At 41.5% G+C, this 72,089-nt stretch overlaps 2 protein-coding genes across 4 annotated transcripts in view; both read right to left on the bottom strand.

Annotated features, from left to right (window-relative positions):
• LOC142497891 (phospholipase A2 inhibitor and Ly6/PLAUR domain-containing protein-like) overlaps positions 1 to 9,646 on the bottom strand; it is a 15,517-nt gene extending 5,871 nt beyond the window's left edge. The window contains exons 1-3 of the mRNA XM_075606293.1: positions 9,504 to 9,646; positions 7,607 to 7,726; positions 4,849 to 4,998 (exon numbers count right to left, since the gene is read on the bottom strand). Coding sequence (XP_075462408.1) covers positions 4,849 to 4,998; positions 7,607 to 7,726; positions 9,504 to 9,555 — 322 coding nt within the window. The 5' untranslated portion in view covers positions 9,556 to 9,646. The remainder of the gene's footprint in view (positions 1 to 4,848; positions 4,999 to 7,606; positions 7,727 to 9,503) is intronic.
• Positions 9,647 to 28,406: 18,760 nt separating this feature from the next.
• On the bottom strand, positions 28,407 to 54,851 carry LOC142497890 (phospholipase A2 inhibitor and Ly6/PLAUR domain-containing protein-like). 3 transcript variants are annotated; one of them, XM_075606291.1, is made up of 6 exons: positions 54,427 to 54,845; positions 54,150 to 54,329; positions 49,604 to 49,723; positions 46,084 to 46,230; positions 43,306 to 43,449; positions 28,412 to 30,594 (listed from the first exon to the last, which is right to left on the bottom strand). In XM_075606291.1, exons 2-6 carry the CDS (start codon positions 54,190 to 54,192, stop codon positions 30,413 to 30,415), a joined length of 636 nt encoding a protein of 211 aa, XP_075462406.1. In that variant the 5' UTR covers positions 54,193 to 54,329; positions 54,427 to 54,845; the 3' UTR covers positions 28,412 to 30,412. The 3 variants fall into 3 exon arrangements, with proteins under 3 accessions (XP_075462407.1, XP_075462406.1, XP_075462404.1); XM_075606292.1 differs by having other exon boundaries at positions 28,407 to 30,588; positions 54,150 to 54,851; XM_075606289.1 differs by having other exon boundaries at positions 54,150 to 54,845.
• Between the last annotated feature and the right edge of the window lie 17,238 nt (positions 54,852 to 72,089).

Raw genomic sequence — 72,089 nt, 5'->3', positions numbered from 1 at the left:
TCTTAATATACCGTACTGTTTACTTTTTCTAAGAAGGTTGTACTTGTCTTCTTTTCATTATTTATCAGTTTATATCTACCTTCCTAGCCCAATGTCAGGCTCATTCTGACATAGATGATGACAATCCTTCAATTTCTTACCTTAGAAGAGTGGTAAAGGTTATTGTAGTACCAATTAACAAAGATATAGTTAAAGAATAGGTTAATTGGCCATACCAACCAATAATATTGTACATTCCTTTTATCAATTGTGTGCTGCAGTTTGGAAAATAAAGGAAAACATCGATGCCTTCCCCTCATCGTTCCTTTTCATGTACACGCAGTCCTGCTCCACTAATTCTCTATATCGTATCAAATTTTTCCATCAACTCTTCCTCTGTTTACTGTCCTAATCTTTTTTAAGGTCGCTGCCATCTTGTTCCTAGAATTGTCTGCAGTGGAGATGTGCAACGTTTTCCTTCACTTAGTGAATTCCCATCAATGTTTTAAGTCTTTTGCAAGCTCTGATATGTTCAAGAAAAAGCAAGTGTGTTTTCTGAAAAGCCACAGCAATGTTTACTTTTCATATTTTCTATGTGATTATGTGACAACCTTCATAGTTTATAGAAAAATAGCCAATGTTTTTGCATCAATCACATACCTGATATATCTACGGTATTAACTGGAATAGTGCACTGGTCTCTGACCCCACTAGAGCTGGAACCTAAAACCATTGCTTTTCCATTCGCTTTTGCATTTAGCAGGTCTAACTGGGGTAGCATTACTGTAACTGTCAACTAGCATATCTCCATGGGATATCTATTTTCATGTTTGTAACTGTGAAAGGACTTCAAGCACAAAGTAATATGTACTGAGGAGGCTCTGATTTACTGAGGCCAGGTGACATTAAATAAAACAGGTTTTCTGGCACACACAAGTAAAAACAAGGTGAAGCGCCGCAAATAAAACAGATGCAGAGAGAAAGTAATATAACAAAGTGAGCTTGTGACTTGAGTTAGTACTTCTAATCTTATAAAGGATAAAGTCAGTGGGCCATATTTACTAAGCAGTGTTCTGCCATAAGGCACCTTCAGTGCTGAAATGCTATAAAGTCTCCTCCTTTCTCTGAAATACATTACAAACTATTCAAATAAATGGACTTTAATGTATATTCTCATGCCAGAAGGTTTCTCATTGCAGAATACTAATTATTAGATATGCTTCTCTATCACAGAAGAGGGTAAAGTGCTTTGTGCAGGTATGAGTACTCAGTGAGAAGTAGGGTTCAAAAGTATACTATGATAGTGGTGCTATCCATCAGCTGGTTTAGCTCACACTGATATAGATGATATCCAAGGTAGCTAGAAGTTGTGAGTTCTAATCCTGTTTGATCTGACACCAGTAGTGTTAGACCTCACTTATGAGAGATCAGATATATTATCAGATCTGTATATGATATTTCATGTTGGATGTAGCATTGGGGTACTCTGCCTTGTGTTTATACATTGTCACATATCGAATAGCACTCAATTTTGATATACATACAGCTGAACCCCGTTATAACGTGGTGCTTTGGGTCCACATAATGCGACCGAGTTAAAACGGGGATCGCGAAAAAATACCTAAAAAATCGCTGCCGCGAAACAGCTCTCGCTACGTTGTTCCGCCTATGGTGGCGCACTCCGGTGTTCCCCTTCCTATTGTTATTCTCCCCTCTGTACGCCAATCTGCTCCTGCCAGGCCTTGCCCGTCCTCCTCCAGACGGGGGTTGCCCACAGGGTGTGCCGAGTGGGCAAGTCGCGTGCAGCACCTGGGCACTGAGATTGTTCAACGGCGGGGTGGATCTGCACTAGGACTTCCCCTCCCACTCACCGATTGTGACGCCCCCCCCCCCCTAACATCTAAAGAGAAAAAAATATTTCAACATCTTTACAGGTATAAAAAGAATAAGCCAGGTGTAACCCCTAATATAGGTCACTAGCATGAGTACACAGCCTAGGGAGGTTTGCCCCGTTAAAAGATATGCCACCTACAGTACTAAGCTATTTCAAAGTCTCTGTACTCACCAGAATGTGGTGATAAAGTCCATGAAAATGATATTGTGCCGTTAGCACCATGCAACCACATGACTACTCACACACAATGTGCAGGAAAAATATTTTCACAGGTATAGTCAAGATCCTCTCTCATCAAGTGAAATCTCACAAGCATGCGCTATGTACTGTAATAGATTTACTGAATCACCATCCTCTACCCAAATATGTTGTACTGGTAGCTCCCAACCCAGTGACAAATCTATGTTAAATCAACGACATGTGTAGGTTCTAAAGCTCAACACCACAGAAATTAATTGAAGTCACCATAATTTTCATGACATTTTGCATAATTTAGTGCCAACCTATCTCCATATGACCAGCCCTGATTTTCTTACTCCAACCATAGTTGGAGTAAGAACTCCCCCCCCCCCCCAGCACCCTGGATTTCTGGATCCCGAATCACCCAGTACTTTGGACATAAGACATTGGTAGCACTTTCTATCGGTTCCCCGCCCTATACTGCCCTGCCCGGAACCATTTTAATCATGAGGATTGTGTCCGGACGACACTAACGATGGCCGAGTTGTTCCCTGAGTTCCTGCTGGATGGAGGCTCAGAGGGGTCCGGACGGACAAGACCAAGAGGTGGAAGAGTGGAGGAGCAGAGTTCCAGTGCTGGGGCATGAGTAAAATCTCATAAAACGCTCTTATTCTTTGTAAGTTTTAATTTGTAGATTTTTGGGAACATTAAATGTATTTTTAGACATATTGCACTAGGATCGGGCGCTTTCCTTTTTTTACAGATTTGCCGTGAATTCGTTGGTTCCATATGGAGGCGGAACTGACAGAACCACAGATGGTAGCAGTCTTTGAGTGAGGTGGCAGCAACTTGCTCAACAAACACGAGGTCATCCAAAGCACATTCACCCTACGCATTCAGCCTGATGAAATCAGCAAGTCTGAGGAAACGCGTAGGGTTAATGTGCTGTGGATGACCTAGTGTTTGTTGAGCAAGTTGCTGCCACCTCACTCAAAGACTGCTACCATCTGCGGTCCTGTCACTTCCGCCTCCATCCTTCCCCCTTGCTTGGAACCAGGGACATCTGGTTTATGTTCAATGGGGGAAGAATTTGAGAAACCACTGGTGCCGAGAGTTTCTGCTGGACGGAGACTCACGAGGACCACACTGTCTGCGGAGCAGCTGAGCAGAGGAGAAGCTTTTTGCTACCAAATCGGAGCATGAGTATTGATCTCATACATGCTTTTTTATCTTTATTGTTTGTGAGTTTAACCATTGAGTTTTTTGGAACATTAAATCCATTTTTTATACAGTAATGCACTAGGATTGGGCGCTTTTTTCCTTTTCTTTTTCTATACAGGTTGAGTGGGGAGGTCGTTGGGCCCTATCAGAAGGCTGTCTGCTTCCTGTTTCAGTATTTTTGATTTGCTGTATTGGACTTCATTTTTTGGACTCACAAGGATATTATGTTTTAAGTATTGTCATTTTTTTGTTTATATATTTTTAAATTAGTATTTAATAATTTTTTGGGGGCTAAATAGGCATCCACAGCACTATTTTTAATTGGTTTATATTATTAAATTTGGCTACTCATGCTGGGACATGTGTGATATTTAGTAGAATATATATGGCTCATTAACACATTGGTGTAGATCCACATATATTTTATTGTTCATTACTGACTGGGCGTTGCCAGCAGCAGTCACCCAAGCGCAGTCATATAATGGGTCAGGGTTTGAGCTTACAGGGGTTATGTGTTGATCTGATACCAGTTTAGTCATTAGGTGCCTCAGGCTTGTCAATTCAGTATAGTTCTTATGGACAGCCTTTTAGGAAGTATTAGATATGACTCCTTTAAATTTACTTTGCATACCATTAGCATATCTCCCAGAGTGCCACAGGTGTGTTCCTTTTTCAACACAGACGGCGCTCTAATTTATGTGGAGGGAGGATTGAGGGGATATATATATATATATATGTATATATATATATATATATATATATATATATATATATATATATATATATATATATATATATATATATATGTATATACAGTATATGTATATATATAAATAAATACAGATGCTACTAAAATGTAACTCCACCTCCAATTATATCTGGGTTAAATCAGTGTTAGAAGACAAATTGTGGATTTTTTTAAATATACTAATCCACGGATGAAGAAAACTGACCAATAAGCGCTGGATGCAAATTTGAAGAAAGATTGTACGGTACCTATTTCTACTTTCCAGGCTAAACTGGGCAAAAAATTAGTTGTCAGAAAGGCAATTATTTATGACCTAGCATTTATATTCTCCATATGGTTCAGGCTTCCATCTTTTTGTTACCGGCTTATGCCAGTTTTAAAATGCACTAAATTACAAAATGCATTATGCTTCATTACTTTAACCCTTTGGGCACTTTCACATTTCACCAAGTTTAGTCCATAGGACAATACGAAGTTGTATGCATTCAGTGTAGGTACCTGCTAAACTGGAGTTTACCTTGACGGGCTTAGTAGGCATGAATTATGTTTTATTCAAAAGATGCAACTAAATTGCTACTTTTTTTTATTACACTTAGGTTCACAATGTAGAAATGTCACTAATAAATTGGCAGCCACTTTGGGAGGAGCGCAGGTAATATGTATTTTTGTTTTCCATCTTTTTTGAGTAACACTAGGCACTGTGGGTTTAAGGTAATACAGACAACAGAGATAGGTGCATAGAGATAATAAACATATATGTTGATTTATGACTCCTTGGCCAAGTAGGTAGAGTACATGTTAGTAACACAGGTGGATAGGTACTTACAGGGAGATAGGGGAGGGGTGCAGGAGTCTGTATTGCAGCAGCTTATGCTTATCTGCATTTGAATGGCCCCATATCTTAGACTTCCCAATTCACCGCAGAAGGAGGACTTTCCACAATACCGCAATATGGCGGGAATAGGGTCGCTTCCTCCTAAAAGTAAATGCAAACAAGGGTTATTAACCAATAAACCTCATACTGTAAATAAAAGTTTAGTATTTGTATGCATGTATATTATTATTTATATAGCGCTAACAGTGTAATCGCCGCTTTATATAAGAGACAACACAGAGGGAATTATAATACAATAAGTGCAACAAACCAAATCAGACAATGGGATAAGTATTCCCTTCTGAGAAGCAGCAGCACTTTGTTAATAAACCCTTATGTATGTGTGAGGATTATGGTACAGAACAAATGCACCACACCGTAAGTATCAAATAAAATGCCATTTCAGGGGACTTTTCTAGTCTGATACAACTGGTGATAAGTTTTTGCCCCAGAACCTCGCCACTTTGCATTGGCACACAGATCTCCTGTGTGTTTAAACAAATATATATATATATATATATATATATATATATATATATATATATATATATATATATACATACAGGTGCAGCAGCCGTTATACGATCATTTACCAAATTGGTTTTTGAGTTTTCCCCGAAATCCTTTCAACATTTGCCGCGGCAGACTAATGGGCCATCGGATAAACGCAGAAGGGGTTCCAGCTGTGTGAATCGTACGGGGGTCTACCTGTCTGTATGAGACGCGCAGTAAAAGAAGAATCAGTCACACTACCTGCACGCCTCAAACAGGTGGTCGCGAGGGGTTTATTTAATGTTAATACTACAGTATTGTAGAAGGGGTCTCCGGAGCTGAACCACATTGATTTCCCGGGATACAGGCCCTGTTATGGGGTGCTGGTATCCACTCCATGTAAAAATCCTGTGGGTCATGTGACTGTGGGTCTAAACAAAGCAGAGGGATACTGGCACCCTATAACAGGGTCTGTAGGGAAGTACGGGGTCCCCAAGGCTAAAATCAACTTTGTTCAGCCCAGAAGACCCCCTGCTCCCGCACACTAGTATCAAACCCCCCCCCCCCCCAAAAAAAAAAATCATTACCTTAACGGATAGCTGCTATGTACAGTATAATATATATATATATATATATATATATATATATATATATATATATATATATATATATATATATATAATCAAAAAATAAATAGATGATACCGTTCTGTGGCTAACGAAATGCTTTTATTTGTGCGAGCTTTCGAGATACACTGACCTCTTCTTCCGGCGATGTTACAATAAATGAAGCAAGGATAACTTAAAAACAGTGTCTCTTGGAATGTTATCTGTGCTGTTCCTTCCCCAGTGTGGATGTGTTTTATGGCTAGAGGTGTCAAAGGGTAACTGAAAGCAAGTGAAGAAAGAGTGTGTATGTGTATCAGTGTGAATAAAAATGAATGGAGAGCCCACAGTATAAACAGTGCTCTACACAAGGTGTGTGTGGAGTGAGAGGGATATAAATAGTGTGGGTGGGTGTGGAAATGTGAGAGTTTGTAGCACAACTAAAAGTGTGTGTGGATACTATGTGGTCCCTATTGGTGTATATGGTGTATATGGTGTTTTAGTTGTGCTACAAACTCTCACATTTCCACACCCACCCACACCATTTATATCCCTCTCACTCCACACACACCTTGTGTAGAGCACTGTTTATACTGTGGGCTCTCCATTCATTTTTATTCACACTGATACACATACACACTCTTTCTTCACTTGCTTTCAGTTACCCTTGACACCTCTAGCCATAAAACACATCCACACTGGGGAAGGAACAGCACAGATAACATTCCAAGAGACACTGTTTTTAAGTTATCCTTGCTTCATTCATTGTAACATCGCCGGAAGAAGAGATCAGTGTATCTCGAAAGCTCGCACAAATAAAAGCATTTCGTTAGCCACAGAACGGTATCATCTATTTATTTTTTGATTATTGAAGCTCGGCTAACACGGTACTGATACCTCTACATGTATATATATATATATATATATATATATATATATATATATATATATATATATATTTCAATTGTATTACATGTTGAAGATATTTTTCAATAGAACTGGAGATGTAAAGATTATTGATGTAAGCCTGGAGAACATAAGCACTTTTTAATATCTACTGTATGTCTTGGGCTATATTTACTGTATGTCTCCAAACTACAATATTGGGGCAAAAAAACTTCACAAGATTTACCAAAGGAAACAATCTTATGGGATCCAGTGGGATTCATTTTCTTTGATAAATAGGGTTATATTTGTGGCTCTGAAATGTTAGTAAATAGACCCTAATATGTGTAATGAAGTAAGCTAGTGTGTTACATTTAGGAGCTTTAACCAATACTTCAGGGCCTATATTTGGGGTTATGCATGAATGTCTTGTGGCTGCAAACACCTTGAATTCCACCCCTTTATTATTCGCTGACTTTTTAGCACTTTTTGCACTTTCTCAAGATTCACAATGGTTCTGTGTTATTGGTTCACTTCCATATTTCATAGAACTTGGTTTATTGGGTCACTATTCCAACTATTCGTCATTTCTCAATTTAAAATTTGCAAGGGCTATACTATATAGGATCTTAAGTGCAGAAACTTCAGTAGATTTAGTCTCTCTAGTACTTTAGCTTAGACACTTTGTACACACGATGCAAAAAGCATCTTCCACAAACAGAACTTACCTATAGAGTCTTCCCTATATGACGATATACAAGAATCAGCTGAGGGTGGGCAGGGTGATGCTGGCTCAGAGCAGTAACTTCCAGTGGTGTTACTGCACTGCACGCACAATAGGGAATTCACTAGAGGAATATAATAACACATACACCAACATTATACCATATATATACATCAAATAGAAATAATTCTTACGATACAGTACTATACCAATAATAAGTCTAAATACTGTAAGTGTATATGAATGTGCATGAAAAACAATATAAGGGGTGAGATAAGTAAACAATTTAACTATATAGAGATTTCCATCTTACAAAATACTATACATAAAACAATCAATATCCACCATTAAAAGGGAAGGAGAGACAGAAAAAGAAGGTCAACAAGAAAACAGGGGAAACTGATGAAGCTGTTTGATACGACGGAATGCGTTGGGCTAATCGAAGAGGAATTGTGAACATAAGACATGTCAGGATGTACTGAATCGCAGGCGGAGATACTATTTGCAGGAGGACAAGCCAGAGACACTGAGGGATCTTCCGAACTGTCCGAGGACATGTGGCTGTGGTGTTTACCCTTCTGTGTATTATCCGACCTTCATAGGGGTGAAACGCGTTAGAGTTACTACGGGGGACTTTCCTTTTTTATCCCTGTTTGCATATGGTCAATCAATAATTTTTTATCCCAGCGCAGTCCAGCCTTCAATATTTGCCTAGCAGTGCCCGCTGTCTCTTCTCTCTCGTCAGTGAGAAGTTTTTTTCTCCATAAACTAGACCTGGGGAAAGGATCACTTGATGTGGAAAATAACTAACAGTCCTTGCTCTCTGTGATTTAGAATTCCATGCGTGTGGGGGTATTCTAATTACTTTACTCATTTTGGATTGAACTTTTTAACTCTGTGGAGCTTGCGCTTTTATTTTCTACATATAACATGATAATGTTTTGTTGTAAATATTCCTACATGTAATTGTACAGGCAGTCCTCGTTTTAAAACGCTTCGCTTTACAACGAATGGCTTATCTAACGCTATGCAATGCATACCTATGTTCATTTTTACAACGCCAAAACGGCTTATCCAACGCTCTTACTACGCTTTGCAAAGTTGTTTATGTGTATGTAATATATATATATATTATATAATATTATATTATACTATATAATATATTATAATATTATATTATATATATCATACAGTATATACACTATATAATGTATGTGTGTGCAGCATATCTTATTGCCTGCATAAAATATTTGGTGTATTTTAGTGTTAAAAATGCCTTCAGGAACGGAACCTTTCATATAAACAGTGTTCCTATGGGAAAACGTGTTTCACTTTAAGAGGTTTCGCTATCCAACGCCATTTTGAGTAACGCATTGTGTCGGATAACCGAGGACTGCCTGTATAATATTATTTCGTTGTTTGAAATATTTCACATCTGTGAGGAGGTTTTAAATTTGGGGGCAGTGTACAAAAATATATATTATTTATAAAAGTAGGTAATTCTCTACACAGAGAAATGTTCCTGCCTTTTGTATTGTCTGGATAATGAACCATTTGCCCCAGCAAAATAAATCTGAAAGGGCCAACCACATGAAAAATAGATGCAATGCCAACTAGTTTCTGTGTTAGATATGGCTCAGAAAAATACAAACAGAAGTAGCAAACACCCTATTTTAAATGCCATTGACAAAATACTTAATGAAATGTTGCACGGCAGCTGTTGTGATGTAGAAAGAGTAACATTCCATTGTATCCCTTCCACCCTGGCCGGGAAAGGATTCTTTAGCACTTTTCAGCCCTACTACGTTTCTCAATACCTGCTGTACATACAGAAACACAATATCTCTCTGCTCCTCCCCAGCTATACAGACGGTGGTCAGATTGATGATATGAGAACTCACCTGCAGCTATAGAGGCTGAGAAGATGCAGATCAAGCTTAAATACAGCCTCATGGTTAAAGTTGGCTGCAGAGGGATAGTTCTGGACTCTCACTGTCTTCTGAGTTCATCATGTTCAGGGTGCTTCTTTTTATACCAAGGATGGTATTTTGGGAGGAGGAGAAACATGTCATGATAGTAAATTGGCACTTTCATTACCAAGAATTCTATTTAGTTCAATCTATCTCTTTATGCAAATATATTAATTATATTGTAAAATACATAATAAAATAACCACCTAGTAAACAATCATTGTGAACCCGCCTTTGCTTCTACACACCCTGAAACTGCTCCACTTCTCCATCACAGAGGTTATATGTTTTTTGCATAGTAATACACATGTAAAAGTCCCCTGATATTCTGCTGCAACAGGTTTTTCTTATTTTGCTGCTCTTAGTCTAGCTGTAGAACACTGTATGTACTGTATGTATGTATGTATGTAAATCGTTATTCATATAACACCATTAATCTACATAGCACTTTACAGCAGTAATACACGTGACATAATTATATAAAAAAAGAAATAATACAAATAACACATAATGGGAATAAGCGCTTCAGACATAAAAGTAATATTGGGGAAAGGAGTTCCAGCCCAGAAGAGCTTACAATCTAATTTTTAAGTAGGAATAACATATGGAGACAGTAGGCAGTTGTCCTGGTAAGTGCCTCTACAAGGGGCCAAGGTCGATGTACGATGTGTATAGAATAACCCACGGAGCTAACCATATGCTTCATTAAGCAGGTGGGTTTTAAGATAGGTCTTAAAGGTGGATAGCGAGGGTGCTAGTCAGATATTGAGGGAGAGGAAATTTCAGAGGTGCCTGTTACAGGCAACATACAGCAATCATAAAGAACACTTATGCCCACCTTTGCTGCAATGGAAGCATGGTATGCTCTGTGTGTATGGGGTAAGCAAGGTTTGGGGACCTGTCTGAGACATGTGGACATGATTATAAGTAAGAAGTAGAAGAAAAGAGCAACAAATGTGGATGGTGAAGTACTGTCAAAATGTTTTATAGATCAATAATATTAGCGTTAGTATTATACTCACAGATTATCCAGAAAATATAAGGTCATGCGGAGAAAGACGGTTATGCTCCACCTCTGAGTCCCATAGGCATAGGCAGAGACTCACCGAGAGATAAACGCCTACACATCTTACCCAATCATCCGCCAGGGCAGAACTGACATCACGTCCCCTTCCTCCATACTGTATATAGTAAAGTATCATTTAAACCACCTGAATGTATTTAACTAGTTAAAATAATGGAGCGGAAGTCATATCAATTCCTTCTGAGCCCATTTATAGCTGACGAATCAACACATTACAGTACAGTGAAAAAACAACTAACTGCTAGTAGAAGAAAGACGAATGGCGCACAGCCAGAGAGCCAGGTGTAGGATAAAACTGCTATTCTTTATTCGTGCATGCAGGAGGACAGGTAACCCCCTTGGGGGACAAAAACAGGAACCTCCTACGCGTTTCGGACCTGGGGGTCCTTTATCAATATATTGTCATTAATGCTTGCAAAGTCTATGTTGTACCCACCCACTCCCATTGGTATCTCCAGGGTTATGATTTATGGTCCACTGAGTTGGATGGATTTCATCTGGGTTTGAGCACCCTAATTTTTTCTACCTAACTGCTAGTAGAACAGAGAAAGTAAGCAGAGGGCCCCGTAAGGGCACACTTACTACGTAAAAATGTACATGATCCCACCACCACAAGTACATTTTCAATGCCTTTTGTATCAACCTACAGTATGATACCTGGAGCAGCAGGGGTAGGAAAATTATTCTCAATCACTGGTGTATACTGAGCTCCAATGAGTCCCTGGCCTCTTCATTAGCAGACAAACCTGTGTTCTCGCACGAAAGAGGACTTCATTTAAGAGATCATTCGATAAGAGCAGATATTGGTGTGAAAACCAAATTACAAACTTTTCTAGGAACCCCCAAATTAGGATCCTACAGGTGTTGCAGCTGCAGCCAGTGCAGCAGAATTCAGGAGGGCAACCTCTTTTTTTTCATCCACATACAGGCCAAAAATTCCTTATCAAGAAGTACTACACATGCTTATCCCGCAATGTCGTTTACTTAATCAAATGTCCATGTGGCCTTGGGTATGTGGGGGAAACCACCCAACACGTCAAAGATAGGATAAGACAGCATAAAGCTGCAAATCGGAGAAGCGATAAGAAGGCCCCGGTGGCGCACCTCTTCTCACATGCTGGGCATAACGTTAGCCAACTCCGTTATCAAGTCATCGATGGTGTGGGAAAAAGCCGGCAAGGAGGCAACCTCTCACAATCAAGTTTGGATGGCACACTAATTTTATTTTATTTTGTTTATATAATTACTAATGTAACTTTTAGAATATATAGGTTTTTAATTTTGAATTGACTAAATAATTAGTTGATATTAATGTAATATTTTAAAATGGGATCCATGCCCTCATTACATATCCATAAATTAATAAAGGATTTAGTGGCGGTGTTAAGGTTCTCAATACAGTAAAAAAGGAGAAAAAAGGGAGAGCACAGGTGGAGGCACACTAAATGGCAGATTATACAACTCTGGGATGTAAGTCCCCAAGTTCCTAAATGGGCTGATGATGGAGTGTATAATATCAAAAACACTTACACAGCCTTGTGTAAGTGCTCTCACATCAAGGTTTCTTTTCTTTATCTTCTTCCTTCTGTATCCTCTTTAAACCAAGTTTCTTTTCTTCTTCTTTAATCTTGATGGTGGGTTCTTCCGGTATCCAGCTGCCGTTACGAGAGAAGTTCCCCTCAAAAAAGAATTGGTGACACAAAATGTTTTAGAGACAATACAATTTCAGAGGGGCCACAGTTAATTCAAAAGAATAACAGGGATATATATATATAAATGCAGAAATAAAATACTGCAAACACTCACACGGGCAAATGTGAGTGCAGTCTTGAGGGGGGTATCTCTAACATCCAAAAGGAATATAAGGGATACTCCTATTAAGATAAAGGAGATAAGGGTTAGGGGAATGGGGTAATATAAATAATAGTATAATACTCACACACGGCCACGTGTGAGCCCCCACGTGGAATGGTATCTTTTCTTTCTGTCTCAATGCTGAAATGTAACAATTCCTCCAGGTGAAAGAGAAACTTGGAAAACAAAGTCCAAGTGGCGTGTAAACTTTATTAAAACATATAAAACAAATAAAACCAGAAAAAGAGCCCATAGGTCTAACACCAAGGGGGCTGAAATATAAAAACGCCAACCAGTCCTCAGGAGATTTGTTTCCAGGGCGCGTGGTGCGCAGGTACACTCAACCCGCGTCCGGGTATGGTCCTTTGCTCCTCTGCCCTGCTCCTAGACGGTGGCCTCACTAGTTCAAAAAGGCTCAGAGGTTCGAACAACGCGTGTCGCCCTTTCTTGGGCTTCCTCAGGTTCCGTAGGTCAGTTTAATGAGTGCTAACTAGATAAAATTGTAATGCTAATCTCAACTTTTAAAGTTGTTTAAATAACCAATTACGTTTAAATTAGTGCACCCGGATCCAAATCTTTTTAAAGCGGTCAATTTATTAAATGAGAGAATTGACTCACAACTCTGATCAAGATATTTGAATAACTCTGACAGGTGCTCTAGAGGATAGATAAATGGTAATAACAGAGTTGATCAAAAAGAATGATCAGAAGGTTTCCCCTTTTGAAAGCAGCACTCTATGTCATATATATTCACAATAGTTGGACTAAGTAGTCCAGCAGTGATTACTGCAAGTTAATTCAAGTTGACCCAGAATCACCGGAGAAAGCACAAAAATAATAACATTTTATTACTTCTTAATTGAAATTAAAAACACATATACATTATTAAAAGTCCCCATATACAGTAGGTGTGGCATAAAGAGTCAATAGTATAAATTGGAATGTCTTATTAGCTATAATCCAAAAAAAGCCTCTTTAATAATCATCCAAATTCTGAACAAATGATCTTAATATCGCAACGGATCTCTCAGTGTATAGGATAGATTCTACCAAATCAAATATAATACTGTACATTTAACATAACCAGATGATCACATGCCTGAGAGTAATCGTATAGTTGTGTCCAAAATAGGCAATGAACTAAGGTGTCTCTCTGAAAGGGTAATCAGGAGGGTACGGATTGCATAAGGATAAAAGTATCAAAACCAGGTAAGATATAGCCTTGTACCTTATATAAATGTGTACCATAGCATAACAATGTGTATCAAATGTCTACTATCATATACGTATCAAAGCCACAAAGAATTGTTGTATTAGCATCTCAGTCAGGGTATTTATAGCATACCAAGTTCGCCCTGAGTAGGTATTACCCAGAAATGCTTTCCTGAATAGACATAGCACACAATGTAACAATATACTCAGTGTATAATTAGTTCCTGATACACTGTCTCCATAGCAAGAAAAGACCTCGGCGGGTCATGCATGGAGGGGAGCAGCTACAGATACAAGCCTGTCCGTTGTCTGTATGTGGATGTCGCCACTTTGAGTGACGTCACAGCCGTGACGCCCTGCGTTCCTGACGCACGTTTCACGTGTCCACCACGCTTCTTCAGGGTGAGGAGGGATAGCAGTTGTGGTTAATCCGGTGAGTATTTATACTCTACAAGGAGTGTGCGGTTCAGCCCACAATTACCTACAATAGGCGGGGTCTGAGCACATTGATTGAAAACAGAACCGGAGGTAGATTGAACTAAAAATATTGTTTTTATTATTATGTTTCGTCATAAATCAGTGTTAGCATGTCATATAAGTTGTGGCATAATTAACACATAGATTACATATTTGAATGACCGAGGCTACTGAACATAATAACAAGGGAAGTGTATGTCCCACATGTCATCCGTTGAGAAAGGTGCAATACTTCAAATGAGTGAAATAAACATACAATCATGGTATCTATGTAACACGTGAAGTGTTAATAATATGTATCCTCAGTAATTAAATATACTTGTACAAAATGATCGTGAATTGAGGTTCAGTGCTCCAACGAAGTGCGTGATGTAATTATGAAATAAAATAAATAAAATGAAATGAAATGTGTGTGTCAAAATTATTGGTTTAATGTGAAGTTTATTTGGAAATAATATAATTTTATTAAATGATATCATTATGAAACCCACATGTATTGCTGTAACTAGAAGTACTGTGTAGGAGTGTATCTAAATTATAACGACCTGCCCCTAATGGTCAAAGCAGATTTAAATTAATATAAACATTATATCTAAAGAGTGATATGTGAAATATACAGTGTAGGAGTGGTTGTATATTCAAAATTATAATGATCTGTCCACTTAAGTCAATACAGATCTCTTGTGTAAATTACATGGTAGCTGGAAATTCTTCCATTGTGAGCATGCATCTCTTGCAATTAGATGAAGGTAGGTATCATATAAGGTATCATATAATATCACATTCTATATTATTATCATATAATATCACAATATATATTGCATTGAGGACACTTCTATGGAACTCATCCCAACCCTTTGAATTGGACTACATTTGGTCAGAATTTCATTCCTTTTGGCGCCGGTTTATTTTTATTAATTAGGTATCATATAATATATTAAGGTCCAAATGTTAGATAAAGGAAGAATAGATAAATCCTTCATTTAACCCCATCGGGGCCAGGGTATGTAGTTGGAAAATCCAGCGGCATTCCTGTTGTAGGACCCTACTATTTCCGATCTAAAATAACTAAATACGATATTAAATCAAGGACTAAAGGAGAAATTTATTTCCAAAAAAGAATACGAATTCATGCTCATGAAGACACCCAGAATTGATATCTTCTATCATTTATCCAAAATTCACAAAGAAAAGAGACCACCACCGGGGAGACCTATAGTCTCAGGTATTGGAAACATCACCTCCAATACAAGTGTATATCTGGATAGATTCTTATGCCCATTTGTGGAAACCCTACCATCGTATTTGAGAGACACCACAGATGTTTTAAGGAAGAGTGAGGGTATCATTCTGGATTCTAATTCGTTTCTAGTAGGCCTTAATGTGGAAGGGCTCTATTCCAGCATCCCTCACACATATGGGATAAACGCCGTAGCTTATTTCCTGAAAGCCAGAAACACAGACTGTATACCACATAACAATCTGGTCCTCAAATTACTTGATTATGTACTGACCCACAATTTCTTCCTGTTCCACAATACCCTGTATAATCAAATACAGGGTACTGCTATGGGGACCACCTGTGCTCCCACCTATGCTAGTCTATATCTGGGCTGGTGGGAGGAAACGGTGGTCTTCATAGAAACCCAGGAGAACTATACTGAGCATGTGGATTTGTGGGTCAGATACATTGATGACATTTTTATTATATGGAATGGCACTCAGGCACTCTTACATGACTTCATTGATAGTCTGAACCAAAATGACTGCAATCTGAAATTGACGGTACAATTCGATAAAAAGAAAATCGAATTTTTGGATATTATTATATCCAAGACTGTAGATGGTCAGGTTGAGACGAGCATCTTCAGAAAACCTACCTCCACTAATAGCCTGTTGTTGGCCACAAGTCACCATCCCAAACATGTCACCAGTAATATACCCATCGGACAGTTTCTCAGGCTACGACGGAACTGCTCAACCACTGATGAATTTATCAAGCAGGCTGTTGATATGTCCCAGTGATTTCGGACAAGAGGCTATAGTAACAAACTGATCAAAAAGGCATATTATAGGGCTTTGATGTCCGCAAGATCAAGCCTTCTGATACCTAAAAAGTCCAAACCGCAGGAGGATGTTATTAGATTTATCTCTATCTTTAACAACCAATGGCAAGAGACTAGAAACATCCTCCAAAGACATTGGCACATCTTACTTGAAGATATTGATCTACGTAAAGTTCTGAAAGATACACCAACGACAGGGTGTAGACGCAATACAAATATAAAAGATAGATTGGTGCACAGCCATTTTGACAAGCAAAATGTGAAAACATGGTTAGGCACCAAACCATGTGGTTCCTTTCCTTGTGCAAGGTGCAAGGCCTGCCCTTTTATGCCAGTCACTAAACAAATCATGGACTCCAGTACCAATATCACTTTCAAATTAAAGGATTTCATTAACTGTTTGACTTTTGGCACAATTTATCTAATGACATGTGAATGTGGCATTAAGTATGTTGGTAAGACCCACAGACAATTAAATACGAGGGTACATGAGCATATCGGAAATGTTTGCAACGCAACTGATACCCCTATTGCTAGACATGTTATTGAATGCCACTAGGGAGATCCTAAAGCTATGCAATTTTGTGGCATAGAACATATACCTAGAGACTCTAGGGGAGGGAATTGGGACAAGTGGCTTCAACAACAGGAATGCCGCTGGATTTTCTAACTACATACCCTGGCCCCGATGGGATTAAATGAAGGATTTATCTATTCTTCCTTTATCTAACATACTATATGATACCTACCTTCATCTAATTGCAAGAGATGCATGCTCACAATGGAATAATTTCTATCCTAGTTCATTGCCTATTTTGGACACAACGATACGATTACTCTCAGGCATGTGATCATCTGGTTATGTTAAATGTATTATATTTGATCTGGTAGAATCTAGCCTATACACTGAGAGATCCGTTGCGATATTAAGATCATTTGTTCCGAATTTGGATGATTATTAAAGAGGCTTTTTTTGGATTATAGCTAATAAGACATTCCAATTTATACTATTGACTCTTTATGCCACACCTATATGGGGACTTTTAATAATGTATATGTGTTTTTAATTTCAATTAAGAAGTAATAAAATTTTATTATTTTTGTGCTTTCTCCGGTGATTCTGGGCCAACTATTGTGAATATATATGACATAGAGTGCTGCTTTTAAAAGGGGAAACCTTCTGATCATTCTTTTTGATCAACTCTGTCATTACCAAGATATTTTAATGTGTGGAAAATTGAACATATTTTATTTAATGCATATGCACTAATAGTTTTGAAATGTATATTTATGTGTATAATAAGTATTGTTCAAATATGCCTTAGCAAAGCATTACATGCTTTTTTAAGACTAGCCAACAAATCAACTTAATTGGGAGTGCATTTAAAGTCATGCAGAACATTCGTAGTCATATCCCTGACGAATCAGTTTATCTAAACGCATTGGATTGATACCTGCAGGCCACCGTAGCTTTGGAAACGCGCACCAATCCTTAACCCTGCCACGTTAATACCGGCGTCCGCAACATCATCGCACGGATGCGGAGCTATCCGGAGAGAGAAGCCACTGCTTCTACCACCCCCAGCTGTGTACAAGCAGAGGAAAGAGTAAGATGGCGAGGGAACCCCAGATCCCGGAAGGGACATCAAAGGCTGGCAGGAGTGGATTAATGAATGTACGTAGAAGACCCCACCTGCTCCCGCTATAGCGAAATCCAGGGGGAAAAAAGGGAGATTCTGAGGTTGCCACTGGTTGGAAAGCAACATTCAAAACATTCATTTTAACCGGGCGTTTGTGAGTGTATATCTGTTTTTATGCCAGTTTTCCTTGATTACAATGCCATGCCATTTCTCTTTAATTTGTACGGGTTAACTGTCACTTGGGAATTGAATAATACCTCTGAGTTCAAATTGGGTAATGTCACGGGAGACCAGGTTATTTACATCTTTTTACCGGGATCATTCATTGAGCAAAGCAAGGTAATGAAATAAATTGTAATTTATTCAGCATACATTCGCTTACACACAATGATACACAAAATACAGACAAAAAGACACACTGACTTTGGGACTGGGGTCGAAAACCAGACTTTCCTAGGTCCAGTGAACTCTATGGGAGAGTTTTACCCTGACCGGGACTTTGCCTGGAATCTCCTGGAACCCAAATCGGCATAAAATTCCACACGCAACCGCTACGTTCTCTTCTGAGAACTTGGTCCCTCATGACCACGAGTTAGTTCAAATCTCCTCGAACTCAAAACAACATAATTTCCCAGCCACGTCTGCTATGATAGTTTCTGAGAACTTGAGCGCAAAGTCGGGACTTAGACTCTGGCAGGCAGGCTTTTCAGGCTTGAAGTCGAAGCCGTTGCTCTGCTATTCGCACAGAAGCAACTTTGAAAAGTCTGCCCACACTCTTAATACTGGAGACTACGAATCAGATTGGCTCATCGATTCTTAAAGTATTCTTAGCTTCATTCACAAAACTGAGCAATCAATCAATGCGTGGGAACTTTCCAAGGCAACCAATCAGAGCTAAACCGGCTAGAAAAGCCAGATCAGCGGGAAATCCGAAATAGGCAATTGAGATCCGCAAGCCTGCCACCTATCTCTTTGGCTGTCTCAATGCAAAAAGCTGGGCAGGCTCCACCAGGTCTGGCAGAACAAGTGGCATTGATCTCTGGACCTGGTACTGCGCCTTTCCATGCTGACCAAATGCTATTCACACCTCTGGGCATCCTCTGACTGCTTTGAACTCCAATGTCCAGCAGACTTACCGGCGCCTAAGGGTTAGCTCGGGCAGCCTCTTTGAACATCGGTTCCAAATGTAAAATGCACATTACATAATTAAACTATATCTTAATACACTTCTAAGTCTCAAGGTACAGGGGACAGAAAAGGAAAAATATTGTAGTTTTATTTCTATCTGCCTTATTCCCCTTAGACTTTCCCTTGGACTCAGTGTGACGGTGAGGGGGTAACCAGGCTCACTAATAAAGGTCAAGCCCTCTTGGTTGCCCCTGGGTCACACTGTGGGGTACTATAGTGTAAGCTCTTGGACCCGGCAGTCGAGTACGTACTACTATGCATTGTATGGAAATATGCGACAATAAAGAATTTTTGTATTTTTGCTGTTCCAGGATTGCCAGCAAGCAGGAATTGCTAGGCTATAAGTTTCAGGGTGGGTTCGACTGAGAAAATTTTTACAGATTGTGGCTATGTAGCGGGGTTCCCCACAGCATATGCCCAAACCCCCAGACCAGGTACAGGGGTTTGGGGTATCTCCAACTATGTATAAGGTTGCAAGAGTAAATTTATTTCGAAGTCCAGCTGCGGTACGATTGATGCAACCCGGAAAATGAACCTACAGTAAGCGTTATTTGAAGCAACTTTTTTTTTAAACTTCTTATAAGAAGGTCAAGGAGCTCTGAAAATGAAGGTGCACATCTTTTTAGTAGATTCTAGGGGATACGGGACTTAGAAGAATTTTGTATTATTTTTATTAACATGGTGTATAACAGTGTATACAGTATGTATATGCCCTGTATATGAACTGGAGAATTTCAAAGCCCGTGATTCTGAGAGACCAATTTGCCACCAAGCTTGGTGCCACTGTGTCTGGTCGGGTCCCAGACTTGAAAGTCTCAGAGATGCTAAGGTGTTAGGGCGGGCGGAGTACCAGAGTTACACTCAAGTACCACATCCTGGCATGAATAAGGGCTATCCGGCAACCATTTGCGGGGCCAAGTTCTCAGAATAGAACATCGTGGTCACGGCTGGAACTACAAGCCGAAAAGAGTACCAGGACATTTGGTACTATCTCCCGGTCAAGGGATGTTGGCATCTCCAGAGCAGATACAGCGGTGGCGTCTGGTATAACGCATGCCGAGATCAGTTCCAGGACTTTTGCGGGTTCATCCCGGTCAACCAAAGACTTTTTTTTAAGGACTATATGAGCTAGGGGAGGTTAGTTTTTTAGCCCAGATCCCCCCAGTAAGTGTGTTTCCCTCTGTATAATTGTAATCCACTGTGTGTACGTCTGTTTCAATGGAATAAATGACAATTTGTTTTACTCCTTGGTTTTGCTCAATGAATGATCCAGGTTTTAAATGTGTAATTTCCTGGTCTCCCGTGACACTCAGTATGGACTCTCAGAGTCCCTCCTCAACCTTATATATGGTTGGGTCACCACAAACCCTATACTAGTTGTGGGTCACCTTTGCACTAGCTGGGGTACCCCCATTAACCAAAAGATTCCCGCAGCTACCGGAATGTATGTTTACCCCTGTACCTTATTCTCCTTTCTGGCCTGTGCTGAAGCAGGGGACCCTAGTGGTGAGGTGCTTGCATTTTCAAGGGGAGGTATTGCCGGGACAATGTGCCTACATGTATCCGAGAATCAGGCATGATTCCCGGGTACATTTATGGGGGAACCGACAACTCCGGACCCCAAGCTTCTAGGCACATTCTGTCAACAGTTCCTCCACAAAGCCCACTTGAAACTCATACCCTAGCAATCCCTGCTTAATTGCATGTCCGGAAAGGGAAAAACACAAAAAAATACTTTTAATACATACAATACATTGAAATTGTACAATGTTACATGGATCAGGGGTAACAAAATGGGCTTGGCCTTTATTAGAGAGCCTGGTTACCCCATTATGTCACAGCTAGGACACCGGATACTCACCTACAGTAAACAGGAATTGGACTGGGAATATTTCATGTACATTAGATGTTCAAGAACGGCGAAATTGTATTTTCAAGACACCATTAACAGACACTGTGAAACCTGCTTCAGGAATTAATGGAAATCCTATTCCATAATCGGTATTCACACATGATCTAAACTCTCAAAGATGTAGAATCTGATTCTTATAGGAGTAAAGGGGGAAATGATATTATATTTTGATAAAGTATGGGAAAGTTGTAAATACTTCCTCTGAATACTGTAGATTGAATTGTATTTATTTTTGGTTTCATTTTTATAAAATAAGATATGCTGTATGTGGTCTTTCAGGTAATCACTGAAGTGTTACTTGGGTTTAGGGATTGACCTTCAGTACACCTACTTACGCTGGCTCGCAAATGATAAGTCATTTGGTTAATTCACACCACGGAATCCTGAGGTAAAAAAAGCTGTCTGTTCAAGGTCAGACATATAGCCAAATGTTTTCAAATGAAATAAGTATCAATTTTATGAGCATATTTGATATGGAAGGATACAACTTAGTGCTGTGTGCGCCTCCAGGTGCAATTATACCTGTAAATCTAAGATTTACTGCTCAGGCCCCTACAGCCTTATGTGAGTCTCACACATTATGACTGTATCTCATTGTATCACGCAGAGTAAGGTAAATCTTGTGCTACCCAGGAGAGCCTAAGACCTGTGAACTATCCCCCCTCTCCTGCTGTCATCATTACTCTGCCCCCTAATGTCATTAAATCACCCCTTTTAATCCTTACCCATCCCCCTTATGACACTCACCCCCCTTATGTCACTCCCTCTCTAACAAACATCCGTGCTCGCCCCTGTTGTAGCATACATTGCCCCCGGAAGATGCTCCCCGTCTCTGGAGGGGATGAGGTCTCACACAGATCTCACTCATTTGGGAGTTAGGTATTTTGAAAGTTGGGAGTTCAACTTTGAAAGTGGGTGTCGGACCCTTGGATACTCTGTCTAGGGCTGTTAGGTCTAGATATGGATTTTGGCATGAAAATGCGAGAAAATCCGGAAAGCGGATTAGGACGGATTAACCCATCTCTAGTTAGGCCTACACAGGCTTTAAACAGCTTCTGTTACTGGAACAACTGCACAGGAAATCCTCAACCTTTTACTAACACATACACATCCTAAACTCCTAAACTACAATTAGGTTACTACAATCTGGCTTTTCTAGTAAATTAACCTTTTTCTGCAGTAGACTAGATTATATCTGGATGCTACCCAAATTCTGCTACATTGACAGTAGATATAAATAATAAATAATTCCCAGAGATCCATTGCAGTAAGACAGAAACTGCCTGGATTAGAACCGCTTGCCTTTTTTCCTTCACGTTGTAAAACCTCATACTCTTTGTCAAAAGGGAAGGTGAATTAGTGCCTTTCAGACATGCCAGTTCGTGTGAATTGAATTCCTTTAGACAAAACAAAAGATTAAAGTAAGAAAATGCTTTACTAAACTTTACATTTCTATGGTAGCAGATAACAGAAAAATGTACTGTAGGACACGCAAGACTACACCCAGGATATCTGTTTGAACTAGAAATTAAATAAAACTCACCTTTACAATCTCATGATACGATTTGACCTCACAAATGTTATTTTGTTGGTAAGAGTAATGATAATGAGCACAGCAGTTTAGAGCTTGTAGTGAAATAAATTAGGACATGACTGTTGGCAGAGATCTATATAAAGATTGTATGGATTCGGGGGTAAAGTGTTTTGTAAAGTTTAAGGATGGACAGGTTCCAGGCTCCAATCTCCCTCCCCCTCTGAATGTCATTGATCTGAGTTAAAAAGATTGCAGCTTGGACCCAGATACTAGTCAAAACAAATTTACTCCCAAGACTCCCCTACCCCAGGTCCCTAGCTCCTTCAGTGCTACAGTAGGTTCCCTTAGGGCAAACTGAAGATCAAAGGCTCCCTATCCCATGCTGGTCCCACCGGCTCAGTAGCCCCCTGTACCCCTTGGGACGGGGGACATGAAGGAAGGGGGTGGATCGGAAACGGTTAACGAAGTTGTGAGTTTAGGTCAGAAAGAAGGGGGCTGGGCCTAAGGGGAGGGTATATAGGGAAGTGACTTAGGCGTACACACCTTCTTTTGCTCCTACCTCCATCCCCTTCCCCCCCCCCCCCAGTGGCTGCATACTTGTCGACTTCTGCCACCGCTGTAGAGGAACCCGAAAGTAAAATAGCACTTTGAGGGACAGGTTGGCTAAGAAGGGGGGAGAGGGGGCAGAAGGCTCCCCCTACCCCTTCCTTTGCCCTTCCCTTCCCGTCTCTCTGCACTGCCCCTCTACTCCTTCCCTTCCCCCCTCCATCCCGTCCCTCCTCCTCCACCCCTCATACCCCCACTCCTTGAGAGCCCCACTTAATAACCCCCTCTCACTCAATCCCGCTCCCTCAATCCCCCGCTTACACTCATTCCTCCCTTCCCCAAGTCACGCACACACTTTTCTACCCCCTCAGCCACACACAATCCCCTTGATACCCATATAATTGCCCCCCCCCCCACAATACCCCCTCCCACACCCAAAATGAAATTGCTCTGTCTTCACACCCAAAATTCAATACTGTTCCTTCACACTCAAAATGCAATACAGGCAGTCCTCGGTTATCCGACACAATGCGTTACTCAAAATGGCGTTGGATAGCGAAACGTTGTAAAGCGAAACACGTTTTCCCATAGGAACACTGTTTAAATGAAAGGTTCCGTTCCTGAAGGCATTTTTAATGCTAAAATACACAAAATATGTTACGCAGACACTAAGATATGCAACACACACATAAATTATATAGTGCATATACTGTATTATATATAATATAACACAATATATAATATAATATAAAAATATAATATATTATATAGTATAATATATTTTATATATACACAAACAACGTTGCAAAGCGTCGTAAGAGCGTTGGATAAGCCATTTTGGCGTTGTAAAAATGAACATAGGTATGCATTGCATAGCGTTGGATAAGCCATTCGTTGTAAAATGAAGCGTTGTAAAAGAAGGACTGCCTGTACCCCCCTTTCACACACATAATGCAATATCTCCCCTTCCCACAATGCAATAACCCACCTCTGGCCAGGCCAACGTCCAGCACTGACCGGCTTGGCCCCCCGCAAATGGCTCAATAAAATAAATCATAATGCTTCCTCCTATTGCAGTGATGTATACTTTGCCTTGATGAATTTGTATCCATGTTTCCATAAATTACTGCAATTTGTCTCCTTTGTGACAAAAATGCCAATCACTCAGTTGTGTAACAGACCTAAGACTCTTAATTAGCAGTTACCTTTAAAGTTATACAGATGCTATTAAACACAATAGGGAATTGCACATACTGTAACAGTGTTATTTTTTTAAAATAATTATAATTAAAATTGAATGACAATCTCAATTGATGTTTTTATTCAGAAAACAAGCAAGTAACATTATTGTAATTAAAGTATACATAATTACAGTATATACAAATGATTTATATAATCATGTTTTCACCGTTTTAAAGCAAAAACAAAAAAATAACTAAACATGAGTATGCTCACACTATTTCTTTCATAATTGATACAGTAGTGTCAGTGTACATTGAGCTGCATAAGGTGCAGTAAAACTGGTGAAACTGCAAGGATCTGACCCATTGTGTGTCCACTCTACACATTCACGGTTTTATCCCGGTTCTGTGATGTAAGTGACATCTCTGGCTTTGCATCTCACTTGAAATGTGGGACATTTATTGTATCACTGCATAACAACCAGTGCTGTGAGGATTCAGAATGCTCTGTACTGTATTGTACTCAGTAAAGTATTGTGGCTGAGGCTAACACTTTGTATATCGTGGATATGAACTGACAAAAACTCATGGAGCGAATCCAATTTATATTATATTTTCAAACATATACCGTACATTTATATTTTGCCGTTCAGATATCTTTGTATTAACTTTGATGTCTAATAACATGAATGGGTTACGTTTACCTTAACTTTATACTAGAAAAAGGGTTTCATTTTGGTATTACTGTACAGTACCTGAGACAGTGCTACTTTTAACTAAAACAAAGATGAAAGAGCACCCAAAATCCAACAGCGAAGCACATTTTAATTCACAAATCAAAACATGTACAGGGTATGTACTGCACTCACTGCCATATATTCTTAACATGCATGTACTGTACGTAGAATGTAGAGAAGCAAGGAGCACAGCTGGGTTGAAAATCTGCAGGAAGGTTCCTGTAGAAAAAATGAATGAAGGGCACAACTCCGTTCTAAAACTGAGGGTGGTTTATTGAATAAGTGCACAGGGACAGAAACACAGCCCACACACCAGGTGTTTTAGAACGGAGTTGTGCCCTTCATTCATTTTTTCTACAGGAACCTTCCTGCAGATTTTCAACCCAGCTGTGCTCCTTGCTTCTCTACATTCTGGTTCCTTCTATCAGGACTGCACGCAGTGGAACTTCACCTGGATGGATTTCGTATTCCTATACACTTAATGGAAAGGTAATGGGCATTAGCCCTCATTTATTGTTACCTTGGTCCCTATTTAGGGAAGTGTATATATTAAGGGGGGTAAGCAGGGTAAACCATATCTGCGGTAGTCGTGCTGACTGACCGCTAGGTCCCATGTATATGTCCCCCCTTAACTCTGCATTATACAATGATGGAATGATTTATTGAAGTTCCCATCTATCTATATGTTGATATACAGCTTGTGAGTCCATACACGTGTATGAGCGTCAATCTTCACGTATATACATGTACTGTACGTAACATGTTAGTAAAGCTTATGAGTCCAGGGGGAAGAGGAAGTGTTTTAAAAATGTGTTGGTCCTACTAGACATAAGAAACCTCTGATGGGTCCCACTACATTTTTGCCAAGTAAATCATCAGGACTTTTTCAATGTGGTAAGACGTCCTGCATCATGTAACTATATATTACATGGCTGCAGGACTTTCTCATTATCTATCAATAATCAAACATTTAAAGTAAAAGGATTTGTTATTATTGGAAACCCATTAATTCTTGTCTATCTCCTTTCTTGTGGTTGTGGGATGCACTAAAAGTCCATTAAGAGTCCGATTCCTAGAACACAGGAGTAATACAAGTTCTTACTTATGGTGCATCGAAACACTTTCAAAATATCATAATTGCGATCCCTCGGATTTGATAGTAATGGGTTGAAAATGTGCCCATCAGGTGGTGCTCATTGTAATGCCTTGTGTAAACACAAAATTAATTGGATTTTTTAAATGAGAAACTTTGAATCCCTGTGGTTTTTATATTTCCACTATACTGTGGTATGATAATCTGCTTCCAGTTCCTCACTCTAAATACCTATTTAGGGGCCTATGCAGAGAGCAGCGCTTTTAAAAATTGGCGAGGGTAATAAAAAGTAGCTTTAATGGAGAGTTTTATTCTCCATATGCAGAAATGTGCGAAATCTGCACTTTATAGCATGAATGCGTGTGGCGAGTTTAAAATGGAGAGATGCGCGCTGCTGAAATGTGTAAAAAAAAAATCGCGCATTTTTTTTTTTTCCTATGGCCGGCGAGCTCCAGCTTCTTGCCAACTTTTGTTGGCGGAGCTAATTGTAGAAAATCGCGCCATTTTATTGGCGCGAACAGCCGCTAGATGGCGTTCGCGCCTTTCTGAATTCGAATATTTTTAAAACTGGCGAGATGTAGGTTCTCGCCAGCCGCGCGGCGAGATTTACAAATAGAAAAAAAAATGGCGCGTTTTTGGTAACTCGCCATTTTCTGCTGTTTTCTAAGCAAATTTCGCCAAAAAATGGCGATATTTACTATAGCGCTGCTCTCTGCATAGGCCCCTTAGTTTTATTTTATTCTGTGAATGTATGTATTATTCTGTTAGATGGATATTTATGTTAAAAAAAGTATGCATATGAATTCAATTTGTATATATCCTTATATCAATTTGTATATATATATATATATATATATATATATATATATATATATATATATATGTATATATATACATGTAGAGGTATCAGTACCGTGTTAGCCGAGCTTCAATAATCAAAAAATAACTAGATGATACCGTTCTGTGGCTAACGAAATGCTTTTATTTGTGCGAGCTTTCGAGATACACATACACAAAAGTATACCTTTTGCTTGTTTCATTCATTGTAACATCGCCGGAAGAAAAGATCAGTGTATCTCGAAAGCTCGCACAAATAAAAGCATTTTGTTAGCCACAGAACGGTATCATCTATTTATTTTTTGATTATATATATATATATATATTATTTGTTTATAGATATTTTTTTCACTTGTAGTTATTGATATAATTTTACTTCCATATCTGTTATTGTACAGGATATCACCTTGGAGAGATATGTATATATACACACGTGGGTGTATATATTTCTATATACAAGTGTATATGTTTATATATATGTATTATCTTTACATTTTTGTTGGAATTAACTAATTTGGGTATTAAGCAATTTTTTAAATTAATATATTGTAAAATAAAGTAATATATATTTAAGAAGCTTCCTATAAATAAAGCCAGGTAGGGTCTGACAAAGTAGCCCAGTGCTGCGAAACGCATAGGGAGGTTTGTGTTCTTTGATTGTGGATGGCAATTTGCACCCTTCATCTCTGATTCTATATGGAGTCTTATTACATCCTGGAGCTTTGCAAGTGTTTACAGATGCGGAGAACACCGAAAGACCACAAGTTGCTTTTACTCCCTCTTCCCCCAGGACTCGAGGTAGAATACTGTTAATATTGGGGTACTGATAGTAATATGCGAACGTTGGCAGCGCTGAGGAAAACAGGCCGTTGAAAAAAACCCTACCCCCTGGACTCGTGAGCACTACTAGCAGAGCTTTGTTGCCTACACCCTTGGTTATAATATATGGCAGTGAGTGGAATACTTACCCTTTACATGGTATTATTTGGAAATTAAAATGTGCTTCACTATTGGATTTTGGATGCTCCTTTTCTTTGGTCTTTTCTCCAAGGTTCTTGCTTACACAGTGGTCTATCTGTCAGAGGAGTGCAGACGAATCTTATAAACGCTATGGAGTTGCACTTTAACCTGGGTATTTCCTGTCTGGACTTTCTTTTTATGGACTAGGCAATTTATTACAAGTTTTTTTTAAAAATAATATTTCACAAGATTTTTTATCAAGATCACTGTCTCACTTTATATTTACCGGATATTTACCGGATGGGTATAATAACAAAAAAACAGTTGCGGTGCATGTCCTATAAAGAAAAATAGAAAAAGGCAGTCAGCCTAGCAAGAGCAGACAGAAGACAGCACACAAGGGCAAGTGAAAAAAACTATATTTGAATACATGTTTTTTTCACTTACCCTTGAGTGCTGTCTTGTGTCTGCTCTTGCTAGGGTTGACTGCCTTTATATATATATATATATATATATATATATATATATATATATATAAAGGCAGTATATATATATATATACACACACAAAAAAATATATATATATACACACACAAAAAAGGTGTGTTGAACACAGGGAAGGGGGGGGGGAGGCACAAACTCCAACATTTCGGTCCCAGCAAGAGTGCACTGGTTTATGGGTATAAAAATCTGTCAAAGCCATAGTTCTGCTGCATCTTGCTGAAGAAGATCCTCTTGCTGGGACCGAAACGTTGGAGTTTGTGTGCCCCGCTGTGTTCAATACACTTTTTTTTGTACATAATTTACCGATTGCTGCTTAGTGATTTCTACTTTGGTGGGGATCGCAGTGTTACCTATATTACGCGTATGGAGCAAGCACCGAACCATACATTTTCTATCGGAGTGCCAACTGTCCCTTTCTATTAAATATATATATATATTTTTATTTTATATAAAAAATTTGTATTGATTATAATTTTCAAAATTATTGCGCTTATTATATATATTTAATAAGTGTTTAGTGGTTTTCTTTTGAAACATTTTACTTAAAAGGTACTGTAGGTTCCCTAGTTATTTTGAATTGTTATAAAAGGTCTCTTGCATTGACCCATACTAATATGTGCAAAACATATATGCACAGCATTGCCAGCATATGCCGCATTCATTGCGTACACTGGTATAGAATGAGTTACTGTAATTTAATACATTGTTAACAAAGTATTTAAATACACTAAAACATATCATTTAAAGTCAGAAAGGGTGTTAGGGAAAGGTCAAATATTGTAAGTTCCACCCAACCCCACAGAAAATACAGACTTTCACCATTGAAATTATTCCTTATCAACATAGCTATTTAATGTAACGGTGTTTACATGTTTTAAAAATACACAGATTAGTAGCTATGCAGATCAATCAGAACTGATATGCTATAAGTACTAACCTTTTTGGCATATAAGTATTGGAGCATTGGAGCTATTCACTAGAGATGGTAGAACCTGTCAAAATCCAATCTGCATCAGCAGTACAGCTCAGAAGTATGCTGTGACAGTGGTGCTACAGTACCCAGCAGCTGGTTTGCTCATACTACAAGAGCTGCCCAGAGTAGTAGAGGTTGTGGGTTATGATCCTTTTGGATCTGACACTGGTACCCCCATCCACACAATGGGCCTTAGGTTTGTTAATATACCTTTTAGGTAGTGTGAGATGTGAATTATTTCAATATACTTTACATATCTTCCAGGTATTTAAGGGGTGTCCTTTTAGGAGCACAGGTGTCATCCCAGGTTATTTGGAGTGATGTTTGAGGGGATATATGGAGTTCTTGGTACTCTACCTAAAATAGGTCGCTCACTTGTGCACACTCCTGGCTTCCTTTAAAAGCAGATCTCTCCCTGTATTCCCCACCTCTCCCCACCCTACCGCACCGCAGAAAAATCCAAATCTGTCTCTGAATTATCAGTGATAGAAAAAAAAATTCTTATTTTGTGAGAAAGAAAATAAATTTGTGGCGAATTAGAATTTTGCTGAATATTTCCCACATCTCTACTATTTATCCCCTGTTACCAAAGGTTTATGAAAAGCAACTATATGACACAAATTAAAAGATGTCAGGTATGTGTAATATTACATTACATTGTGGGTTGGCATGTTATTCTTCGCCACTGGTTGGGCTGAATCCCCAGACTTGGCGAATGAGAAGAACATTGTGCTGGTCACATTATGGCAAGTGTTGCATGCAAATTACTGTACCTGCGACTTCACAAATCGGCAGCTCATTTTATGGAATTCGGACAAATGAAATGTATTACTGTCAAGAGCTAAGATACATTTTGACAAATTGTTATTAAACATGAGCCTTATTAAATTAACTTCTAAGGTGCGCTAAGGCAAAACAATATTTTGTACAACAGCAGATTGGTGGGGAACGGGAAGAATTGGAAAATAAGGACATTGATAAGGGGAACATAACAGTTTGGCAAAATATTTTATAATATAATTCTGTGTTTCCATGCGCCTTTCTTACAATATCTTCATTAGGAACAGAACAGTCAGTGCTGGGAGGAATGGACCATGGTGCACCGATCCTCCTCCGTTGCTGTATCTAAAGCCCGTGACAAACAATGACGTTCCCCGGAAGGCCGCTTTCCCTTGTGACCTTCTCATGCTTTCGGAGGCACAGCCAGCCACATTAAGTCCTGCTCCTACCGGGAGAAACACACATGATAAGTCTGCACCTTAACTACAAATCTGCATCATTGATATCAGTATCTTAAAGAGACACACACAATTGGTCACACGTATCTGTTCTGAGTCACATGCTTTAAGTCTCTGGAGAGATGATGTAAACATGTATTTATGATTCATACTGTAGTAACAGTTGGGAAATCTGGTCTACGTACAAATTATATGGTACATATACTGTGTTAAGTAACTTATATTTGCATTCAAGCAATAAAACAGGCCATACAAGTGATGATGATGAGGAAATTGCAGCCAAGACATTAGCCTTGATGTGATTGTAAAGATCCTTTTGCAGGAAAGGAATGTCATTTTAGTTCACTACAGATATTTGACACCTACCATTTTCCAGAATCCTCAGTGTTCCCATTGATAAAAATCGTGTAAGCACACAATCAACAAAAATAAGATGGAAAGAGTAATATGGAGGTAAAGTCAATGTTCGAACAAGGGGAGCCTAGTCACTTTAGCCCCCTATGCTGAGGCACCAAAAAACATTAGGTTGTAAGATTTACAAGAGAACGATTTGTGCCTGAAAAACTACATCAACCGCATACATTACAATGCTGCATAATGAATATTGTTCATTATATGGATCGACACTTCTTTTTCAAATATTAAAGTGCAGCCCTCACTTTTTGGAGAGTATTACACATGGACAGGTATAGCAAGGTTAATTACTCTTACTAGTAATACAAGAAATCCTGTTTTAACGCAGAATATCACAGAGGGAAATGCAGAATATCACAATATATCCATAGTGCGCCAGAAGGTGCAATATACTGTAGACTTCTATAAATGGCTAACGTTATTGCTGTTGCAGGTGCCTTGCAGTGGGACATGCATAACTGGCAAGCAGCAGAAGCCCCCATTTAGTAGAACTGCCAGCACATGAAGAAGGGGCCAGTCCCCAACATGTTCTGTTTTTACCCAAAAAACTGAACTACTGTATCCAAACTGGGATAGTTCGTTATTTGGAACTTTTAGGAGCTATCCTAAGAAGTAGAAAAAAATATTTAAAAAAAAATATTACTGAACATTCTAGCAGCAAATATTTGTTACTGGCATTCAAGCAGCCACCCCTGGGGTAGAATTCTGGGTTTAACAACTTTATTTCTTATAGCACTTTCCTCCCAATGGGACTTAAAGCGCTTCACAATTACAAAACAGTGAGGTATGCAGCCATTTACATAGCATGTTACACTCACAATCCCTGGCCCTACAATCTTACAATCTGAAGCACAGGGAGATCAAGGTCACAAGAAGCTGACACCAGGATTTCAGCCATTCGTTTTAGAGTCACCTTTATCTTTAGAAAATATATTTGTGACACCGTGGTCTGTATAAAAGCCAGAAGGGGAAAACCCAAATATATTTCACTGTTACAGGTAAGCTCTGACATTAAGTGACAGAGAAGCCCAATGCTACATCCAATATGACAGAAATACACAGTAAAATACTTATATAATTTCTTGAAAAAGGGTACAGTAATTTAGTTTAATCCTTTGGCCAAAGCATTGTAAGCCTGTGAGCCACGACGAGGCAGACCATGTTCACAGGCCCTAACACTACCAGATAAAATACTAATATACCTCTATTAGGATTAAAATTCTCATTTACCTCTATTAAGAGGGAGAAAGACCAACATTGGATCTAATAGAGGTATATTAGTATATTATCTGATGGTGTTAGGACCTGTGAACAGGGTCTGCCTTGTGGTGGCTCACAGGCTTACAATGCTTTGGCCGAAGGGTTAAACTAAATGCCCCTTTTTCAAGAACATATATAAGTATTTTACTGTGTATTTTTGTCATATTGGATGTAGCATTGGGCTTCTCTGTCATCTGTTGTATACATTTGCCAAGCTCAATAGTTCTCCTTTTTGACACATATACATATATATATTTTGTGGGGGCTCAGGGGTTCCCAAAAAGAGCTTGCTGGGGTTCTGTGTGTTGTTTGTTAAGCTCTAACATTATCATGGGAGTGCACCCTGCTGATTAGTCCAGTGTTTTTTTTTGTTTGTTTTTTAAACCTTTTTCTGGTTAAGGTACCCTATAATTATACTGTGAAATTCTGAGGAACCCCAACCCTCTCTAATAGCGTGTCTGAGATCAGATGCATTCTAAATTCTTCTGTATTTGGTACAACTTTCAAATAACCTGAAAATTGCAGGGAGCCCTTTAGCGATACACGGGGAACCCTGCTTGAAAAACATTGGATGAGTCATTGCTTACTTTTAATTGTATACCTTTATAGGTCCAATTTTAAGGCTAAACCATCAAATGCAGAAGAGAAACTTAACTTACAGCTGTTTCTGCCATATTATTATTATTTTACAGAATGTGATTTATTTAGGCTTTGTTATAAAACCAAAAAGCTACTTAAGGCGTTAGCAAGTAAGCAACTACCTGCTCCCCGAGGGGTTATTAAACCATCCCTTTGCACCGGCTATATTATCTGCTATCTGGTGAGCGGTGTACTATTAGTTATTCTACTTAAGGAGTTATTCAGTTTTTGACCGAAAATCACCATTGACTGGCAAAAATGGCTCAAATGGCCGCTGCAGAGGTGATAGAATGTACCACTTTGTGTTGCAATCTTAGTGATACTTGGAGTGCTACAATATTAATATTTAGCTTGTATCCAAGAAGAACACAACAGGGGTTGCATGTACAAATACAGGTGCTCCGAACCCATGGGCATTCCTGCAGCTGTCCAGACCATGGATCACAAAAAATGAAGAATGGGCACTTTTGGATTTCAAATGCAAAAAAAGATTTATTCCGCCAGCATGACCGATGTTCCGGCTGACACAGCAGCCAAAGTGCCCATCCTTCATTTGTTGTGGTAATATAGAAATAGACATCACATTTATGCTTTTTTTTTTTAAAGCACTATAAAACTCCTTATTGGCACATGTTGGGAAGTAACAACTGCACTGTATAGACAAGAAAACAGTCTCTATCACACGAACAAAGCTTGTTAAGGAAGGGAGGAACTAAACTCTTTGCTTGGGGCTAATCTGTAAAACATATGACATTGTTCTTACAAAGGAAATAACATGTAAGTTCCTTTGTTGCAACAGCTATTCAAGTACCTCTAATAAGCCATTTAGAAAAACACACCCATAGTTCAACAAGACATATGTCTTCAGTCATTCATTGTGAAATCAGTTCCGTGTTTCACAGAACAGGACATCCATGTGGTTTATTATGATTGGCGAGTTCATTTGTAAACCTAGCCTAGGATAACCGAATGTAGGTCCTGTAAACATATAAACAGGGAGGTTGAGCTCTAACCTGATACAAACACCAAAATTGGTTTTCGGATTCAGGTATACAGTATGGTTAAGATGGAGCACCAGGTTCAGTACACTGTGGGTTTCATGAGACATTCTGCATGCACAGCTAACAATGCACGCACGTAAATTCAAATGAGTGAACGTTTACACTTTATTAACTATGCATTAACAGCTCCTCACCATATTCAGGGTGGTGGATTATTTCCTTTTATGCTTGTAGCATATACCCATGTATTGATTTTGCATATTTTATTTTGTATAGCCCTACATACTGTAAGAATAGATAATAAACACTAATAATAAAAACACTACTACTATTAAAAAATAATCTATTCTTGAAGTTTCATAGGTAGCTGGGTACAGTAGCAGGCTGGGTAGCTGGGTACAGTAACTGGGTAGCTGGGTATAGTACCAGGCTGAGTAGCTGGGTACAATAGCAGCTGAGTAGTTTGGAAGCTGGGTAGCTGGGTAACTGGGCACAGTAGCGGCTGAGTAGCTGGGTACTGTAGCGGCTGAGTAGCTGGGTAGCTGGGTACAGTAGCTGCTGCGTAGCTAGGTACAGTAGCGGCTGGGTAGCTGGTAGCTGGGTACAGTAGCGGCTGTGTAGCTGGGTACAGTAGCTGCTGCGTAGCTGGGTACAGTAGCTGCTGCGTAGCTGGGTAGATTAGCTGGCTGAGTAGCTGTGTATTGTACCTGCAATGAATGTAATTGTATGGTAACAAAGAATGTATGTGTGTTTTACCTTTCCAGGAGTACTACCCAGTGGAGATTCTCAGGCTATGAGTTTCAAGGGGGGTTTTGTGGGAAAAGTGTTGTCGGATTGTGCCTTGGTAGCCGGGGTCCAGAGTTACTGGTCCCCCCAAAAATGTAGCCGGGATTTAAGTCAGATTCCCGGGGACATATTGGCACATCACCCCCATCAAGATCCTCACTTGAAAACAGTTATGCGACTCACCACCAGGTTTCCCTGCTTCAGCACAGACCAGAAAGTAAAAGTGGGCATAGGGATTTGAGTATCCCGAGTACAGTCAAGGGGCCCTAAGTTGGTGAGGGTTCCCCAGTATATGCCCAGGTATCCCAGAATCAGTATAGAGATTCTGGGGGGTTTCTCCAATGGTATATTAAGTTGTGAGGGGTGTTATGAAACCTAAGTTCCAGTTTCAGTAAGGGAAGGAGCTACAGCTCTGAGATTGCAGCTAAGCATCTTTTCATGTCAATGTAGAAGAACAAATTAGAAAAATATTTTTATGTGTTTCATAAAATGTTTAATAGCCATTGTGGCTATAAGGTTATTACCATCTAAGTCAGGTTTCCAGTGTGTAAGGGATATGGCGAATGGGCAGATATATTAATATATAATCCCATTCTACCCCTCATAACAAAAAGACTTAGACAGAGTAAAAAGTGTAAAAGTATATTTGTATTAAACTGAGATGTTTGTAAATGTAGTATACTTATAAGCTGGGACTCTCAAAGAAGGTACTCGGAGGGGGGCTAGAGGGCTACCAATTTGTCGTGCCACTAAGTCTGCCCTAGGTCCATACTTCAAAGTCACAGATGCTGCCAGAGGTGTTAAAGCCATTTGGGCAGGATGGGGAGGTGGAGCACCCTCGTCTGGGAAACAATGCCAGCCATCGTGGCCAGCATATGCCTTCCCAGACTTGGAGGCACCTAACCCAGTGGGTGGCTTCTGAATAACAAGTGGCTAGGGTGACAAACTCACGCATGCCCTCGTTGAATTCAGAAGATCCGCTTGCCCAGCTTTGGAAGACTGGCAGCCATCTGATTGGCTGGTTGTAAAGTTCCCAGGCTTCGGATTGGTTGTAGTATTTCATGAATGAATCTGAAATACTATAAGAAACCCAGCAGCGATTCTAAACACCAAGACAGCAGCGGGAAATTTGAACTCAGCAAAAGATGCTCTTGGAGAAATAGACGCAAACCAGCTCCAGATATTTCAAGGCAAGACATTTTCTAAAGTCCCACTTTCCGGGGCCAAGTTCTCAGAACAGAACGCAGCGGTCGCGGCTGAAACTACAAGCCGAAAAGAGTACCAGGACATTGGCGGGTAACTCCCAGTCAACATAAAGACTTTTTTTTCTGTGCTATTTCAACTAGAAAAGTTGAGTTTTGTAGCCTAGACCCGCAGTAAGTGTGTTTTCTCCTGTATAATTGTAACCCATTGTGTTTACGTCTGTTTCTAAGGAATACATCACAATTTGCTTTACTTCTTGGTCTTGCTCAGTGATATGAGAGAGAGAGAGAGAGAGAGAGAGAGAGAGAGAGAGAGAGAGAGAGAGAGAGAGAGAGAGAGAGAGAGAGAGAGAGAGAGAGAGAGGGAGGGAGAGAGAGAGAGAGAGAGAGAGAGAGAGAGAGAGAGAGAGAGAGAGCGAGCGAGCGAGAGAGAGAGAGAGAGAGAGAGAGAGAGAGAGAGAGAGAGAGAGAGAGAGAGAGAGAGAATGAATAATGGGGAGAAAGGGAGCAGGGGGAGAGAGAAGGGGGTGAGTAGGAATTTCAGAAGAGCATGAAAATGAGAGAGAACGGGGGGAAGAGAGAATGTGAGAAGAATATGAAAGTGAGAGAGAAGTTGGGGAGGGGTCGAGAGAGAAAGTGAGAGGCGTTGAAAAATGAAAGCGAGAAGGCTGGGGAGAGAGAGTAGGAAAATTACAGCCGTCTCTTATTTTCCATTGCAGAGGATCAGGTTCTCTAATAATAATAATAATAATAATAATAATTATAATAATAATAATAATAATAGGGCTCAGTACCAATGCCAGGACATTCCTGTCATAGAAATGAGTCTAAAAGTGCCACTCAGTGTTTTTTATGCACCATTTCCTCTTTGTAATAGAGGAAATCATTCAGTGCAAACTTTTTATTATATTCATATTCACCTACATGCTAAAATGTTTCATTTCTTCCTCTGTAACATTGCCAAGATTCCCTGTTCCTCTGTGAATCTAATGGCTACTGCCCCACACCCACCCACTCACATCCACACACACCCACACCCACATCAACACTCATATCCACACTCACACCCATCATGTTCAAACGCCCTACTGCACTCTCTCGCACCCCTCTGTAAGTCTCCCAATATACTCTTTACATTGTAAGCTACCCGGACAGGGATTTCCTGTCCCATTGTCTGATTTTATCTTTCCCGTCCTTATTATATTATCATTCCCTGTACTGTATTGTCTCTTTTGTTAAGTGCTCTGTAAACGGTTGATGCTATGTAAATAAAAATATACATATATACAAATACAGCACGCACACTTTTTTGTTTACTCTCATTGACCAATATACCAGTATAAAAAAATGGAACAGATTTGATTAATTTCACATTTAACACATTTTACACATTCACATTTACTGTATTGGAGATCTATTTAGTAAAATTCTATTGCTGCAAAACTGGACCAAAAAAAGTGCAAACAACAGTAACGTATTTATCAAAGGAACGGAATCCCATTGACAACAATTGAATTCTCTATTACTAAAGCCGATGCAATTAATGGTCCCTGGGTTTGCCTCAGTTTTACAGCTGCAAGTCTTTAAAACTTACATCTCCTGCTTTCTATTCTGAACCCACTCAATCTTATCAGCTCCATAAACATCATGATATTCACAGCCAAACACAGGCAGCATTGGAAAGGCCAGCATTGTAATGTTATATACAGTATCTCAGAGTACTCCAGCATTGTAATGTTATATTACAGGAGATTCTAGCAGCCCTATTGGCTGTACTGTGTCGTGTGGTGCAGCCCCTGGGGATGCTGGAACCTTTGCATGCGCTAACCTTTTCTGCGCATGCGAGTGCACAAACAGAATGACGACGACCTTTCCAGCTACCTGCCTGCAGCGAAGGTGAGGAGAGCTAAAGGGAGGACCGGGCTACATATATAGCTCACTCCAGCATTGTATTATTATATATCTCCGCTCACTCCAGCAATGCGTTATTATATACAGTATCTCACTCCAGCATTGTATTATTATATATCTTACTCCAGCATTGCATTATTATATCTCATTCTAACAGTGTATTATTATATATCTCCGCTCACTCCAGCAATGCGTTATTATATATCTTACTCCAGCATTGTATTATTATATATCTCCGCTCACTCCAGCATTGTATTATTATATATCTCCGCTCACTCCAGCATTGTATTATTATATATCTCCGCTCACTCCAGCATTGTATTATTATATATCTGCGCACACTCTAGCAATGCGTTATTATATATCTCACTCCAGCACTGCACTATTATATCTCACTCCAGCATTGTATTATTATATATCTCCGCTCACTCCAGCAATGCGTTATTATATATCTCACTCCAGCATTGTATTATTATATATCTTACTCCAGCATTGCATTATTATATCTCATTCTAACATTGTATTATTATATATCTCCGCTCACTCCAGCAATGCGTTATTATATATCTTACTCCAGCATTGTATTATTATATATCTCCGCTCACTCCAGCATTGTATTATTATATATCTCCGCTCACTCTAGCATTGTATTATTATATATCTGCGCTCACTCCAGCAATGCGTTATTATATATCTCACTCCAGCACTGCACTATTATATCTCACTCTAACATTGTATTATTATATATCTCCGCTCACTCCAGCAATGTGTTATTATATGTCACTCTAACATTACATTATTATATATCTCACTCCAGCATTGCATTATAATATATCTCACTTCAGTATTGCATTATTATATATCTCCGCTCACTCCAGCAATGCGTTATTATATATCTTACTCCAGCATTGTATTATTATATATCTCCGCTCACTCCAGCAATGCATTATATATCTCACTGTAACATTACATTATTATATATCTCCGCTCACTCCAGCAATGTGTTATTATATGTCACTCTAACATTACATTATTATATATCTCACTCCAGCATTGCATTATAATATATCTCACTTCAGTATTGCATTATTATATATCTCACTCCAGTATTGCATTATTATATATCTCCCTCCAGTATTGCATTGTTATATATCTCACTCCAGCTTTGCATTATTATATATCTCACTCCAGCATTGCATTTTTATATATCTCACTCCAGTATTGCATTATTATACATCTCCCTCCAGTATTGCATTATTATATATCTCCCTCCAGCTTTGCATTATTATATATCACTCCAGTATTGCATTATTATATACTGTATCTCACTCCAGTATTGCATAATTATATATCTCACTCCAGGATTGCATTATTATATATCTCACTCCAGTATTGCATTGGTTGAAGAGAATCTAAAGCATATTTACTTCCTTACTGAGCATATACATATTTTCCCATAATGGAAGTTTTATATTTTTGTTTAAATGCCTCATTTTGTTAGGTGTCTGTGCGCTGTGATGTTTTGCATTTCTGAGACTTGTTTTGTACACACATCACTGCTACTGTAGTTACATTGTGCCTGGAGGTGCATTGAAATTTGAGCCTTGTTACACAGCCATACTTTCCAATGGACTTTGCCCTTTTAAATCTTCTACTTTGAAAAATGAATAAAGATCCTTTTACTAACCTATGTGTGGGATATGATCACTGAATGCTGTCTTAATCCTCTCAAGCAATGGTACTGGTAAAAAAATGATAAGTAGGTGCAAAACAACTAAACAGGTGATCACTGTGAATATAGTGAAGTGATAATAACACTTTAAATAAAGTAAAAAAATAAGGTGCAAGAATCATACACATATAAACGTGAATAATAGTGATATACCAAATAATGGTGACACAAAAATAATGAAATTTCACCCTCTGCTCAAACCCTCTGGTGGGATTAGTCTTCACTCGACCCAAATGTTGCAGTAGATACACGAAATCCAGGGTGAGCATAAAGGAGGAACACACAAAGGCACAGAAAATCTAAGTGCAGAAGAATTGCAGGGTGGACAATAATCAGCTCCAAATCTTGGCTCATATAGAGTGTCTAATTACAAACTTTAAGAGTTTCAACAGAAATAAAGAGGCTAAGGCAGTCAATCCGTGGTGGGTATCAGCTCAGGGTCATCAAAGGAAAGGCGACCACAGTACTCAAGGTGATAGACCCCAAATGTAGAGAGAGAGAGGAAAACACTGCATAGCACAGATCAACCGGGTATAAAACTTTTTAATCTAAATGATAAAATGTGCACTTACAATGTGTCAATTAAAATCGGTCATATCACACTTCAATAGTGTATGTAGGAGACCGTCAGCAAGCCAACTCACCATCCCATGACTCCCGATAGACCTCCGTCTCCAGCCCCTGCTCCGTCGCGTCACCAAAAAGACCGGGCGTATGACGTCAGATCCGGTTGCACTACGGTGGTAACCCAGCTTCCTGTGGTCCCTCTCCAGACTGCTCCGTGTAGTAAGGTGACTCCCACTCTACGCGTTTCGCCACATAGTCACGTCGGCTTTGTCAGGAGTGTGAAGTTTCATTCTTAGTTTGTTTCTTAAGTATCTCGTGCTATCATTTTTCATGCATCTCACATGGTGATTCTATGCTAATTTAGGGGTTAACATTAACTACCTAATCTAAGTGCGCTTTGGACTATAGTGGTAAAACTACCAAACTGAGTAAAAAAGAAGTCAGGATATGAAAGGAACGTGATATAGAGCACAATATATGAAGTATAGTAATCTTTTGATGACCTTGAACTGATACCCACCACGGATTGACTGCCATAGCCTCTCTATTGCTGTTAAAATTTTTACAGTTTGTAAGTAGACACTCTCTATATGAGCCAAGATTTGGAGCTGATTATTGTCCACTCTGCAATTCTTCTGCACTTAGATTTTCTGTGCCTTTGTGTGTTTCTCCTTTATGCGCCCCCTGGATTTCGTGTTTCTTAATCCTCTCAAGCCACACACAATTATAGAAGAGCCCAAATTACATGTACAAATGTAGCACCTGTTATTCTAAACTCGCACGCACAAGCCAAGCATGTATTATGTATGTGTCTTTATTTATATTGCGCTATTTGTGTACATAGCGCTTCACAGCAGTAATACACGTGCCAATCACATAAATAACAAATAATACAAATAACAGATCATGGGAATAAGTGCTTCAGACATAAATGTAACATTTCGGAAGAGGAATCCCTGCTCCGAAGAGCTTACAATCTAATTAAGCGTGTTACAGTTAAAGCAAGTTTTAACGCCAAACGTATCATGCCTCTGTACAAATAAATAGAGCCATGGTAACACATTAAAAATGCAATTAAAGTTAAAAAGTGTGTAAAGTCGTGCTCCCATTAATGAAACTGGTTGCCACACCTGTATACACCTATTTGCAGAAGCATTCTTCTGCTCTTTCACTATTACACCTTTATATATCATTTATTTTGTTATAATATACAATTATAGGAATACTATTGTTTAACCCCGTTTAGATCACTGTGGTTGTTTTTCCCAAAATAGCTTTATTTCTCTCCACTAACAATGTGTATTTATAAACCACATACCTGCGCTATTGCCCTGAACTGTTTGATGTTTGTTTTTCTAGGATACTACAATGGCATCCTGTCTTGGTTTGGGGCCCTTCTATATTCTATATCGGTAACATCAATAGAATAGCTTTTAGACAACAACAAAAAAGGGTTGCTTCAAGATTTCAGATTCCCTTTCAAATGCTTCCAAAGAGGAACAAGCTAATTCAAGACAATTCTTACAGTTTGAGCAAAAATACATTGTCCCTCTTTGGAAGCATTTGAAAGGGAGTCTAATGGGGGGAAAAGGGAGATTGAGGTTAATAATAGAGTAGATCAAAAGGCCAAAAGACAACAGGATGCACATGTTGAAACCTGAAAAGGACGACTGTTACAGGACAAATAAAGTTTTTTTTGACCAATAGGTCATTTAATTACACAGGAGTTTTTTTTTATTACTTGTGGGAGATGTTCTGCCAGAGCAATGTACTGATGGTATGGGGGGGAAATGATCAGATTATAAAGGTTATTTGCTGATCTAGATTTGTCATCACCCTGTCGTGGTGTAAATGTGGAAAGAAATATATTGGTAGTACAATCGGAAAACCGAGAAATATATCGGGAATATACAGTATCAGACCATAGATAATAAGATCCGAAAATATGAGGTGCTGACCCTTTTTGGGAGGGAACGGGATATGAGGGCCAGAGACGTCTTCAAAAAGAGACCTCATAGGTTGTTAAATTTAACACACACAAAAAAAAACCTTTTGTTTTAAATGAAGATGTGGATTATGTCCCTTTTTATAATATAGTATTTTTATGAAAAGTTATTATTTTCGGTGTGTTAATGTTACATATTTACATAGTAGATGAAGTTTAAAAAAGACATGTGCCCATCAAGTTCAATCTATGTTAAATTTAGACCCTATATCCGTACTTACAGTACAGTATATTGATCCAGAGGAAGGCAAAAAACCCCAGTGACATATCATCTAATGATATTTCATAAGGGGAAACATAAATTCCTTCCTGACTCCAAATATTGGCAATCTGTTATCTCTCTGGATTAACATATTTCACCGTTAAATTATTTATTGTATACTTCTCTCTACTTGACTCATTAAGTACCCCTTATAAATGGAGGTTTCTTTGTAAGAACACCCGTTTCCCCTGATGGGCGATGGGGAAATATAAGCTGGGGTCTCTGTATACCCTCCTGGCCTTGTTACATACCCTGTTATTTTATGATGATATGGCCAAAAAAAAATGAAAAAAAAAAAATCATCTGTCTCTCTCTCGCCTGTTGTGTAAATAACGGGCACAGGAGAAAAGTAGTGAACGTGGAGGTTGCAGCTCCACTGCTAATAATTATACAACACAATGCACTGGAAGCTAAAAGCTTGAAATAATCTAAAAACAGATGTGAGGCTAATGAGACTGCTTGTGCCCAGTGTCAGAGGTTCTCAACTCCAGTCCTCAAGACCCCCACAACAGGTCAGGTTTTAAGGATATCCCTGTCGAAGACTGAGCCCCTGATTGAAGCAAGGACTGATTGAGCCACCAATGCTGAAGCAGCGACTGATTCAGCCACCTGTGTTGAAGCAGGGATATCCTTAAAACCTTACCTGTTCGGGTGGGGTCTTGAGGACTGGAGTTGAGAACCCCTGTCCTAGGTGATTGCTTGCTTTGTCTAACAATTAGGGTGTATATAGTATGGAGTGACTATGGACACTGGTATTGCCTGTACCTGTTCTGTTACACAGGCTAGGGCATTTCAATGGCTGAGTGCATATGTCCATGGTGTCATCTTTATGTAGTTGCTGTTTCTACCCCATCCAGTACCAGATGTTAGTGATACAAGAAGTGCCTATCCTGCCTCTGTAAAATTAAAATCTTCCCACCTCCGGATTTGGTTACTGCAAACTGGACACATTGATTTTCCTCTCCTGTGCAGTTCACAGTCGCTCGGGAATCACAGGGTCCAAAATTTTTGGAAAAACAGGATGCACACTTCACACCGTTCTTTGTCGCATTTGGTGGTTTCCCTGAGAGAAAGGAGACAATAACACAGTTATGTTAACTGTTCACATTACTCGTTTCTTAAGGACTAGAGATGGGCACATTTTTGGGCGAATTTGGATCTGCAGCGGATTGGCCGGTTCCTTCGGTCCGCGGATTTCAGAGGATCAATCTCAAAAAAGGGTGATTCATGTTTTGCAGATTTTGTATTATTTTTCCTGTAACAGGGACTTATCTCTGTTTAAGAAACTGCCTCTCGTGCTCTGATAATGCAGCAGAGAGCTGGTTGATTGCAGATAGTCAATTAACCAGCTCCACTTGGGTAATACAAGTAGGATAAAAAAATCCCTGCTGGAAACAGAGGGAGAGATTTTCCTCAGCACACAAGGTTGCTGACAAGAGGAAAGAGGTATTGAATGCAAAGGAGGACTGTGTATTGAAAGCAAGACACAAGGGGTCCAGACCTCTTTTCCTGGACACAGAGGACCCAGGAACCTGCCAGAGGCTGGACCCTCAAACACCCCAAGGACCTGGACACCACTGACCTGAAGGGCCACCTGCTTTAAGTTACCACTGAGACTTTGGGGGTGGTATGCTGGTAAGGGGTTTCCCCCCAGTCTTACAGATAGGGACTGCGGAGTGAGTTATCCCTTACACAGGGATATGTGTTTGTTGTTTTATGTATATTTTTGTTTGCTATGTTGTTTAAAGGAACAGGCAATAAAGCCTTATTTTAATTTCACCCTAAACGGTCTCCATTAACATCCCTCTGCATACATCTCTAACAATTACCAATACACTCCACGGATTCCGCAATCCGTGGGTGAATCCACAGATTGGATTCTACAAATCTGTCCACAGGTAGTAATCAATGTGGGTGTTTGATGAATCCCCACGGATAAAAAAACGACCAAATCCGTTTGTGGATTTTACACCACTAAACATAATTTTGGTTGAAATTGCGAGAAATCCGTGAAATGGATTAGGACAGATTAGCCCATCCCTATTAAGGACCCTACATGCCAAAACCAAACACAAAAGCAAAATCAACACTCCAAAGATATTTCGAAACAAACCCACAACACCAAGGCAAATGCCGATCTCTAGGTGTTTCTCGCCATACAGTATGCTTTGAAATTATTTTGTTATTCAGTTATATTATTTTAGGTTCCTCTTTGTAATGATTATAAGTATTTAACCACTTAATCATGTTTTATTATGTTATTTTAGATATTTTTTTTCCATCATTTGGTTAAACGATCAAGCCAAAACTAAACAAATAGAGTTTTGGCAGAACCAGAACCAAAATAAAAAATGTTTTTAGAATTGAAAACATGAATATAAGTGCCCAGCTTAAAAAAACTAAATGATGTAAACTTCAACAAGATAACAGACTTTGAGAAGGATCCGTTCCCTAGCACCTTCACCTTAATCCCGTGTACCACACTGCTGCTCAACATACATTGAAGGGGGATACTATATATGAAGGGTATTGATATTAGGGGGCTCGTGATGTTAGGGGTTGTTGCCATAACATCACTGGTACCCATTTCTTGCTCGGCAATTAGGTGTGCCTCAGAGACAGAAAAAACAGACTGGAAGGAAAATCCCTTTACCTACTGTATCACATTATTTTGTCTTTATAGGCTGTTGCATTTTGTATTATCTGTATATTTTTACTATGAGGCACTGCAGATAATTGCATGAAAACTTAAGGACAAAGGCCATATTTACTAATCAATGCTATGCTGTCAGACATATTCCAGTGCTGGAGGATACTGTACAATATGGTGAATTCACTTCAATGTAAGGTTTCTGATGGCGATGGAGGGGTGTTATGGAGTCACACCACAAATGTGGCCTGTAATCTTTAGAAAATGAAACCGATGACTAGATATTTGCTAAGGAACCTTAAAGCAGGAGATGTGCATTTCAGAATCATTGTATGTAGTGATGGACATGTCACTATATGAACTAGACTATAGCCTTCAGTAGCAAAATAAGATGATAAAAAAGCTAATGTTTTAGATTAGACGGTATCAGTGATAGCTATTCAGTTAAGGGTGAGTGCTGAGTGGTAGATGACTATTGCAGAAGTGTGTAGTATAAACCGACTTAAATTAAATACTCCTGTTTAGGTCTATATCCAAAAGTAAAATGTGTTCATTCTTTTTTTTAAATCTATATTGTTCTCCCATCCTGGGCCATGATTTAAGAGGTTACTACTGAGGTTCTCAACTTCAGTCCTCAAGACCCCCCAACCGGTCAGGTTTTCGGGATACCCCTGCTTCAGCACAGCTGGTACAGTCCTCGACTGAGTCAATTATTGAGCCACCGGTGCTGAAGCAGGGATATCCTTAAAACATGACCTGTTGGGGAGTCTTGAGGACCAGAGTTGAGAACCCCTGGGTTAATATGAAGCGGGGGCTTCAGCGACACAACTCTCTGGTCAGGATTAATCACGCTACGCTGAGGGTATCGCAACTCAATCTGGGGGTAACTTCCATTGACTTGAATGACAGTTAGCGCCAGATCGGTGTACGATACCGACATCGCGGCTTGATGAATCCGGGAAATCATGCTTTAAATCAGAGACAGCACAGAAACGAAGGGAGAAGGGCAACTATATGTACCAGTCTGATAGATTGCTTCCCACTTACAATTAATAGTGCCATTGTTGCAGTAGTCTGTCTCACAACACGTGGTGGTCACCCTCACCCGGTATTCCCCGGCTGTCAGGCTGGCTGGGTGACTACAGTCATAAATGCTCCCACAAGACTTCTCCAAAACAGCGCTCCTCAAATCTCCTGCACAAACGGGAAAGAAATGAACAAGACACCAAGACACCAAGGTCCATATTTACCAGCCAGTTCTATTTCATGATCTCTTGCATCTTGCAATACAGAAGATACCATACCGCCCATTCAAGTTAAAGACCAGTAAGGCGTCTTCCAGTGCCAGAAGGGGTCTTTATATAAAGCACGGCTTAGTCAATATCGGCCAACATGAGAGAGGGCGAGACAATAGGGGAACATCCTTCATCAACCCCGTCATGTTGGAAAAGAATACAATTTGCAAGAAATGTGTATACTGTAAATCCACAAGTTGTAGAAAGCAGACGAGATGAGCAATTCAGTCATTGGTGCATACAATGTAAAACATATTTTCAGTTTCACAATCAACTACGAAAAAGTTCAAGTTTGAAAAAAATATGCCTGAAAAAAAATCACATTCAAAAACCTCTTTTATTTAGGCAAATTGCCCAGATTATGCCCCAGGTTCACAAAGGGCTTTTATGTATTAGTCAAGGCATTTTGATTATCTCTCTTTTAGGTTCTAAGGTCTTACAAGCAGAGACCATCGGCACGATGGTCTCTGCTTGTAAGACCTTGGAACCTAAAAGAGAGATAATCAAAATGCCTTGACTAATACATAAAAGCCCTTTGTATTGGTTTAATGAACATAAAGTATTAACTAGTTAAATATTGTTGTTATTATATTATTTTACATTACTTTCTTTTACCACCATTGCACTGCGCAATGGATTATTTTTGCATTAAAAGTAACTAAATATTAGTAAGTATTTGCATTCCCATAGTCCATTTTATTTGCTGTCTGCATTTCATTCCATATGACATCGAGGCAATACTGTAAAAGAACCTGTTATAAGTGTATTGGAAAGAGCTACCCAATAAGTCATGGAACGTTTCCCCCGGCAACAAGACAAAAAAAAAACCTTTGTCACTTTTAAATATGAGATACAATAGGGTAATGTTACATAGACACTCTTCTTTCCAAATTCCTCTTTAAAACCCTTATGCAATATGCTGTGAAGCTGCTTCTCTGTTCAGGGGAAAATGTTCGTTCCATTCATTTGAATGAAGTTGAGCCTTTCTTCAAAACAGGGAAGCGTCTTTATAGAATATTAGTCCAAAATGTCATCACCTGACTTATCCGCAATCACCTAAAAGTATGTGTATATATATATATACATATATATATATATATATCAGGGTTCCCTCTAGACCTCCATAGGGGCTGTAAGACACATGGGGGCCTATGCAGAGAGCAGCGCTATTTCGAAATTCGCCATTTTTTGGAGAAAATCGCGCAGAAAGCAGCAGAAAATGGCGAGTTCCGAAAAACGCGCCAATTTGTCTTTTCTATTTGTAAAACTCGCCTCGCGGCTGGCGAGAACCTCAATCTCGCCAGTTTTAAAAATATCCGTATGCAGAGAGGCGCGAACGGCATCTAGCGGCTGTTCGCGCCAATAAAATGGCGCGATTGTCTCCTTTTTGCCTCGCCAGAAAAAACTGGCAAGAAGCTGCCGCTCGCGGCCATTGCAAAGGGAAAAAAAAGGCGCGAATTTGTTTTTACACGTTTCTGAAGCGCGCATCTCGCCAATTTAAACTCGCCACACGCATCCATGTTAAACATAGCAGAATTCGCACTTTTCTGCATATGGAGAATAAAACTCTCCAAAAAAGCTACTTTTTAATAAATTCGCCAATTTTAAAATTCGCTGCTCTCTGCATAGGCCCCATGGTGCGAACCAGCCATATAGGGCTGTAGCATTATCCCTGCTTCCAAGAGATACATTTCGCATGCTGGGACCACACCACCAGTCAGAGCTGGGACAAGGAAGGGGTAGGTTGTGTGTGAAGGTGTCTGTGGCACCTGCACTAGGCCAGATACCCCCTGTTAGGCCCCATCTAGGCCCCGACTCTCACATAGCTTGTGGTTGTTAAAGGTACTTGCCTTTAGACAGGATACTGCCCCGCTTAGCAATATTAGTATCAGGGACACAGATAGTCGCCGCACGGTGACTGCCGCCTGCTGTTCAGAGCCAGACCATAGAGACAAAGCTAGGATGTGGCTGCGCTGGCCTTAGGTTATCTGGGACCAGATCACCCATCTATAACAGGGACGCTCTTCATGGTGGGATAATCCAGACGGATCCACCCAACATAGAGGCGGAGGCTTCGCGGTCCATCTCTCCGGATCCGTGGATCCCATCTTCATCTGCTCTCCCGGTTGTGGACACACCAAGCAGGTACCCAACTCACCAGTGCACCAACTCAACACTTTAGTGGGGCAGGGCTGTCTCACACATTTGAGTGGGTTGGCTCTTGGGACACTGAGATGGTTCAGTGCTAGGAGCACCTCGGTATATTGGGGTAAACCCCACAGGGGTGTGAACACAGTGTTGGGAAGGCACAGTGAGGGGTCATGGCCCTGCGAGGCCTGTGAGTGTGTATTTTCTTATTATAATTAGTGCTATGGAGTGTATAGTAAAACTGTTATGCTTTACACATGTGTATTCTTTATTGTCCTGTAACGGGGTAATTCTGCACAGCGGAATCCCATACAGGTGGAGGCGCTAACGATCACCAACTCAGGTACACCCCAGGTTCCCAGCAGTGGAGGCTCAGGTTTCCTGTGAGCCACAGGTATCATACTGCACCGGATACACCGTAGCCACACATCTCCCAGGGGGTGGGGGAAAGTGCGATACATACAGAGGCGACACATTTTATTCGAATTCGGCTAGTTCCGCAAGCCGGGAGATTTCCCGGCTTGCTATCCGAATCCCCTCGGCGTTCCACGCGTCACCGATGCGCGGTTACGCTTCATCGGGTGCATCCTGCGCCCCCTGCGCGCGTGCCCAGGGCTCCCCGAGGGAGCACTGGTGTCCCGCGACGTGGGGGACGGCGGTGGGGGGTTCCGGGGGACCCGGCGGACCCGGAGAGGTGAGGGGGAAGCCCCGATCGGAGGGCCGCTCTTCCGAGGCTTCGGCGCGCGCACGGGACACCCCGGCGCGCGCCCCGGTTACTGTCGCGGCAGAGACAAGGTAAATGTTTAAATAAACTCGGCCGCGACAGTATATATTTTTTTAAAAGCCGGTCGCAAACATGTAGCAAAATTAACGGCAAAAAATCAGCCCTATAGAGGGGGCTTAATATATTTTATTTTCTCCATCTTTTTTGTTTCAAGTGAAAACAAAAGAAGATTAAAGCATGAGTGTGCGCTCTGCTTTCTTTATACTTTTGGCTGTTTATACTATGAAGCTTGCAATGGGGGGTCTTGACAACAGCAGTATCAGCACCTTTAAGAAGAGGACAGCAGAATTGTAATTGTGTCTTAAACCTGCATTTGATTTGATATACTATCCTCACTCACCAACAGAGGTCTCGGTTAGGGTCACCATACAGTGGCTGTGTATAGAGTCACATCTCTTATAGTGGCCCTGGCAGATGTTTGAATCGAGTGTATAGCAAACTTCACACTCCAGAGCGGCTCCTGAGGATAGAGAGCACAGATTAAGTTGGGTACCATTGTGACATCCCAGGTAATGTTGAGCTAAAGTCATTATGCATCCGATCTCACTTTACATGCATTTCAACATAAGTATACAGACCATAATGTGCACAGCATGTTGCTCATATAATAGTATATACAGTATGTGTGCTGGAATATGTTGACACTTTTTTTTTAAATAAATGAGAATAGTAATAATAATATGAAGTTGTATTTTCTAATCGAGGTGTTTGAACAGTTATTATTGTACAGTTTGGCTATTGCATACACACACACACACACCCTACCGATCAAACCAGCCAAACTGTTACATATAAAAACTTAAAATACAGTATGGTGGGAAACACTTGGCCTGATGTTTTTGTTTTGGTCCTACATTAGAATTGGGTTTTGGTTCCAATAATCTTAAGGATCTTGCATTTGATTTTTGCTATGCAGGTTTCTTTGAAGGTTCTGATTTCACACAACCGGTTTTGCAACTATGCAAATATGTTAGAAAATTTGTAAAAATGTAGTCAATCGAGATGCAGCGAAACTTTCGTACATCCTAATAGTAACATTTGTTACCACGTTGTATGTTGGGAAATGTCAGTATTATTTGTACAAAGTGTTTGTTTAAGGAAAGTTCTGGAACAAGAAAAGCTAATGTATGGTACAGTATATGTATGTCGGTATATTTTTATTTATATGGTGCCACCAATATACTCAACACTTTAGAAGAGAGACAATACTTTATAGGGAATTATAATCCAGTGAGTGCAGCAAACCTAAAAACAGAAATCCCTGATCTGGAGAACTTGCAATCTAAGTGGCAGATTAGGAGACTTCCAGTGACAGTAGGTGGAGGAGTAAATGCTGTGGATGGCAGTGCCTGGCCACAATGGTTGTTAGGTTGCGAACCCACTGCGGCCGGCGGCGCGTGCGGCCGCGAGCCACCAGACCCTTGCCCGAATGGTCCTTGCCCCCGCTGCCTCCTTCCGGCATGGCTGACTACGTACTGTGATGCGTCAGCCGGTCGATGCTGCAAGATCCTAGTGATTTTTGCACTGACGCGTCACGTGGTACGCGAGTCAGCCAATGGGGAGGAGGGGAGGGAAGGAGCTAGATGGGAGGCGCCTTGGGCGGAGAGCAGGGAAGGAGCTGCGGGTTCAAGTGTGTGAGTGTGTATGTGTATGTATGTGTGTGTGTATGTATGTGTGTGTGTATGTATGTGTGTATGTATGTGTGTATGTATGTGTGTGGGGGGGGGGGGGGCGGACGGCACCACGGCACCACGATCAGCAATATAGTGTCAAATGCTAGATTTCCTCAACCATCGTCATGGCTAGAGTACACCGCAACAGTATCCAAAGTTAGATAACATATTGGACTCAGTTACAACCTAGCAAATAGTGTAGTTGCTAAATGATCACACTGTGTAGCATGCTGCTACCTTGTCTGCTCAGCCCAGCGTTCAGAGACGCTCACCACTCACCACATCTTCAAAGTTACGTCGTGACGTCATGACGTCAGCCTCGTTAGTCCCGCCTCCCACCTGACGCACGTTTCGCGGAGGCTTTTTCAAAGGTGGTGACTCTAGCCATGACGATGGTTGAGGAAATCTAGCATTTGACACTATATTGTTGCATCGTGACTTTACAATATGCAATTTAGCAAGACCGCCGCAACTTAAAATGGTCTTTCGTTTGTAAATAATACAACCAGCTGATTGCGGCTTTCACCCTCCCAGGAGCTCACATCCCACCCCCTGTTTTATGTTTGCTCGTGTACCACATCATGATTGTTTATTCTGTGTGGTTTATTTAGTTTAGTGTAAGAGGCTATAATTTGATACGGGCTGTGACCCGTGCCTCAGGGCCAATGAAATCACATTTTGTGGGCCAATACCAACAACTGCACTACATATGAGATCGAATTAAATATGCATCATGGTTGATATCCATGGTTATTAGGCCTGCTATATATTTTGCAAGTCTACCTTTTGTGGTGTGAATTAGGTGTTTTCTCCAATTGATTACACTTGTATGTTACACGTAGCGCTATGGTACTATGACTGTTAGCCTTGGATACCTGTCTTACTGAATACAGGTTTTTTAATTAGTGCTGGATTTGGGGTTCCCTGTATTATACCTATGTGAGCTTTTCTCACAACTATTAAGTACTTACCTGTAGGTTGCTTATTAGGTCCCCTTCCAGTTTATGTTTGTATATATGTTTGTGATTGTTGTTCTAATGTGTGTACATAATCAAGATTAGTTGTTTATGAAATTCCTTTTAATTTTATATAATAAAATAATAAGTATTAACTTCAAAAACCATATCAATTGTGACACTGAGTGCAAATTAAAGGGTGTTTCCTCTCCTCCATCATTCACTAACTACCCATTCCCCCTATGCACCTCTGTCTTCATTTATTTGACTGTATGTTAAGCTGTAGCGAGAGTCCACTTCCCTCTTCTCTCCCCTTTCCCTCCATTATCATTGTACGATAATATATACTGGTTTGATAGGGTGGGCACTCCTGATAACCATATCAACTCCATCATTGCCCAGCTAATGAGTTCTATCTCTATCTGCTATAGTGATAGAGGATAGAACAAAAGCAGGCAATCCAGTGTATGAATAATGTGCATTTTTAATCCATATGAATGTGAGTTTTGGGCATATAATGCACTTAATTCATACATAGGAGAGCCTGCTTTTGTTACACCCGATAGTATATTATGCCAAGCACACCCCGAACATCCCACCATGCTATTACATGCAATAAACCTAAAAAAAAGTAACATTCTGTTAATAAGCAAAAATATGTTTTTTTTGACATTCAAGTCCGGAAGTTCAATGGTTTTTGTCCAAGGAGGATACTTTACCAAGGCAGAGATGGTGTTCATAGCAAAATATTAGTTTTTTGTATAAATGGAATACCATTTGGATTCTTTGTATTGCTGTACTCTCCTGAGAAAACTCTACAGGAATATGTGCCATGTGCATGTACAGTATTCTCGATTGTTGAGATGACTAAGATTAATACTTTTTTAATTAAGTTTGTAGATTGAGTTTGTAGATCTTTTTTTTCCCAGGCTCTCTTTAATGCAGCAATTCCACAACTTAGTTTTTATTTACTTTTCAAAAAGAAGACCATCTGCATTACAAGGATGTACCCTCGTATGAGCCACGTTTATTAAATATCAGCTTTAAAATATCCCTGAATACTGGGATAAATTAAATATAGTTATTGGCGTGCTTGCGGTAAACTTTGCATTTGACCATCTTTTCTCCACTGGAAAAAGCCAAAGGTGATATATACAAAGCGTTGGCAAGAAGCTTAACAAATCTTGACATTAATTTCTAACCTAAGAAACTAGAAACTCATGGAAGGAAAACATTAAATAAATACAACTTTCCGGAAAATGGGTACTAAACTCCAAGTGATCAGCCTTATAATCATTTATAGAACAAAAAGTTCAAGTGGGATTCCTGCTGGAACTTGCAATACAGAATCAAGGCATGGTAATAAACACACATACCACACACATACAAATCTGCTCCCTCGATTGAAACCAGATAAACCACATTATTTCAAAACTAACCCTATATGTAGGGTTCATCATGTTATTTATTTCCACTTCCCTGTGTGCTCTCAGGGAGTTTCACATTTAAGTCTAGGTCTACAAAAAAGATTTACCTTTCAGAAAAATATAGGATACAAAACAGGATCTAGTCTCTACAAAACCAACTTTCATAAGAATAATACCACTTTATTACATACAGTATAGTGCTTTTCTGCCAATGCGACTCAAAGCCCTTCACAATAACAGTACAGTGCACTGTACCCAGCACATAGGAATGTTACAGACACAGTCCCTGCCCAGATGAGGTTGCAATCTATTATTTTAGTGCCTGAGGAACAGGGAGATAAAGTGACTTGCCCAAGGTCACAAGGAACTGACACCAAGAATTGAACCAGGTTCCTCTGATTGGAACCCAGTGTCATTGTTAATTAAAGTATGTGTCTCAATATTTGCCTTAAGATTTTTTATTTTTTTTTCAAATATGGGCTACAAACTTTAGACTTGGAAGTCTTGATTTAATCATTGTCACACACATAGTTAATTGCCAGTATGTGAACTCTGTGTCAAATGGAAATTAATGAAGTGAGCTCAAAATATTATACATTTTGTCTGGCATACACACACTATGCCAAGGACAAATAAGTAATTTCTTTATGTACCATAAAAATATAAACACCAACAATATGTGCCATCAAATGCATATTTAAAGACACAAACCCATATACACTCTATGGAGACTATTCTGCTACAGTATATTGATACACACAATACCGAGTTCACATGCCAGTATTAAGACTACTGTACATAGTCATAAAACAAATTACATGCCTCATTACCTGCGGTGAGCAGCGCCCAACAGACAGCGAAAAGGAATATCATGATGAAGGGTCTTTATCCAGGGCTGGGAAAGTGTGCTTTCAGTATCTCAGCACCAGAAGGATGCTGTTTTGGCTTAGTTCTGTAACTAGCTTTTCCACAGTCCAGCCTGTCTCCAACCTGTTTCACCTTGCTTCTCTCTGTGTGTTCCCAACAACAAGGCAGTGTCCTTAATGCCAGTCTTGCATTATTATCATTACTGTCCCCAGCTCAGAGAGGATACAGACTAGTACTTACCATTTTTCTTAAATAGAGTTCTGTAGGACTGCTCTGAAGAAATCCTTGTTACTCAATAATATATTGCAGTATGTTTATTTGGCAATACCCAGAAGGTATGGGAGATAGAATTCTTACAAGCAGACTTAAAAGCTTCTTCTGCTGCAATTTTATGGACAGGTACATTAATAACTCTCTGCCAGCTTACTGTACCTACTGTATGTGTTAACCAGATCAAGTCTGAAAATAAGTCACTCTGGAAAGCAAATCTCACACCCCATTGACCTGCAGATGAATTAATCTGATGCTTTCGAAGCCAGAAGCACCATGCTTTGTAGGATTTTCCCTTCTCTGCAGGAGATCGAATTTGAATGTTTCAAAACGTGTGCAGTGTAAAGGAAGCAGAGCTCATAAGTAAATTAGGAGTGACTTGTCTCCCTACGTAGGATAGCTGTGCTGCTTTCTCAGTGTCATGATGAAACACACACCCCTTTCTGAACGGAGAATGTTTCATGCCTGAAAGACTTGTTTGGACAAGCTACTGTATCCTGTTGCATTACTGTAAGTTTTCAGAGCTAGAATGACTAGCCACATGGGAGGTCTAAGATAACCCCTCCAAGGCCATATGAGCACTAGATGTAATAGTAGATGTAAGCCCCACTAGTTCACAGATATTTGGATAACAATGCAAGAGCTCAAACAATCTTGCTTTTTAGGCAGCAAAGAGTTAACAGTTATTAGCACTAGCAGGTGAACAGTGCTGCTCTCTGCTTTAAAACAAATGATGTTAAAAGGCAATTGCAATGCATCATTCCTGACTGAAGAGAAACTGTCATCTCTTTCACTTTTTGTCAGGCTAAAAAAACATTGCTCAGAGTTAAAGTAAATCACTCTCAAACTATTATTTTTAGAGACTTGTGTAAAAGGTTATGTCAATCTGTACCTGTTTCTCTCCACCCAGTGTATGTGCTATGTAAGCCCTGTTATGATCCAGGCATTAGAGGGTTAACCTGCGGGCCCTTGACCCCCCTTCTGCTTCCCCAGAAAGTAAAGGAAGGTCTGTGGTGATTCATGGACTGTGTACAGCCCCTTGCAGGTGGGTACAGTCCATGAGCCCGCCCCTTCCAGAAGTTTGTAGGGGGAGTACACACAAGAAAAATGACCCCTGAACGAGGTCAAATGTGTATCTCGCACAACATCACAGAGGAGGGTAGATGGATAACCTGTGTGATGACTGGAACTGCAATAAATGATAATAGGGCGGTGCTGACTGGGAATATATACTGTGATGAACAAAGAAAAGAAAGAAAGCTCCCTACTGTGTCGCACTAGAGAGCACCCTACACTTAAATTAAAAGTACTAATTATTAATGAATTAATTAAAATATATTTATTGCAGCAACATATACAATGAACGAAATGATTTAAACAAATTAAAAATGAGGGAGGTGTCTGTGTGCTTATTGTCAAAGACGTCAGTGTATATAATGAAATAGCAATTGATTACTATTTATGTCCACGGTTATATGATTATACTAACCGTGGTAATAGCTATTAAATGTGTAGCCCCGGTTCCCTTGAGCTTCTCGAGATCCCCCTCCTTGTGGGCAGCGCGGTCGCGAGTGCCGTCGGAGCCAGCGACGGACCCGCCGGCTGCTTGCAAGGGTGGGGGCCGGGTCCTGGGAGTCTCGGCGGCGCACCCGGCTAGCGGGGGCCGCCATTACAAAGGCGCGCGCATGCGCAGTGGTCGTGCTTGCGCAGAAGAGACTAGGGAGATGCGGCGGCCATTAGGAAGTCGCGCATGCGCAGCAAGAGCACGCACACGGCCCCAATGCAGCTATAGCCTCCGCGGGACTACAATTCCCATGAGGCCTAGGGAGGAAGCCCCATGTGACCCAGAACAGCCAATAGGGCTCAAGGAATCTCAGCAGTTGGCAGTTGCAGTTGGCAGTTTGCAGTTGGCAGTTGCAGTTGGCAGTTTGCAGTTGGCAGTTAGCAGTTGGAGCTGGGAGCTGTGGGAGTTAGGGTGTGTGTGCAGGGAGCAGTAGCCCCTACTGCCCCAGGGGTTGACTGCCCCAAGGGTGTCAGGTGTGAGCTCCCCAGTGATCGTGGAGCATGGTGGCTCCAAAGGTAGGGTCAACCGGGCAATGGGCTCACCCTGTCATTGCGTCCTGGTGGAGGTGTCCCCCCTAGAATATCTCTGCAGACCAGAGAGCAGATTTGACTCCATCAAGATATCCAGTACAGCGGCCATGCGCGGTGCTTACTCCTACCAGAGGAAGCTTCAAGCTCTTTCGTCCCAAGATATGGGTGCCCGTAGATATTGTGATGTCCCCAGAAGACGTCGCCGCTCAAGAGATTATTGGAGCGAACCAAGACTGTGCTGAGACCGCTCTGGTAATTATTGCCTCCTTCATGCGCACTATGGAGCGCTTCATTCACCATGTGGTGGACAGAGGCAAGGGGCAAGACCCCCTGGCCTGTATCATCCATGCTGCGGCTGGCCGGGCAAATGTCTGGCACCAAGGTCCCTTACCAGGGGGAGGAGAGGGTTTGGGATTAGAGACTGTATCCCCCGATCATGAGCTCCAAAAGACTCCCAGGAGTCAGTCACTCAATCAGTCAGGTGTACCCCACTATGAGACTCAGCTGGCCTCGGATATCAACGTGAGGATGTTGGGTACCGTTGATCAAGTGCATGTGATTTGCTGTATAACTTATGCAATGCATTTTTCATTATATAAATCTCTGTTATATGTCTGCTACCCAAGCGAGGTCGTTGGGATTTTACCAGGGGGAGTGTGTAGCCCTAGTTCCCTTGAGCTTCTCGAGATCCCCCTCCTTGCGGGCAGCGCGGTCGCGAGTGCCGCCGGAGCCAGCGACGGACCCGCCGACTGCTTGCAAGGGTGGGGGCCGGAGCAGGGAGCGCTCCGGGTCCTGGGAGTCTCGGCGGCGCACCCGGCTAGCGGGGGCCGCCATTACAAAGGCGCGCGCATGCGCAGTGGTCGTGCTTGCGCAGAATAGACTAGCGAGTTGCGGCGGCCATTAGGAAGTCGCGCATGCGCAGTAAGAGCACGCACACGGCCCCAATGCAGCTATAGCCTCCGCGGGACTACAATTCCCATGAGGCCTAGGGAGGAAGCCCCAGGTGACCCAGAACAGCCAATAGGGCTCACGGAATCTCAGCAGTTGGCAGTTGCAGTTGGCAGTTTGCAGTTGGCAGTTTGCAGTTGGCAGTTAGCAGTTGGAGCTGGGAGCTGGGGGAGTTAGGGTGTGTGTGCAGGGAGCAGTAGCCCCTAGCACTAGGCCTAGTTACCCCCAGAGGTCCCAGATAAGTTACCATTCCCCAGTTTGTGGTTGCTTCAGGGACAGGCCCTACGTAAGGAAATCTGCCCCTTTAGCTATTTGGTTAAGTTAGGACACCCTCAGTGTCGAGCAGCCTGATTGCTGGGTCTGGGCTCAGACCCCTCAGTTACATAGAGACTATCTTCATGGAGGCCCAGCCAAGCAGTGACTGTGGCCTGCCGGCTACAGGCGGATCCCCATCAAGGTACAGACGGTGTGGAGCTGTGGTGATATTATCCACGCTGGAAGTCACCCCACGCGTAGGAGGATATCACGTCGGATCAGACGGATCCATACCGGTTGTATAGCGGTACCCGCGGGCTGAAGCCCCGGGCAGGTATCTATAAATAGTGCACCAACACGTCCAGGGATAGCACTATCTCCATCACACGTGGGTGGGTTTGGACATAAGGTACTCTGGGGAATACTTATTTATTTATAAAATATTTTACCAGGAAGTAATGTTGATGTGTGCACCCGGTGCACTTCTATGTGTACGGCTATATGCATTATTCTGTGTGGTACAGGTACCGAAGTTATTAGTATTAGCAATAGTAAACAGTTATTAGCATACACTGTGTGCGTGTCTTATTATTGTGGTTCCTGTAAGAGGACCATCCCACTCAGGTGAGAACCCTTACAGGTGGAGGCGCTGTGTACGACGAATCAGGTAACCCCAGGCTCCCAGTGGCGGAGGTTCAGGTCTTCTGTGAGCCTATCAGGTAACGCACCACACCAGGTAACATAAGTGTAGATTTCCCCACATGGTCCCTATCTGCGATAGGGGGGGGAGAAAGGTGTTACAAATACAATTCTAGGTCGTCCGACAACTATTCCTAAGTAGATGAGAGTGTTGGTTTGTTAAGAGGGTAATGAGCTCTGTGTATCAATGGCTTTGCTTGAAAATAGAGTACTGTGAATACAGTCACTATATACACATACACAGTGATACCAGACCACCAGGCTCAGAAATAGCTGAGCCTATAGGTCTGTCCTGGTGAACAGCTATACGATATGATAGCCAAATGCTCTTAAAAAAGAATGAACATAGCCCTCTCAGACCACACTCTGTGGGTCTAACACTCAAAATATAAACTAATTAGGAGATAGTCAGAGCGTTGTGCTTCCCATGACGAATGCTCCGAAATGCTCTGACAGTGAGGAAAGCACCAGACCTCTTACTAGCCTGCGCACCTGGTAGTAGCGCCTGGCCTGCCCAACATATGTTTCACCGTTGTGGCTTCATCTCCTAATTAGTCTCCTAATGTTATAGCTGTTCACCAGGACAGACATATAGGCTCAGCTATTTCTGAGCCTGGTGGTCTGGTATCACTGTGTATGTGTATATAGTGACTGTATTCACAGTACTCTATTTTCAAGCAAAGACATTGATACACAGAGCTCATTACCCTCTTAACAAACCAACACTCTCATCTACTTAGGAATAGCTGTCAGACGACCTAGAATTGTATTTAATAGCTATTACCATGGCTAGTATAATCATATAACCGTGGACATAAATAGTAATCAATAGCTATTTCATTATATACACTGACGTCTTTGACAATAAGCACACAGACACCTCCCTCATTTTTTTTTTTTCCAACTTCAATTTTCTTTATTGGGGATACATATTCTGACAATATATCACAGCCCATTGCATTCCCAACCCCCAACATCTTATTTTCTTATTCTCTTTAATAACATCTGTCCCTTATTAAGGCTACTTTGTTTTATGACAGGGACAGTACATAAAAGACATACAGGACAAACCGGACATCGGACAAGAGGGGGGGGGGAGGGGGGGGGGGTAAAAAGAGGGGGGGGGGCGGAGAGGGGTCTGCTCCAGAAGTTTCTGCCGTCGAGGGGTCCGCTTGTGCGTTTCATCGCCATTTCCGTAGAGGTAGTGCTGTTTGCAAACCTGTTTCTAGTGCTAGTGAATCATCTTGCTGTTGCACCGTAGGGTCGTCGGGTTGTTACTTGTTACTTAGGGGGCTGTCTTCTAACTGTACGTCTCTATGTGTCTATTGGCTTCTGCCCTCTAAAGGAGAACGCGTTCTCGATTATTATAGCAGAATTGCGGCGGTGTCCACCCCGGGGATATCCGCCTGTGCTAGCCATGGTGACCAGACTTTCAGGAAATTTGTGCCGGTGTCATTAACCAAACTCGTTAATTGTTCCATCCGACAAACGAGCCAAATTCGATTCCGAATCTTTGGGATAACTGGAATTGCTGTCTGCTTCCATAATGCTGCAATCTCGCACCTGGTGGCAATTGCGAAATGCGTTATTAATTTGTGTGTCGCATTTGGCATACCCTGGATCCGTCTGCCCAGCAGGAACAACCACGGGTCCAGGGGGATCTCCCAACAGAGAATCCGCTGCAACCAATCTCTAATCTGTTCCCAAATCGGGACCACCTTAGCGCAAGACCACAGCATGTGTTGCAGGTCGGCCGTCTCCCCGCACTGTTTTGGGCAGAGCGGGGAGTAGCCCTTAACAAATTTAGCCAATCTAGTTGGGGTGTAGTACCACCGCATCAGGACCTTATACGCGTTCTCCTTTAGTGTGGTACAGATGGAGCTTTTAGCCGCTGCTTGTATGATCTGCTCCCACTCCTCGTCCTCTAATGTCTCCCCTAGGTCTGTATCCCACTGTCGCATGTAGATTGGCCGGGTCTCGCTTGTCAATTTTGGACAGACCACTTCCCCATACATCCTAGATGTGAGTCCCCTTGTGTCCGTATCTCTGGAGCACAGCTGCTCAAAATTAGTGCGTTTTGGTCTAATTGCAGTTTTGTTATAGAAATCCCTGATCTGAAGGCACTTAAAAAATTCTGTATTTGGGATATTTTTTGCGGATTTAATTTGATCAAATGATTGTATACTTATCCTGTCCCTCAGATCATTCAGTCGGATAATGCCCGCCTGCATCCAATATTTCATATTCTTACTGGCTAGGCCCGGAGCGAAGTCTGGGTTGCCGATGATTGGCGTCATAAGAGATGCCTTTGTAGTTAAGTTACAACTAAATTTGGAGGCCTCCCACACTCGAATAGAGTTGGCAATGGTCTGTAGTGGTGTGCCGATCTGGCGCGCCCTCGCCTTGGGCAGCCAGATCAGCGATTGGATATCAATCGGCGCACAACATTTTTTCTCCAACTCTACCCATCTCCTAAGGCTTGGGTCTGTGTGCCATTGGAGAATTTGGGCTAATTGAGCCGCTTTGTAATAAGCGAACAAACAAGGTACCGCTAGGCCTCCCCTGGTTGTGGGTCTCGTCAGGATACCCTTAGCAATTCGTGGGTTTTTCTTATTCCAGATGAATTTCATTATTGCTGACTGGAGGGAGAGGATGTCCGAATGCACCAATGGTATGGGTAGGCTTTGGAAAAGATATAACATCCTTGGAAGGAGATTCATCTTCACGCTTTGTATCCTTCCAATCCAAGAGATGCCCCCCTTTGCCCATATTCTGAGATCCTCTCTCAGCGTCTTTATTAACCTGGGAAAGTTTGCTTTATATAGAGTTTTGTAGTCCCGTGTAAGATATACCCCTAAATATTTGATTGCGGAGGGTTGCCATTTGAAATTGAAGTTAAGATCAATCAGTTTTTCGACTTCTTTGGGAAGATTTATATTGAGGGCTTCTGATTTAGACTGATTAATCTTAAAGCCGGAGACATGATTAAATTTGTTCAGGATTTCAAAAACATTAGGAAGGGACGTGAGCGGTTTAGATAATGTTAGAATGACATCATCTGCATACAGGGCGGCCTTGAACTCATGCTCCCCAATTGAGATTCCCGAGATGTCAGGGCTATCTCGTATATGGGCTGCCAGGGGCTCGACACATAGCGCAAACAGCAGCGGCGAAAGTGGACATCCCTGTCTCGTTCCACTTTTTATGTGGAATTGCTCAGAGGGAAAACCCTGGTGCCTCACTCTCGCCGTAGGGCTCTCATACAATGCCATGATGGCCCGCATGAGACGTCCCCCAAAGCCAAACGCCCCAAGCGTCGCTGATAAGTAGGGCCAGTCTATTCTGTCGAAGGCTTTCTCCGCGTCTAGACTCAACACCATAGAATGTATATTTTTCTTTTGGGCCAGATCAATCAAGTCTATGATTCTTCTGGTGTTGTCTGCCGCTTGCCTTCCTCCGATAAACCCTACTTGATCCGTGTGAATTAACCTGGGAAGGACATTACCCACCCTGTTCGCTATAAGTTTGGAATAGATTTTGATGTCCGAATTGATCAGTGAAATGGGCCGGTAGCTCTTACAGTCTGCCGGGTCCTTTCCAGGTTTGTGGATCACCGAGATAGACGCCTGGAGCATCTGTGCTGGGAAGGAGTTCCCCTCTAGTATACCATTAAACAATTTTAGCATATGTGGGGCTAGAATTTTAATATATTTCTTATAATATAGATTAGAGAAGCCATCGGGCCCCGGTGCTTTGGCCGGTTTTAATGCTTTGATGACTTCTTTGAGTTCTTTCAGGGTAAAGTCCGCCTGTAGTGCCTCCCGCTCTGCCCTTGCCAAGGTTGGTAAATTTGCCTCTTTCAGGAAAGTGGACAATAGATCCCTCGTTTTCCTGCTGTGGGTGACCTTGTCTCCATTATAGAGTTTTTCATAGTAGGCTTTGAATTGCTCCACTATTTTCCCAGGTATGGAGGTAAGGTCTCCCTGTTGGTTTCGAATTGCGTGAATAGCGTTATTTGGAAGCTTCTTTTTTAGCTTATTGGCAAGTAGTGTATCAGGTTTGTTCGCTTTTTCATAGAATTTCCGGTTAGACCAAGCCATTTCCTTCTCAGCCTGGGAGGTAAGGAGGAGGTTGAGTTTAATTTTAGTGTCTAATAGTTGTTTGAGTATATGTGCCTGTTTATTAGCTTTGTGCAGGGTAGAGAGTTCTGCTATTTGTGTTTCTAGGGCCTTAGTTTTTTTCTCTCTTTCCCTTTTTCGTTTGGCTGCCAAATTCATCAATGTCCCCCTGAGAGTCGCCTTATGAGCTTCCCATAATGTAGCTTGTGATGCTACACTACCCTCATTCTCCTCAAAGTATTCCTGAATTCTAGCTCCTACTTCTCTTCCGAGATCCGGGATCTTTAACAGGATCTCATTTAGTTTCCAGTTCGCTCTAGGTCTATCCAGCGGAATTAGTGTGCACCGCAGCTCTATTGGTGCATGGTCTGACCATGAAATATCATGGATCTCTGTGCGAGAGACCCCAGGGACCATACCGTTAGACACGAGGAAGTAGTCTATCCTACTGTATGAGTTATGTGGGTGAGAGTAGAAAGTATACTCTCGTTCTCCTTGATGTAGTTCTCTCCATATGTCAATTAGTTGGCACTTGGCTATACCGTTAGTTAGAGTTAATACGTCCTGTCTATGTGGTTTGTTAGTGGTCGTGCAACGGTCTAGACTAGGGTTAAGGACTCTGTTCCAGTCGCCTGCCAGTATGATATTGCCTTTTGCAACTTTACTTAGTTTAATGAAGAAGCTATTGAAAAAGGATGTGGCGTTATCATTTGGGGCGTATACAGTAGCGAATGTTATTGGAGCTTCTCGGATGAAACCCGTGATGATCAGGAATCTCCCTTCTTTGTCCTGGTATGTTTTGTCATGTCTATATGGGATATGATTATGAATTAGAATGGCGACCCCTCTTTTTTTAACTTGATCTGATGCTAGGAAATGGGTTCGGAAATTTTTATCAAAATACTTGGGGAAGTTAGTTTGGGAGAAATGTGTCTCTTGTAAGAAGAGTACTTCTGCGCCCTTACGTCTATAGTCTTTAAATGCTACTCGCCTTTTCGCCGGGCTATTCAGGCCCTTAACATTATGGGATATTAGAACTATATCCTTACTCATGAGCAGAGCTGTGCTGTTCCGGCTGTCGTAGTAGTTCTCTGCCGCCTCTGGCAAGGCCACTTCTGCGCTTCACGTGAGCACCAGCCACCTTTAGCTTGATGACCCCATCTGTAGGGATGGAGGGAGGGGGACACACATGGGGAAACAGGGGGGTGAACATGTACACAACATCACAGGAAAACTCTGAAACAATCAAAACATATAAACTTTCTCGGCGTTCTCTTTCCTCCCTCCTTTCGCCAAGATTTCCTCCTTTGGGTTTATAGTCCAGAATTCGAATGTTCGGACTCGAGGCCGGGTGTTTACCTCCTGTCCCCGAACATCCAACCCAAAGGGTTGCGCTAGTGTGCATAGGGAATTTTCCCCTATTTACTAACGCCAGGCCCATGCCGACTTCAGGGCAGGCCTCCTCCCACCTCTCCTGCCTCTCCCCCTCTAATAAACGTAGAACTTCTTCTCACCCACTGAACTAAGGGTGAGCCCACCAACTCCCCGTGATCCTGTGTCCCTTATTACTATAGCGCTGGACTTGTCGCAATTGCAGTCCTTAGTCATTTGTTACGGTATTTCCTGTCTGTCTCCCTTCTGGGTTTTGTATCCCTTCCCCCCTCGCAGCTCTGCTTATTGTATATTCCTGCCCGGGCTATTGCTCTATGTCATTTCGCAGGTGCTATTCCCTTATCTTCACTTAGAGCCTATTCCCTTGTTCTCTATCTATCTTGGGCACAGTACAACCTTCCTGCCTCCCTTCCTGTAACTTTCTCTTCTCTTCTCTTCCTTCATTTCCTTCCACTCCTCCTTCCTCTCCTTACTACTTCCCCCTCGCTGTCTTATCCCTTTCTGCTCCCCCGCTGCAATGGATACCCTCCTAGTGTGCCATCCCTTTTTGCACTATTGCATTATCTTTCTGTTCTTTCTTCTATCTTTGCTGCCTCCTTTGCTACTTCCCAGGCCTTCCTAACCACTTGCTGTACCCTCTTCTCTCTATCGCTACCCGTCTTGTATTGCCTGCAGATTACCTCCTTAAACTGTTAGCCCTTTTACCTGCTATTCTTCCCTTCCCCGTGTGGTGGTCCCTCCGTCTCTACTCTCAACTACCTGTGTTTCGCCCCTCGCGCTGCCTACTCTTCCCTCTGTGGCTTTTCTGGGGCTGCCCCTGCGTCGATTTCTGGTTTCGCGGGCGTGTATTTAAATTTTGGCTGCGGCTGTCTATTTGGTGCCTGATTGGGGCGTTGTATCCAGCAGGCGCTCTTTCGCCACCTCTTGGGGCCTTCCGCTGTGCTGCCACACTCAAGATGGCGTCTGTCTCCCCGGATCCACCCCATGTATGATGACGTCCTTCCGGTCCGGCGCCATCTTGGATTGAGCTTTCGTCCCCGGCGGTTGAGTGTGAGCGCGTTCCTGCTTCCCGCCTGCAGCTGCCTTCCGGCTCCTGCGTCTCACCTTGGCTCCAGCTGCCTCGTGTGTCGCTGCCATCTTCTTTGGAGGGGAGCCATCATGCTTTTCCCTGCCGATGCCTCTGGGGTCTTCCCAGCTGCTCTCATAGTTTGTCCAGGTAAGTAGAATTCTTATAATTGTTTATTTCACAGCCTTTGTCTTGTGGTTGAAGGACTGCGCTAAGGGAACGATACCGGGAGCACATTACAGGGTTTGGTGGTTGCTCGTGACCCATTTAACTTGAACCAAACAACAGTAGAACAAACATATAGTCCTTTTATGCCATATTTTAGGCGTTATCTTGATGTGCCCTGGGGGACCTTTGGGCTTGGGACCAGGTGGGGTCTGGCATAGAGCTTTCTGGGGTCAACTTTTCAGGGGCCTCTCCTAGTCCCAGCTTGTGCAGGAAAGCAGGTCCCTCTTCCACATCCTTTATCATGAAGGATCTGCCACTTCTTGCCACCATCAGTCCAAAGGGAAAAGTCCAGCGGTACCTGACCCCCTTCTCCCTGAGGATTTTAGTGATTGGAAGCAGGGTTCGGCGGCGGGCAAGAGTGACCGGAGACAGGTCCTGAAAGATCGATAGCCTGACCCCTTCATACTCCACCACTGGAAGGGGTCTGGTGACTGTGAGAACTCTCTCCTTCGTTTTATAATAGTGTAGGCGAATCACTATATCCCTTGGTGGATCATTTTGTAGGGGCTTAGCCCGGAGGGCTCTATGACATCTGTCCATAGCCAGTGCTTCTTTGGGGGTCTCAGGGAGCAGCGATTCTACCCAAAGTGTAATGTATGCTTCACAGTCCAGTACGCTCCCCGGTACCCCTCTGATTCTCAGGTTATTTCGCCTATCGCGATTTTCTGCGTCCTCTTGCCTTTCTCTTAATTCATTTATCTGCGCTTGCAGATCCAAGGATTTCTTATCCTGCCGTCTGATAGCGCGAATAGACTGGTCCACTTTTGTTTCTAGGACTCCTGTTCTTTCTCCCAGTCCAGTTACTTCCCTCTTTAAGTCCTTCAGTTCGGCCTGGACAAACGATTTGAGATCGTTACACAGTTTCGTGATGTCACATTGCCTAGCCGGTCTTTGCTCTTGGAGGGTAAAATCCGCTTCTTCCCCGTCAGGTTCAGTTTCTGTGCCAGCATTCAAACATGGCGCCATTCCTGCGCCTGCACCGCGCGGCTCTGCCGCTCCATAATACTCTGGCATTACCCGTTTTTTTCCAGGTTTGGGGGTTTTGCGGGACATCCTGGCTGTTTAAGCTGTCTGGGGCTGTATTTCTGTGCCGTTTGGTTCCGATCTTTGTGGGTTGTATATGACTTTATGGGGGTCGAGGCAGGGAGCTGTCAGGTTAGGCTGCCATACTCCTAGCCGTCGCGCATGCGCCTCCCACCTCCCTCATTTTTAATTTGTTTAAATCATTTGGTTCATTGTATATTTTGCTGCAATAAATATATTTTAATGAATTCATTAATAAATAGTACTTTTAATTTAAGTGTAGGGTGCTCTCTAGTGTGAACTATAGGGAGTTTTCTTTCTTTTCTTTGTTCATTCTAGGGGGAGTAGCCTAAAGTTTAGGAGTCTTCCTCTCCACCTTGGAGAGAGAGGATGGGAGGACTTCCCCTCAGACCTTGAGAGGGTGAGGTTGTGCTTACGCTTTGCTCCTCCTGGAGTAATGAGGGTGAGTGTTTCCATCTCTGATCCCTGACTAGGGTGAAGGAGGGATGAGACAGGTGGGAGCTGTGCGTCTTCCAATGGCGGGGTAAGCTTGCTCACTTGGGCTGGCTCGCCTAAGACCACCTGGAGCAGAGCAGCGGAGAGAGAAGCACCGTCTAGAAGTCCTGGGACATGTGGAGAGACAGCTGCTAAAGATGCTGTGTGATACCCTGAATAAAGATCCTGCAAAGATACCTCAGCCTAAGGTATCAGTTCCTGGGCTGAAGGGATGTATGTGTGTAATGATGGGGGCTGACGCCTACACTTCGTGGGAGTCATCACTGCTGGAGGCGCTGATTACACCAAGATGAACCCAGAGTCCTGTGCGAGCCAGTACTGTTCAAGTCTCATAACATCACGCAGACCATTCAGACCTCCTGCGAACCAACAGGTTAATCACCAAACAGTGAGGTAATGTTCCCACTCCCACACACAGGGCCCTAAGTGAGGTTTGGGGGATGTGGGGGTTACATGTGTTACACTTTGTTGCTATTTATTTAGCTCTTGGGATTCAGCAGGAAATTATTTTAAACAGGGGTTGTAAACTCCAGTCCTCAAGTTCCATTAACAGTGCAGGTTTTTTTTATTGTTATTACTTAAGCTTTTATTGATCGTTTTTCAAGAGTAAGGGGAGGGGTACATAAAAGAAATAGGGAGGGAGGAGAGAACATTGGTACATATCACCAGGAAATATCACATTTGGAGAGGGATTAGGAAAGACGGGAGGGGAACAGCATTTGTACATATAAACTACTGTATAGTGAGCATCAGTTTAGATACAACATAAATCGCACCGTTCATAATATTTGCACCTAGATATGGGGATATACCTGTATGTCGGAACCAGGGGGCCCAAGTCTCTGAGAATTGCGAGGTTTTAAGTATATCCTCTCATTAGCACAGGGAGCGCTATCATTTTTACTGAACGACCTGTGCTCAAGTAGCGGTATCCTTTAAACCTGGACTGCAAGTAGTCCATGAGGACAGGAGTTGGGACCTCTGATTTAGACCATGGGGTTTATGTATCACCCCTCACAGCAATAAAAATATTACTTGTTTTACTTTCCTCTCTGTCAAATGTATACATTTAGGGCACCTCTGTGTTCCTGGATCCTCACTACAAGCAGAGAAAGGCTGCAGCAAGGAAAGCCATGTTTTCCCCCTCATTTTAACCCTGTCAGTGCCAGAGAGTCATGCCACCTCCAGGGCCACGGATCCCCCGGCCCTGCCGCATCATGTGACCGCGGTTCTGAGCGATCACGTGATGCTGGTTCAGTTACGGCCATAGGGACGGATGTGACAGGGAGGGGCGGACTGGCCCCTGTGAGGTACGCAATCTTGGAGCACCGGTCATGTACAGCCCTAAAAAATGAACAAGGGGCAATGATGTACACTGTATGTCATTTGGGAACGGAAGGAGTTAAAATTACAACAGCATCAATCTTTATAGTCATTCTGCACCTGTAAGTTGCTTTAAGCAGAAATGTCTTTTTAATTATTTTTTTTACATAGTTAGAAAAATGAGCCAAAAAGAAGGTACAATGTTATTGGTTAAGGATGCTTTTGTTTAACAATGTGGAGCACCAACAGCAAAATGAGTGATTATCATTAGAACCAAGGGGACTCCCAGGCGGAAAATGGCACAACTCGGCACAGGAGGGCAGCAGGTGTGAAAGTGACACAGCTCAGCACAGGAGGACACTAGGTCTGAAAGTAGCACAGCTCCGCACAGGAGGACACAGGTCTGAAAGTAGCACAGCTCCGCACAGGAGGACACTAGGTCTGAAAGTAGCACAGCTCCGCACAGGAGGACACTAGGTCTGAAAGTAGCACAGCTCCGCACAGGAGGACACCAGGTCTGAAAGTAGCACAGCTCCGCACAGGAGGACACAGGTCTGAAAGTAGCACAGCTCCGCACAGGAGGACACTAGGTCTGTAAGTGACACAGCTCCGCACAGGAGGACACCAGGTCTGTAAGTGACACAGCTCCGCACAGGAGGACACAGGTCTGAAAGTAGCACAGCTCCGCACAGGAGGACACAGGTCTGAAAGTAGCACAGCTCCGCACAGGAGGACACTAGGTCTGAAAGTAGCACAGCTCCGCACAGGAGGACACCAGGTCTGTAAGTGACACAGCTCCGCACAGGAGGACACTAGGGGGCCTATGCAGAGAGCAGCGAATTTTAAAATTGGCGAATTTATTAAAAAGTAGCTTTTTTGGAGAGTTTTATTCTCCATATGCAGAAAAGTGCGAATTCTGCTATGTTTAACATGGATGCGTGTGGCGAGTTTAAATTGGCGAGATGCGCGCTTCAGAAACGTGTAAAAACAAATTTGCGCCTTTTTTTTCCCTTTGCAATGGCCGCGAGCGGCAGCTTCTTGCCAGTTTTTTCTGGCGAGGCAAAAAGGAGACAATCGCGCCATTTTATTGGCGCGAACAGCCGCTAGATGCCGTTCGCGCCTCTCTGCATACGGATATTTTTAAAACTGGCGAGATTGAGGTTCTCGCCAGCCGCGAGGCGAGTTTTACAAATAGAAAAGAAAAATTGGCGCGTTTTTCGGAACTCGCCATTTTCTGCTGCTTTCTGCGCGATTTTCTCCAAAAAATGGCGAATTTCGAAATAGCGCTGCTCTCTGCATAGGCCCCTAGGTCTGAAAGTAGCACAGCTCCGCACAGGAGGACACCAGGTCTGTAAGTGACACAGCTCCGCACAGGAGGACACCATGTCTGAAAGTGGCACAGCTCCGCACAGGAGGACACCATGTCTGAAAGTGGCACAGCTCCGCACAGGAGGACACAGGTCTGTAAGTGACACAGCTCCGCACAGGAGGACACCAGGTCTGAAAGTAGCACAGCTCCGCACAGATTTTACATTGTGGTGGTTTGCTTCTTTAAGATACTAAAGACTGAGATCATTAGCCAGATTCTTATACCTTTGCCAAATATTAAATCTAAGAAAAAATAGAAATGGTTGGTTCATACGCAGAACTATATGCATCCTATCACTTAAATCTTAAATGGATCACTTAAAGCATCAATTTCCCAATTTTTGGAATGTGGAAATGAACGGCGCCTCCAATTGGCCCATGGGTGTCTCCCAGGTTAGAAAAAAAGTGTGGTTCAGCTTCAGGGGATCTAATGTGGCCAACAGAGATGAGTGAATTTTTTTGGCGAATTTGGATCTGCCGGGTCCTTTGGTCTACGGATTTCAGCGGATCAATCTCAAAAAAGGGCAATACGCATTTTGTAGATTTTTTTTATTATTATTACCTACACACTCCGCAGATTCTGCAACCCGGGGAAGGATTTGCTGAATCCAATACGCGGATTCAGTAATCCGTTGAAAATTCTGTTGGGAATCCGCCAATGGATTGCTGATTCTACAAATCCGACCCACGGGTTGTATCCAATGGCGGTTTTTGATGAATCTGCGTGGCTTGAAACTGCACAAATTCGTTGGCGGATTTAACACCGCAAAACGGATTTTGGGGGTAACACCCAGCAAATAGATTTGGGATAATTCTCCCATGTCTAGTTGTTGTTCACACTTCATTCAGATAAAGACTGCCATTGAATTCAGTGGCAGATTTTTGCCATCGTCCACTTTAGACCTTATTGAATAAAAGCTGAGATATTGATCTGGTTCTCTTTCTCTGAGAGCTCTGACTTGATTCTCTTTCTCCGTTATATGGTTGTTACACTGGCCGGATTCTCCGTCTCTAACAGAGCATAGTTTTAGTCCCCACTTTTTTAAGGAGTTGTATAAAGCATTTGATTCTCTCTTTCTAGAGAGCTACAGTACAAATCTGATTTAATTTCTCTCTCAGTGTGCTGGGAAATCTAAATGATTTATTGTTAAAGTCTGCAACATCTGTTCTATCTGTGGGTAATTCCTTGTTAGATGATCATGCAAAAGAAAGAGACTAGAAACAGACGAAGTATATAACCAAAAGAAAAAAAAAACAGGAGCATCGAGAGTGAGAGAAGAGCAAAAAAGAAATGAAGAAATGGGGAAAAGAGGAGGAAGAACACATGCGAGAAAGATTGGGGACATATCAGTAAGTCAAGATATGTGTAGAAGTTTGAGAAAGTGAGAGAAGTTTGAAGATACTGTACGAGTTGCAAGAAAACAACACATCTGTTTTTGTGTAATTTACTTGTACAGATGCAGCGGCTGTTATTCGAACACTTCACGCATTGTATACCTCGGAATGCACGTCATTGCGCGGGATTTCTTCCAACCTTACCGACTTTAGACGCGAGTGTAGAAAATGGCATTTTGGTGTTCTGGCTTTTAAACACCTGAAATTGACACAGTAGCACAGCAGCACAGTACTGTACACATTACAATTAATTCATTTCATTGCATTTAATTGCACACAGTCCATGAAATTCAAACAAAGCAATCGTGATAAACACGTGTGCCTGGGGTGATTGGCGGCGTTAATGCCGCGTGGAGTACAGCAGCGGACATGAAAATGGGTCCGTGATTTGTTCCAATTACGGCCGCTGCATCTGTATATTAAGGATTAGTCCCATTCGTAAAAATGGCCATAAACTGTTAATTTATTAGAAGCTTAATCTTAAAAACTGAAAGCAGAAAGACGAGATGGATCCTTCCACATTATACAGTGGTTTCCGGTGTCAGGATGTAAGAAACCCTCCATGTGTGATACTTTAACATTGACTTTAACATTGACCTTCTCCTGGAAGCATTTATAATTGAGATTTCAAACTGGGGAAAAGGTCACGAAGAGGGAATTCCAAAGATAAAGCAAACACTATAGTGGTGATTAAGCAATTGCGCACACAGCAAGGACAATGCTGCACTGTCTAATTCTAACAATAAATACAATTTGCAAGGAATAAAAACACTGTGCTAAAAAGGAACATCAATGTTCTGTACATGACTTCACAGACATAAAACAGAACTACACAATCAAAAATATTTCATTTCAAAATCTCTTCTGCTCCCATTTGTTTTACTAAGGTCCTTACTCTTTGAAATTATACTTTTCTACACTACAGTATATTACACAATTTTATGCGCTCTGGTAAAAATAAAGCAATACACACTATTACAATACATCAATAGCATCAATGATGTTAGATTTTATCCGTACTTTGTGTGATCTTAATTTTGCCTCCCTGTTCTCATCCATCCATTCCCAGCTCATTAGAAATTATATAGGGTACCTCACCAAAACCTACTCAAGAATAATCTGAAATACAGCAGGCCATTTAAAGATTGGTGGGAAGGAGAAATAGGCCAATCACAAGCGAGGGGGCACAGCTACACGTCTGGCCATTT

This window comes from Ascaphus truei, chromosome 6, assembly GCF_040206685.1.
Source record: "Ascaphus truei isolate aAscTru1 chromosome 6, aAscTru1.hap1, whole genome shotgun sequence".
Lineage (NCBI taxonomy): Eukaryota > Metazoa > Chordata > Amphibia > Anura > Ascaphidae > Ascaphus > Ascaphus truei.
This window is presented reverse-complemented; position numbering and strand designations above follow the sequence as displayed.

Bases quoted from the DNA above. Each gene is read 5' to 3' on its own strand.
- LOC142497890 (XM_075606289.1), bottom strand. From the start codon at position 54,192: ATGATATTCCTTTTCGCTGTCTGTTGGGCGCTGCTCACCGCAG. The intron at 46,231-49,603 runs GTGAGTGAGGAT...CCGTTTGTGCAG, and splicing joins CCTAACCGAGACCTCTGTTG to GAGATTTGAGGAGCGCTGTT. The intron at 30,595-43,305 runs GTGGGAAGATTT...TTCTCCCGGTAG, and splicing joins TGCAGTAACCAAATCCGGAG to GAGCAGGACTTAATGTGGCT.